At 58.7% G+C, this 69,489-nt stretch overlaps 1 protein-coding gene and 1 long non-coding RNA gene across 2 annotated transcripts; both read left to right on the plus strand.

Moving 5' to 3' along the window:
- Positions 1-6,823: 6,823 nt before the first annotated feature.
- Positions 6,824-25,688, plus strand: LOC123343837 (cadherin-related family member 5-like). Its single transcript, XM_044979281.1, has 12 exons — positions 6,824-6,887; positions 9,447-9,661; positions 11,930-11,989; positions 12,892-12,984; positions 13,269-13,355; positions 14,081-14,191; positions 18,482-18,652; positions 18,941-19,031; positions 20,845-20,951; positions 21,067-21,267; positions 23,019-23,150; positions 25,680-25,688. The coding sequence occupies exons 1-12, from the start codon at positions 6,824-6,826 to the stop codon at positions 25,686-25,688; spliced, it is 1,341 nt and encodes a 446-aa protein (XP_044835216.1).
- Positions 25,689-26,593: 905 nt separating this feature from the next.
- On the plus strand, positions 26,594-33,170 carry LOC123376352. Its single transcript, XR_006581759.1, has 3 exons — positions 26,594-26,685; positions 27,411-27,604; positions 33,102-33,170. It is a non-coding gene; the product is annotated as an uncharacterized LOC123376352 (long non-coding RNA).
- The last annotated feature ends 36,319 nt before the right edge of the window (positions 33,171-69,489 follow it).

Consider the following 69,489-nt stretch of genomic DNA (forward strand, 5'->3'; position numbering starts at 1 on the left):
ACTCTTCTAAGATGTGGGTTGTCACAGATGCAGCTGATGGGTCTTCTATAAGCTGCACATCTAGAAATGCATCTACTGGCCTATCACTGACATCAAGATAACGTACGCAATGACTTAATACTTGATGCCCATTTGCATGGGTGCATTCATCAGCCACGTATGCAATTTTTTTTGAATGTGGCGAGAGAGTTCTTCACTTTTTCAATGCTGAGTTGTTCGCTGTTGCTCCGCATGCTTCTAGCCAGTCAGTTGAGTTGCTTGCAGAAAGACAGTGAGGATTTGTTGGTCTTGTTCGGAACCAGTGCCAACTTCAGGGTTAACAAGTGACAATGCACTTAACATTGGCCTGCAGCTTGTAGTGTGCGGTATCTCTTGCTTAAATAGAAAGTCTGATGCGACAGCCATGTTTGTGCGCACAAACTGTGTTGTATCTCCAGCATTCTTAACAGCCTCATTAAGTACTTCTAAAATGGGCTTTGACAGTGACTGGCTTATAGGGCTTTCTGCATGTCGATGCCGTCCAGAGATGTGGTGTTTTGCAGCCTTTCACATAGTTTGTCTGCATTGGCTTTGCTGATTGGTCTGGCAAACCCGGCTCCTCCACTTTTACCAGCAGGAAGCTTTCCTTCTTCCTAAGCCTTTTGGCCAGAGGTGCACCAGTAGCCATCTTTTGTAACGTCCACAAATGGGAAAAGTTTGACCGACAAACACTGGGAACTGCCTTTAGGTTGTGGAGACCCTGTTTCGTCAGTAGGTAGCTGTGTTTGTGCTTTGGGCAGTTTGGGTGTCAATACACCATTTGAACCTTGAGATGACTGGTTGGTATATTCTTGGTTCTTGGTATGTTCTTCACCTTGGTTGGAGGGGTGAGGGTGGAGTTCAAGGGGGGTGTAGGGACATTGCTGGTCCTAGGGGACCAACTAACCAACGGGACGAGGCTGCTTGCCCCCCGATGCTTACACGATCCCCAGCGCAGGAGCTGCGCCAGGCTGGGCAGAGGCGTCGGGATGGGTGTCTCCTGTGGCACGGGGCAGGGGTGAGAGGCTGGCCAGGCCTGGGGGAGCAAAGAGACAGCTGGTCTGAACACGGGGGACAGCGTGTCCGAGCCAGCAGCTGTGGGGGCCGGGGCTCTCTCCTTCCCCTCACGACACAGCCCCGGCCCGGTCACCCCCAGCCTCCTCCTGCTGAGGCTGTGTGTGTGATAACCCCCCTCAGGGCTTGACTGGGGAACCATCAGCACCCCGGCCTGGATTGAGCTGAGGGTGGGACTCTGTTGGCTGGCAGCAGTAGTGAGCTCTTATCCTCCTGTGGCCTGGCTGCTAGGGGAGGAGATGGTGCACCCGGGGCTACTGCGGGTTCCACGTGAAGACAGACAGTGTGGCAGGAGCCCCAGGCGTAATAGCGGACAGGAGCAGCAGGAGGCGCTGGAGCTAGCAGCATGAGCCTGACCCGCTCCTGCCCCTGTACCCCTTCTCCCACGTCCTGCAGGGAGCGTCCTGCCCGGGGGGGCGAATGCCACTGCCTGGCGGCGGTGCCCCCCACAGCATGGCAGCCAGGTCCTAGGGCAGCGTACGGCGGGGAGCAGATTCCCGGGCTGCCGGGGACCCAGCAGGCCTGGCCAAGCAGCTGGCAGGGACATGCGGTGTGTCAGCAGCAGCCAGGCTGGGGGCCAGGGGCCTGCCCTCCCCTCCCCCTCCGCCCCCGCACGTGGCTCGCTAATCAGCCAGCGCCTCGGCTTCAGCCACCTCGCAAAGCACAGGATGATCCCAATTAGAAAGCGCCCAGGGCGCGGGGCCAATCGGATCATTCAATTGGCTGAACGGCCTCACGCCTCGATTCAGAGTGGAGAGACGTTGCCTGGTGGGCACGGGAAGGCTCCCGCAGGGGCTTCCGGGGGGCAGGGTCCTGTGGGGGCAGGTTCCCATGGACGGGCTCATGGGGGACAGGTTCCCACAGGCTGTTCCAAGGGGGTAGGTTCCGGAGGTGGGGAAGGTTCTGGGGATAGTTTCCCGCGGGTGTTTCCAGGGGGGCAGGTTCCCATGGGCGTTTCTAGGGGGCCAGGTTCCCAGGGGGGCAGTTCCCAGGGGTGTTCCATTGCCTCTGCTCTGCAAAGCAGGCGCAGTGTCGGAAGCTGCGGCACCCACTTGTGACCGGGGGCGGGGGACGGGGGGGCGAAAGGTGACCTGCGTGCTAGCTGGTCTAATCCCAGTGCATTATGGGATGAATAAATTATGGACACAGCTGACAGCACAACCACGCCCGCATTGTGCATTGTCTGCCACGGCCAGCCCTGCCCTCCGTGCTGAGCTGCCCCAGCACACCCAGGTGCCAGACATGGCGCAGTGGCTGTTGAAGCTGGAGGGCCCATGGCTGGGAGAGACCCGTGCCGCTGCCTGAAGCACCCACCTGGGAGGCAGGGAGTCGGCCCGTACTGGGTCAGACCATAAGAGCGGCCGTACTGGGTCAGACCAAAGGTCCATCTAGCCCAGTGTCCTGTCTACCAACAGTGGCCAGTGCCAGCTGCCCCAGAGGGAATGAACAGAACATGGAATCATCCAGTGATCCATCCTCTGTCGCCCATTCCCAGCTCCTGGCAAACAGAGGCTAGAGACACCATCCCTGCCCATCCTAACAGCCATCGATGGACCTGTCCTCCATGCACTTATCTAGTTCTTTTTTGAACTCTGTTATGGTCTTGGCCTTCACACCATCCTCTGGCAAAGAGTTCCACAGGTTGACTGTGCGTTGTGTGAAGAAATACTTCCTTTTGTTTGTTTTAAACCTGCTGCCAACTAATTTCATTTGGTGGCTCCCTGGTTCTTGTGTTATGGGAAGGAGTAAATAACACTTCCTTATTCACTTTCTCCACAGCAGTCATGATTTTATAGACCTCAATCATGTCCCACCTTCGTCATCCCTGTTCCAAGCTGAAAAGTCCCAGTCTTATTAATCTCTCCTCATACGGAAGCCGTTCCAGACCCCTGATCACTTTTGTTGCCCTTTTCTGAACCTTTTCCAATTCCAATACATCTGTTTTGAGATGGGGCGACCACATCTGCACGCAGTGTTCAAGGTGTGGACGTACCATGGATTTATATAGGGGCCATATGATATTTTCTGTCTTATTATCTCTCTCTTTCTTCATGATTCCCAACATTCTGTTCGCTGTCTGGCTGCCGCTGCACAGTGAGTGGATGATTTCAGAGAACTCTCCACAGTGACTCCAAGATCTTCCTTGAGTGGCAACAGCTCATTTAGACCCATCATTGTATATGTAGAGTTGGGATCATGTTTTCCAGTGTGCAGCACTTTGCATCTATCAACACTGAATTTCTTCTGCCATTTTGTTGCCCAGTCTAGTGAGGTCCCTTTGTAGCTCTTCGCACTCTGCTTGGGACTTAACTATCTTCAGTAATTTTGTATCATCTGCAAATTTTGCTACCTCACTGTTTACCCCTTTCCCCAGATCATTGATGAATATGTTGAACAGTTCCTGGCTCTGCCGATGGCTCACTGGGTGACCTCAGGCAAGTCATTTCCCCCCCTCTGCCTCAGTTTCCCCAGCAGGGCTAATCACACCTGCCATGCAGGGGTGTTGGCTTCGGGGCACGAGAAGGGGCCCAGTGCCGGGCTGGCGAGCCAGGCCAATGGGAACTTTGCAGGAGGCTTTTCATGGCACGGAATGCCAGGCCTGGCAAACGCGCCCCCGCAAACAGCGCTCCTGCAACTGAACGGCTGGGGGGTCTCCGTGTGCACAGAGGTCGGGAAATCCAGAGCTGGGTTCCTGCAGCTACTTCCCTCCCCCGCCCCCTCCCCGTCCCCACCCAGATGATGTGCATTGGGTTGCATGGGGCTCATTTGGGGGCTGGGAGCCCAAGTCCTGCCCATGATCTGGGCAGGGCCTGCAGCCCTCTGGGATGGGCCTGGCTGGCGTGAGCCCAGGTGCAACGTGGCTGCAGCTTGAACAGTCACTCAGAAGCTCGTGGCCCGTGGGCACGTCAAAGTGCCCTGACGTCCTTGTCCTGCTGCGGGGGCTAGATCCCAGGACCCAGATTCAAGCCCCTCTCCCTTGAGCTGCAGGAGCGAGGTCAATCGCCGAGACCAAGCAGCAGGCTGTTACCCGAGACGCCCACCTGTACCTGCCAGGCCCCTGTGGGGTGCACGGCCCCCCGGCATGCACCGGGGAACAACCTGCCAACCTGAAGCACATTCTCACCAGTAACTGCACCCTGCACCATAGTAACGCTAGCTCAGGAACCAACCCATGCAACAAACCTCGATGCCAACTCTGCCCACATATCTACACCAGCGACACCATCACAGGACCTAACCAGATCAGCCACACCATCACCGGTTCATTCACCTGCACGTCCACCAATGTAATATATGCCATCATATGCCAGCAATGCCCCTCTGCTATGTACATCGGCCAAACTGGACAGTCTCTAAGGAAAAGGATAAATGGACACAAATCAGATATTAGGAATGGCAATATACAAAAACCTGTAGGAGAACACTTCAACCTCCCTGGCCACACAATAGCAGATCTTAAGGTGGCCATCTTGCAGCAAAAAAACTTCAGGACCAGACTTCAAAGAGAAACTGCTGAGCTCCAGTTCATCTGCAAATTTGACACCATCAGCTCAGGATTAAACAAAGACTGCGAATGGCTTGCCAACTACAGAACCAGTTTCTCCTCCCTTGGTTTTCACACCTCAACTGCTAGAACAGGGCCTCATCCTCCGGGATTGATCTAACCTCGTTATCTCTAGCTTGCTTCTTGCTGGCTTATATATACCTGCCCCTGGAAATTTCCACTACATGCATCCGACGAAGTGGGTATTCACCCACGAAAGCTCATGCTCCAATACGTCTGTTAGTCTATAAGGTGCCACAGGACTCTTTGCTGCTTTTACAGGGGAACATAGTGGGTCAGGTTTAGCCTGGGGTAAGCGGGTGCAGATCTCCCCCTCCCCCGGCTCTGCATGGGGCCTTGTGTGTTCAAACAGACCCGCTGCAGGGGGGTGTGGCGGGTAGCGGGTGCAGGGAGGGGCTGGTGTGGGCAGGGTGGGGGGGGTGATCAGGGGCTAAGGGATGGGCATTCCCCAGATGGACTGGGGGCCTAGAGTGACCAGGACTCTGGGGTTGCGGGGGGGGGGGGAGGGCTGGTGAGTGTGTGGCCGGTGCCATTGCTCTGACACACATGTGTGTGTAGCTGGCAGGGGCACAAGCCGCATGCATAAGGGACAAGTGGTGGGCCAGGTACTTGGAGGGGTGACCTGGCGTTCCTGGCACGTGGCCCTCTCTGAGACGGTGACAGGAAAACCCTGAAAGAGGAGAATCAATCCACCCACCCCAGCCTGGCACACGGATGGCCTTTGGGTCCAGCAGGGCCCGCAGAGGCTGCTGTGGGTGCCAGGGGCTGGCAGAGCGAGTGTGACTCTCACTGCTCCTGGAAGACCACCGGGGCCAGCCCCCCAGCCGCTCGGCTGCCTGAGAACAGCACCGCGGGGCGGGATCAAGGGAGGGAGCCATTTGATCCAAACCGGTCTGCAGGAGCCAGGAGCAGGTGGGGCTGGCTCTGGGAGTGGGGGTCTGTGAGCCCCAGTCATTGTTTGGTAGCGAGCAGAGATGTGGGGGGTGCAGGTGGGACACTGAGGGGCTTCCAGACCACGCTAGGCTGGGATCCTGTCAGTTCTCTGGAGCGTGGCAGGCTGTGGTGTGATCAGCCCTTCTCTGGATGGCCACTAAGTGAAACAAGCCCAATGCTGGGTGACTCACTAGGGGTCACCCCACTCCCGAATCCGCAGGGGGCGCTCTGCTGCAGGGAGGTGCCCACTTTCCACTGCCCCATACCCCAGGTCCTGGGCACCCCGGGTATAAAGATCTGGGGCATTTTGGGGGCAAGAGTTGGGGGGAAGCTGCAGCATCCTGGCCAGATGCCAACCTGGCTAATTAAATTCCACCTAAATAAAATCCTGGTGGTTTAAACTGGGGCTGGTCCCTGGCACAAAGAGATTGGAGTGGTGCTGTCCACTGCCAGGCAGCTGCCTCTCCCTCTCCAGAGGTGGCTGCATGGCAGTGGTGGGGGAGCTGACTTTATCCCAATGTGAAATTGAACATGTCTCTGCATTTCTCTAGCCCCGCAGGATCTCAAAACGCGTCACAAACACCGAGACATAAGACCCGCAGAGCTCCTGACAGGTGGGTCAGTAGCGCTGTGCCCATGTACACAGGTGGGGAAACTGAGGCACGGGGAGGGGGAAGGGGCTTGCTCAAGTGAGCCAGTGGCAGAGACAGGAATAGAGCCTGGGGCCCGGACTCCCCGTCCTGCATGGAGCTAGATGTATGATGTGCTTGTGTGGACGTGTTCGCCCTGTGACCCAGTTCGGGGACCCGCAGGGTCTGTCCGTGTCTGGCAGCCTCAGTGCAGAATCTCCCTGTGGTGGCATCCCAGCCCTCCTGTGCCGCGCAGGTGCCCCTGGCTAACGGTCCGGGGGGTGAGCCAGGTGCTGGAGCCGGGAGTTCGAATCTGCCTGGACACCAGTTAGCCGGCATAGGGTCCAGCAGAGCACACGGGGTGGACTAGCTGGTTCCTGACCAGGGTTTGAGGTACGTTAGTTGGTGCCCAGTTGCTGGGGGGGCAGCTCGGGTCGGTGGGATCACTGGAGCCTCAGCCAGGCCTGGGCCCGTGGGGCTGGGGATGTCCACATACTGACGGGGTCTCTTCTCTTTTACCCCTCCAGGGGCCTGGCCCCCAGCCGCCTCCCCGCCCCGGCTCCGTGCGTCAGGACAGAGCTCCTGGGCACTGGGGCAGTGAGCTATGCCTATGCCCACCTGTGGCGCTCTCCTCCTGGCCATCAGCATGTCCTTCCACCTCACCACAGGTAGGCTGGGCTTCGGAGCAGGGCTGCGATGCCAGGAGAGGGGCCCCCCTGCCACTCCCCCCCAGGATAAGCCACGCTGTAGTGCCAGTCTGCTGCCAAGGAATCCACAGCTTTCTACAATGCCCTCCTCCTTGCTCGCCTGCACGCGGGCAGCTCGCTCGTACCCGGCACATGCCACCTCCCCATCACCCCTCGTCTCCTCTCGGGTGCCTGCCAGCTACCGGGTGTTCGTGGAGAGAAGTCCCTGTCCCCTAGGGAGGGAGGGGCACTGGCCCCCAGAAAGGGGACTCGGGCAGAGGGTGGTACCATTTAGCCAGAGACGGTTGGCACACCAGAGAAGGCGATGAGCTTCCTGCTGCCTTCCAGTGAATCTGGCCCGTGCCCGCTTCTGTTGGCCGAGCCGGGCTGCTGGCTGGCGTGACGTGGATTGGCATCATATCGACGTCCTCGGGGCTCGGGGATGGGCCGAGGGCCGAGTGCTCTTTGCTGGGGACGCCGGCAGTGCCACACCACAGACATCAGGTGGGCTGCAGACCCCTCCCTGGGGCCTGACCCATCTGCCCTCGGCCAGGCCCTGCATGGCTAGACTTTGCCATCAGAACCAGCCGGTCCCTGCAGAGGGCGAGTCGGGCCAGCCAGGCCTGTGGCACCAGGAGTCCGAGCCACTTCCCCTGCAGGCTGCCCCTTCCTCCGTGGACCCCCACGCCCTTCCCTGCAGTAAAGCCTGCCCCACCGCCGGGTGGGGAGCTGCAGCCCCTCCCCATGGCCAGGAGCTGGACCAGGATCCCCCTCCTGCCCCGCCGCCGGGTGGGGAGCTGCAGCCCCTCCCCATGGCCAGGAGCTGGACCAGGATCCCCCTCCTGCCCCACCGCCGGGTGGGGAGCTGCAGCCCCTTCCCCATGGCCAGGAGCTGGACCAGGATCCCCCTCCTGCCCCACCGCCGGGTGGGGAGCTGCAGCCCCTCCCCATGGCCAGGAGCTGGACCAGGGCCCCCCTCCTGCCCCACCGCCGGGTGGGGAGCTGCAGCCCCTCCCCATGGCCAGGAGCTGGACCAGGGCCCCCCCGCCCCTCTGCCCGGTGGGTGGGGAGCTGCAGCCCCTCCCCATGGCCAGGAGCTGGACCAGGATCCCCCTCCTGCCCCACCGCCGGGTGGGGAGCTGCAGCCCCTCCCCATGGCCAGGAGCTGGACCAGGATCCCCCTCCTGCCCCACCGCCGGGTGGGGAGCTGCAGCCCCTACCCATGGCCAGGAGCTGGACCAGGATCCCCCTCCTGCCCCACCGCCGGGTGGGGAGCTGCAGCCCCTCCCCATGGCCAGGAGCTGGACCAGGATCCCCCTCCTGCCCCGCCGCCGGGTGGGGAGCTGCAGCCCCTCCCCATGGCCAGGAGCTGGACCAGGATCCCCCTCCTGCCCCACCGCCGGGTGGGGAGCTGCAGCCCCTCCCCATGGCCAGGAGCTGGACCAGGGCCCCCCTCCTGCCCCACCGCCAGGTGGGGAGCTGCAGCCCCTCCCCATGGCCAGGAGCTGGACCAGGATCCCCCTCCTGCCCCACCGCCGGGTGGGGAGCTGCAGCCCCTCCCCATGGCCAGGAGCTGGACCAGGGCCCCCCTCCTGCCCCGCCGCCGGGTGGGGAGCTGCAGCCCCTCCCCATGGCCAGGAGCTGGACCAGGGCCCCCCTCCTGCCCCGCCGCCGGGTGGGGAGCTGCAGCCCCTCCCCATGGCCAGGAGCTGGACCAGGGCCCCCCCGCCCCTCTGCCCGGTGGGTGGGGAGCTGCAGCCCCTCCCCATGGCCAGGAGCTGGACCAGGGCCCCCTCCTGCCCCACCGCCGGGTGGGGAGCTGCAGCCCCTCCCCATGGCCAGGAGCTGGACCAGGATCCCCCTCCTGCCCCGCCGCCGGGTGGGGAGCTGCAGCCCCTCCCCATGGCCAGGAGCTGGACCAGGGCCCCCTCCTGCCCCACCGCCGGGTGGGGAGCTGCAGCCCTTCCCCATGGCCGGGAGCTGGACCAGGATCCCCCTCCTGCCCCACCGCCGGGTGGGGAGCTGCAGCCCCTCCCCATGGCCAGGAGCTGGACCAGGGCCCCCCCCTGCCCCACCGCCGGGTGGGGAGCTGCAGCCCCTTCCCATGGCCAGGAGCAGGACCAGGATCCCCCTCCTGCCCCGCCGCCGGGTGGGGAGCTGCAGCCGCTTCCCCATGGCCAGGAGTTGGACCAGGATCCCCCTCCTGCCCCACCGCCGGGTGGGGAGCTGCAGCCCCTTCCCCATGGCCAGGAGCTGGACCAGGATCCCCCTCCTGCCCCACCGCCGGGTGGGGAGCTGCAGCCCCTCCCCATGGCCAGGAGCTGGACCAGGATCCCCCTCCTGCCCCACCGCCGGGTGGGGAGCTGCAGCCCCTCCCCATGGCCAGGAGCTGGACCAGGGCCCCTCCCTGCCCCACCGCCGGGTGGGGAGCTGCAGCTCCTCCCCATGGCCAGGAGCCGGACCAGGGCCCCCCCCCACCCCGCCCCTCTGCCCGGCGGGGCCGGGTGCCCCAGGCTCTGACCCGCTCTCCTGCACACCCAGCTGTGGCCGACCAGTGCAGCGGAGGCAGCAACCTCTTCACAGAGCTGCAGGAGAACAGCCCCCACGGCACCTTTGTGGCCAACCTGACGGTCTTCGGGGAGCCCGAGAGCAGCAGCCTCCGGCTGGGTCTAACCGGCGCCGACGCTGGGTGGTTCTACCTGGAGGGGAAAACCGTGCGGCTGAGCGTCTCGCCAGGGGCGTCGCTGGACAGAGAGGTAGGGGCTGCTGCTGCTGCTGCTGCTTCTTCCAGAGCTGCCCCCTCCAGGAGAGACCCCCAAGCCCCGGCAGGAGCCTCCCATGGCATCTTCCCCTCCTGGGAGGCTAGCCCGGGGGAGGGCAATGCCAGTCCCGCTGGGCTCAGTGTGGCCACGTGCCCTTTCGGCTTCCCCGGTGGAGCCGCTGGTACCTCCAGCCCATGGGGGTGCCGGTCCCAAGGGGGGAACCTCTTTGGGCCGCCAGCTGCTGAACCCCAGTGATTGCCCGAGCCCTGGTGCCACACGGCCCATTGCCTCCGCTCAGGATGGCTCTTCGCCAGCGCTTCCCCCTCCTGGTGTGATGGTGCGACCGCCCCCAGGCTGCCCTGTGGGGTGACGGGAGCTGGGCTGAGCTGGCATGTGCCAGCACCAATCCTCCCCCAGCACCAAAGTGGTCACCCCTCCTGGCCTGGGGAGCCCCAGCCCCAATGCTCCTGCCACCATGGCCCTGGCGAGATGCCCTCAGGATGATCCTCCCCTGAGGCAGTCCCCGGGCGCTGCTCTGGAACTGCTCCCCCCAAAGCCAGGCAGGACTCTGGGGAGCCTCCTCTCCCTCGGAGCAGCCTGGCTGCAGGGCAAGAAGCTCCCACGGCTTCACCTCCTGGGTCTGACCTTGGAGCATTCAGCATCCTCTGCCCCTCCGTGCGCTTCCCACAGCGAGTCCGCCCAGGCGGGTCCTGGGACAGCCAGAGGGTCCTGCCCCCCCACTGCGCAGTCAGACGGGACTCTCAGCCAGCCAGTAACACAGACGTTTAGTAGATGACAGGAACAGGGTCTAAAACAGAGCTTGTAGGTACGGAGAACAGGACCCCTCGGCCGGGTCCATTCTGGGGGGCAGTGAGCCAGACCCCCACGTCTGCCCTCACTTCCCGTCCCCAGGCAGCTCCCAGCTGAAACCCCCTCCAGCCCCTCCTCTCTGGCCTTTGTCTCTCCTGGGCCAGGAAGTCACCTGACCTCTTTGTTCACCTTTAGCCATCCCCTTGCAGGGGGAAGGGCCCCGGCCATTTGTTGCCAGGAGACAGTGTCGGCCATTTATGCAGGCTGGAGACTTAAGAAAGGCATAGGGGAAACTGAGGCACCCACACAGTATTCAGAGGAAACATTAAGAACAGCCCCACTCGGTCACAGCACGTCCCTGTTTGGCCTGGGCCTGCCAAGCAGGTGGCTGCCTGGGTGGCACCCAGGAGCTCAGAAGCTTTTCCCAAAGGGCTCCTGGGGGGCACAGAGACATCTAACCGCTGGGCGAGCCCCCTGAGCGCCGGCCTCACCATGGGGACTCCGGCTTCATGCCCCAGCTCAGCCACATACCGGGGAGGGTGTCCCTGCAGCTCGCCCGGGCATGGGAACATAACCTCTCAGCCTCAGGAACGGGGCAGGGCTGGGGTAGCACCATCCCCACCAGGGTGTCCCACCGCCTGTGCCCCGGGGTGTTCCGCTGCCTGCGCCTGTGCCCGGGGTGTCCCGCCGCCTGTGCCTGGGGTGTTCCGCTGCCTGTACCTGTGCCCGGGGTGTCCCGCCGCCTGTGCCCGGGGTGTCCCGCCGCCTGTGCCTGGGGTGTTCCGCTGCCTGCGCCTGTGCCTGGGGTGTCCCGCCGCCTGTGCCCAGGGTGTTCTGCCACCTGTGCCCGGGGTGTCCCGCCACCTGTGCCTCTGCCCGGGGTGTCCCACCGCCTGTGCCCGGGGTGTCCCGCTGCCTGTGCCCGGGGTGTTCCGCTGCCTGCGCCTGTGCCCGGGGTGTCCCGCCGCCTGTGCCCGGGGTGTTCCGCTGCCTGTACCTGTGCCCGGGGTGTCCCGCCGCCTGTGCCCGGGGTGTTCCGCTGCCTGCGCCTGTGCCTGGGGTGTCCCACCGCCTGTGCCCAGGGTGTTCTGCCACCTGTGCCCGGGGTGTCCCGCCACCTGTGCCTCTGCCCGGGGTGTCCCACCGCCTGTGCCCGGGGTGTCCCGCTGCCTGTGCCCGGGGTGGTGGTGCCCTTACCAGATTGTCCCTCTGCCTGTGCCTAGAGCAGCTGCAGTGCTGAGGGGCTGGGCCCCAGCTGCCCCTCTCCGTCCCTGCACCCCTGCGGGCAGGCGGCTGGCTAGTGCCCTCTGGGCCTGTGCAGAGCTGTGGCTGATGCCAGGGCCTTGTGGGTGCCCCCGGCTCGGCAGGGTGGTGAGCAGCCTCCGGCCGCGGGGTGGCCAGAGGCAGCTGGTGCATCGTGTCTAAGGACTCTGCGCCTCCTGTGTCTTGCAGGCGCTGGAGTCCCCCGTCCTGATGGTGGCGCTCACCTGCTCGGAGGACGGCTTCTCTCCGGTACGGACTCCCCGCGGCGGGGGCGGGGGGCAGCCCAGGGGATAGGGCACTAGCTGGGACTCAGGAGACCCAGCTTCAGGTCCCCGCTCTACAGCAGACACTCAGCTTGTCTGTGCCTCAGTTCCCATCTGCCCTGCCTGCCAGGGGCATGTGAGGCTCACGGGTTATGGGAATGGGGTCAGATCAACAGGCCAGCTACCAGTGGGCTCCTCCAGCCCAGCCTCTCCCAGCAGGGGGCGCTGTGGGGAGGGGGAGGGGCGCTGGCTGTGTGGGGCGATCCCAGCTACTCCAGTCCCAGCCTCTCCCAGCAGGGGGCGCTGTGGGGAGGGGGAGGGGCGCTGGCTGTGGGGGGAGATCCCGGCTACTCCAGTCCCAGCCTCTCCCAGCAGGGGGTGCTGTGGGGAGGAGGAGGGGCGCTGGCTGTGGGGGGAGAGCCCAGCTCCTCCAGCCCAGCCTCTCCCAGCAGGGGGCGCTGTGGGGAGGGGGAGGGGCGCTGGCTGTGTGGGGCGATCCCGGCTATTCCAGTCCCAGCCTCTCCCAGAAGGGGGCGCTGTGGGGAGGGGGAGGGGCACTGGCTGTGGGGGAGATCCCAGCTACTCCAGTCCCAGCCTCTCCCAGCAGGAGGCGCTGTGGGGAAGGGGAGGGGCACTGGCTGTGGGGGGAGAGCCCAGCTCCTTCAGTCCCAGCCTCTCCCAGCAGGGGGCGCTGTGGGGAGCGGGGCAGGAGCACTGGCTGGGGTTCCCCGATGGCACATACAAGGTTCTGGCTATGGGGCTTTACCCTCTGAGGTGCGTCAGTCTCTCGGCCCTTTGGAAGCCATCTGTCCCCTGGGGGGCCCCGGCACCTATCTACCGTGGGGGCCCCAGCACCCATTGCCCGGGCCCTGGGCCCTCTCCCCCCAGGTTGAGTACAGGATCATCGTCCAGGTGCTGAATGAGAACGACAACAAACCCCGGTTCCTGGAGGACTCCGTCCTGACCCAGAACATCAGTGAGGTGCGGGGCAGGGGGGCCGGGTGGGGCAGAGCCAGTCCCTGAGCATTGGGGCCAGGGCAGGGGCATGGGGAGGGGTGGAGCCGCTGAGGCTAGGGGCCCGGAGCCCAGGGGGACGGGATGGTGCAGGGGGCGCTCACAACGGTGGTGATCGGGTGGCGTGAACTTGCCTGCGGGAGTTGGGCAGGTGTGGGGTGCAGCCGGGAGGGCAGGCTGGCCCCCCGGCCAGGTCTGGGGCCCCCCGGCACAGGGGGCAGGCCCCTAACCCAGCGCTGCCCCCTCTGCAGCTGGCGGCGGTGCACTCGGTGGTGTTCACCACCCGGGCGGAGGACAAGGACGGAGACACCCTCATGTATGTGATTGACAGCACCTCGGTAAGTCCCGCCCCCTGGCCCTGCACGGCACCTCCCGGCACGGGGAAGAGGGGTGTCATGGTAGCCACGCCGGCAATGAGCGGCGTGCACAGAGATGCAGTACCCATTGCTCGGCACTAGGGGGAGCCAGGCAGGGCAGTGGGGCAGCTCTGGCTTCACCAGGGGCAGCAGGGGTCCCCTACAGAGCAATGGCACCTCTATGCACCAGGCATCCGGCCCTCCTGCCGCGTCCCCAGCCGGGGCTGGATCAGCCAAGCCAGCGCCCCTCCCTGGCCAGCACTGGCCCCCTGGGGGGCTGCACTGGCCTTCCACGGCCCCTAGCCTCTGGGCTGAGCCGGCTCTGTGCACAGCGGGGACTGGCGTCGGGACGCTCCCTTCCTGAAGGTCACCCGGCGGCTCTGCCCCCACCCCGTGGCCAGGCCGGGGGAGCTGGATTGAGCCGGCCTGAGCGGCCCCTGGAGTGGGCGTGGATTAGCCAGCGGCGCGAGGACGCCAGGCTGGGGGCGTAGGCGGGCAGGGATCAGGGCTGCATGTGTCATGCGGGGGGAGGATGTGCAGGGCCGGGGTCGGGGGGAGGTTTGGGGTGGGCAGGGATCCCTGCGTGATCCTGTGTGGCTGGCTGACCTTGTCTGCCGGCCAAGAGGCGGGCAGCACGGTGCCAGCCTGACTCAGGGGCTCCGTTCCTCCGGCCGGGCACTCAGCATCATCCCCGCTTTGCCACCCAGGCCGATGGCAAATACTTCCGGATCGACCTGCCCAACAGCGGGAAGATCGTGCTGGCCAAAGCGCTGGATTTCGAGACCAAGCGCCACCTGGAGTTCATGGTCCACGCCGTGGTAAGGGGGTGCCGTGGGGAAGGGTGGGCGGCTCTAGGTCCCTGAAGCTTCACTCTTGCCCATCCCCCTGGGCAGAGTCCCCGCTCCCTCTGCCCACGTGGGCTGGTATGGTACCTGGGGGCACCTCCTGTGTTCTCCCCTCTCTCAGTTAAGAGCCAGAGGGGGCCAGCCCAGGGGGCAGCCTGCCAAGGGGCTACACCCAGGTGACCCTGGCCAAAGACATGGGGCTCGGCCTAGAGGTGCGAAGGCCCAGGCTCAATGCTGGCTCTTCCATAGTCAGTGCGGTGGGACTCACCTGTGGAACTCCCTGCTGCAGTGAATTGTTGGGCTGTACCGAGGGCTGGGTAAGCCCATGTCCAAAGCATTCCAGATGTGCTTGTGAGACCAGGGCAATCAGCTAGTAAACATGCCCCTTTCAGTGGGATTGCTCTTGTATTACCACGAGCGGATCAGTAGCAGCGCCCCGTCTCCGTGGTCTGCCCCATTCCTTGTGAGCCCCTCCGTCCCATCAAAGGTGCCAGTCTCTTTGCACTCTCCTCCTACGGCCCCTCTCGGTGCAGCTCTCCAGGGATGGGGCCTCTGCAAATCGCTCTGGGGTGCCGGCCGGAGGGAGGACCGAGGAGGTGGAGAGCAAGGAGGCTGGGTCGAAGGGAAGGAAAATGAAGGACGTGTCTCTGGAAATCTTGCTGCCACTGAGATCTCCTGGGCTGGGGCCGCGTGGCCACGAGCCGCCACATTCGGGACCTTTGCGAGGCTGGGCCAAACCCTGGGGAATAGGCTATCGGGGACACTCCTGCCTGGCCCGCTGGGCAGGGGACAGATGAGCCGGGGCTCTGCCATCGCACACGCCTTGAGCGGCCCCTGGCGGCGCTGTGAGCCAAGCCGCGAAAGAAGACCACCCCGTCCTAATCAATTATCTCCCAGTTTGGCCCATGCTTCTGAAGTGCAGAGCAGTGAGCCAACCCTCAGCTACCCCTGCAGTGTCACAAGCACTCCCTGCGACACAGCTGGCCTGCTCTAACAGCTACCTAGTGCTGCTTGAGACGGGACACCGAGATCAGTGTGTGGGAGGGTGTGAGACAGAGAGATCACGGTGTTTGTGTGTGAGTGAGAGAGAGACGTTGGTATGGGTGACTGTGATAGACTCACAAATCAGTGAGCCACACACACAGATCAGTGTGTTTGTGTGTGAGAGAGGCATAGAGAAATCAGTGTGAAGTGTGTGTGAGACACAGAGATCAGTGTGTGATGTGTGTGGGTGTGAGAAAGAGACAAGTGTGTGAGTGCGATAAAGAGATCAGTGTGTGACAGAGATCTGAGGTGGGTGTGACCGAGAACAGTGTGTGACAGAGATCAGCATGTGACAGATCTGGGGTGGGTGTGACTGATATCAGTGTGTGACAGAAATCTGTGGGGTGTGTGACAAAGATCAGTGTGTGACAGAGATCTGTGGGGTGTGTGATAGAGATCAGCATGTGACAGATCTGGGGTGTGTGACAAAGATCAATGTGTGACAGAGATCTGTGGTGGGTGTGACCGAGATCAGTGTGTCACAGAGATCGGTGGTGGGTGTGACCGAGATCAGTGTGTCACAGAGATCTATGAGGTGTGTGACCGAGATCAGCGTGTCACAGAGATCTGGGGTGGATGTGACCGAGATCAGCGTGTCACAGAGATCTATGAGGTGTGTGACCGAGATCAGCGTGTCACAGAGATCGGTGGTGGGTGTGACCGAGATCAGTGTGTCACAGAGATCTATGAGGTGTGTGACCGAGATCAGCGTGTCACAGAGATCTGGGGTGGATGTGACCGAGATCAGCGTGTCACAGAGATCTATGAGGTGTGTGACCGAGATCAGCGTGTCACAGAGATCGGTGGTGGGTGTGACCGAGATCAGCGTGTCACAGAGATCTATGAGGTGTGTGACCGAGATCAGCGTGTCACAGAGATCTGGGGTGGATGTGACCGAGATCAGCGTGTCACAGAGATCAGTGTGCGAGTGTGAGACACACAGATCAGTGGGTGTGTGGTTTCCATTCCTCGTTGTTGCCAGTTTTCCCACTCGCCCTGCCTGGCTCTGTCCCTGCCCGGCTCAAGCTCTCTGTTTCTCCTGCCTCTTTAGCAGATCCTGGGCCTCGCTAAGCCGGTCTTCCCCTGGCTAATTGGGGGCGACGTGATCTTGTCAGCTCCCCTTTCAACGTGAATGCCCTAAATCCCTGTTTTTAATTTTCCTAATGGGGCTAACGCTGAGTAGCACCTTGCTGTGGGCCTGCCCCCTTCCAGCGCTGCCCCTGCTCCGTGCCACCAGCCCCTTCCGTTGACGATGGGTTGGGGGGCAGGCTGGGGATTTAGGGACTTGCGGCTCCCTTTCCTGGTCCCTGCCCTGTGTGAGCCCCTGGCCCTGGGGCTGTGCCCACCTCCAGAGCATCCCCCACTTCACACCCTGCTCCGCGCTGGGGATTTCTAGCGGCTCTCCAGATGGCAGGAAACGCAGCAGTGCCTGCGTAGGCTACCGGGGCTCACATCCATCCCTTGGTTAGTTTCATCAGCAGGCCTCGCTTCCAGCCATGCAGCCCCCATCGACTTCGGGCCAAGCAGCAAAGGGAAACCCCCCTGGGGCTGGGGCTTTCTTTTGCTCCTTCACAACGGAGGCTGCATGGACCCCCCCCCCCCCCGCCACTTGCATTTCACCCTCGCTACACCAGGAGCAGGAAGTCGTGTCTGCCAGGTGTTGGCGGGATGGGATCGGCTCTTTAACAAAGAGAGGTTTTCGCCTGACGGTTTGTCGGGCGTTTGAGTTAAACCGGTGCTCAAGAGAACAACGTTGTTAAATAGGATGCATGAAAAAAGGCCTTTCCCTCCATTCGTCAGGTGTCTCCTCTGTCAGAAACCTGCCAGATCCCCAGTCACCCACAGAGTCTCCCAGGGGCTGGATGCTGCAGTGTGAAAAACCAAGCAGCATGCGCCGAGCAGAAAGAAACAAAACAAAGGGCATGGCCGAACTGCTCTTTCCTTTGGCAGGGAGGCCTCAGAGTGCACTGGGGCAGAACATGGCTCCCCAGTGCATCAGAAAAGGCAGGCAGCCCGGGTGAAGGGCCAGTGGCTTATTCCGAGTATCGAGCCCCCGATGGCCTGGCTAATCCACCAAGCAGCCTCTTAGGGCCATCCCGGAAGGCAATAGGCAGTGTGGAGATCCCAGGGTATTTTCCCACCAGTGTCCCCTGCCTGAGCCACACTCACCCTGTCCTGCCGCTGGATCCACGCAGATGATTGCCCGATGCACTGCATGAGGGGTACGGTGCTGACTGCCCCCGTGTGGACTGGGAGAGGGATTAGAGGCGTCCTGGGGCCCCTGCTGCCTGAGCCATATGGTCTGAGGGTTTGGACAAGGCTCCTCCATAGCTGAACTCTTCGGGCTCTACAAACGCCTGGTCTTTTGTGGGGCACAGTGCCATGCACCCCACACGGCTCGGGAATCTCCATGCGCTTGCTGCAGGAGAGCAGGCTGGGACAGTTTAATGATGTCCCCAGAGTCGGTGCTGGCCACGCCCATGATTTTATGGTGGGTCTTTGAGTGTTCTGGGCATTTCTTAAAGCCCCAGCTCCTGGAGTCCTGTGAAGCCAGGAGCATCGCAGCTCCCACGGAACAGAAAAAGGGAGTTTCTACTCTGGACGGTTACCAATGGAAGATTAGAACACATGACCCTGGAAGTCTTGGAAGCCAGAGAAACGGGCCCAGAATAGACGATTTCTAAAATCTCCTGACTTTGAACGTTTGCGGTTGTGGTAACTCTGTGGCGGGCCGGGATGGAGAGGCAGCTATGGGCAGACCAGGATCCCCACATTCATGCAGCATCAGCGACGACCATCCTACCAGCATCCCTGTGACTGTGCGGAGCTGGCCGTCGCTGGTTCTGTTCTTCCCCTGCAGGAGGCGCCCTGCTCCCTGACGCCAGTCGCTCTGGTGCTGTATCACAGCCCAGCCTCCGCTCGTGTCCATGAGATGGGATTTTCATTGGGGCTATTGGGTTGTGGATGTGGGCTCGAGGGACAGACGGGCTGACTGGGTAGATGGAGAGACGCTGTGGATGGCCAGACAGACAAATATTAAAGCTAGATCCGGCCAAGGGATGGGTAGAGAGAAGCTGTAGAGGGAGATTCGGGGCTAGGATGGGCCGATGGAGCAGGCAACACCCTGGACCGGGCCAGGTTTTGGCCCCCTGGCAGGTCGGACGGCCCCGGGAGGCAGCCACCGCGCTGATCGGCCATTGTGGTTTGCTCCCCTCCCAGGAGATGAACACCAAGGAGAGGTACAACTCCTCCGCCAGGATCCGCGTCAACGTGCTGGACGGGGACGACCAGTACCCCCGGTTCCTGCCGTGCAACTTCCTGGCGCACGACGGAGTCAGCGTGTGCGTCAGCCCCGTCTACACGGCAAACGTCACCGAGCGGGAGGTCACGGTAGGCAGCGGGGGACCAGCCCAGGGCAGTGTGGGGCAGGGGACGGAGCCTCCGGTGCTGCTGGGCAGAACCTTTGCTACGGCCCCTGCCACCAGGTTTGCCGAGGCCAGCTGTGCCCCTTGAAAGTGGGACGAGGACGTGCCAGCGTCGGAACAAGGTGGACGCTCCAGGCTGTCTCCAGGGGGAGTGGAGCCTGCTGGGAGGACAGCCGCCCATGGCTGGGGTGGGATGTCTGTTTCACTCCCAGCCAGGGGCACGGCCTCACCTGCCTTTCCGGGTCTCCTCCAGGTGGGCCCTCTGCACTTCGTCCCCGGCTTGGTCTATGCGGAAGATGGGGACAGGGAGCTGAAGGCTGCCATTACCTACGCCATCCTCGCAGGTACAGGGACCCAGGAGAGCTGTGGGGACACTGGGACGGATGCACTGGCTGGAGCCTGGAGACAGGCTGTCTGGGTGGACAGGACCCCCAAGCTGTTTCTTGGCTAAGATGTAGATTTTCTGCGAAAGGAATGGCCCATCAGCCTTGTTTACACCTGCTGAGGCGGGGGCTTGTCCTTTGTCTCTGAGGAACTGGTTTGGTCACTCCCCAGATATGGCAGAGGTGTTAGTAACACCACACAGTGGAACCTTATAATGTCACTATTGCCACACACATTTTACTGGGACAATAATGATCAGCAGCTTATGAGTTTTCAAATGATACTGCAAAAGATGTACGTTGTACCAAGCTGTGTGCAAGGGGTGAGTTCAGGGGTACAGTCTGACACACAGTATGTCACAGACATGCACACACGAATGTGAACAGACATGTACACACACAGGCTCAGCCCCCCTTCCACTCCCCCCCAATTGCTGAGTCCATGGAAGACCCAGTGAAGACCAAACCCTGCAGAATGGAGCCCAGCTAGATTTTCCTCCCCGCATCCCTGGCCATTCCCCGCCTCCCGCGGCTCCTGCCACAACCCCCAGCTCTCCCTCCCCATCCGCTCCCCAGCCCAACCCAGTCACCCCACTGAAGGAAACCGTCCCACACTAGCGCCCCCACCTGTCCCTGAAGATCCCCGGGAAACAGCCTGTTCCCGGGGCTTTTCCGGCCGGCGGCTGGCCAGTGTCCTAAGGGTTAATGCAGCCCATTTGCCTAGGTCACTGTGGCACATGCCACCTAGGTGATTGGCTACTGTTGAGAGCCCCCTGTAGCACATTAAGGGGCAGCTGTTCCCCTGGGCTTCCTGACTTCGGTGGGATTGGCTCCACTTGGCCGCATGTGGGGGACTCAGATTCTGGGGTAGCCTGGAAACTCCACCTCTTATTGCAGTGGGACTGTGTGTCATTGGCCCTATAGCGCTAATGGTGAATTGGGATTCTCCTTTAACATAACCAGTAGTGTCCGGAGCTCTTAGGGGCAAGAGGAGCCCAGCGTTCTCCGCACTGTCACTTTGAGCAGACACCCTCGTGGGGTCCCTGGAGCCTGCCTGGCTGTGTCCCCAAGGGATCTCTGGCTCTGGGCAGCACGCCTGGTTCTTCCTCTGTCAGGGCATCGTCCCAGAGCTGGATGCTGAGTTAGTGTCTGTGTCATGCCAGGATCCCAGAGCACAACAGAAACCTGAGCACTAGCTTCAGCCAGTGGCCAGTGGTGCTGAAAATGCCCCTGAGTCTTGGTAAGCCGGGGAGGCCAAGATGCTGCACTAGAGAGGGATGGATAGACTAGAGGTTCCCAGCATGCACTGCAGCCCACTCTCCACTCCCACATTAAGCTGCCTCGCTGAGGGTGACACCCAGTGGCTCTGGGCAGCATCTGTGTCCTGTGGCTCTAGGTGGCACCCCGTGGCTCTGGGCAGCACCCATGTTCCATGGCTCTGTATGGCAGCCTGTGGCTCTGGGTGGCACCCACATCCCATGTCCTGCATGGCACCTGTGGCTCTAGGTGGCACCTGTGGCTCTGGGCAGCACCCATGTCCCATGGTTCTGCGTGGCAGCCTGTGGCTCTGGGTGGCAACCACATCCCATGTTCTGCATGGCACCTGTGGCTCTAGGTGGCACCTGTGGCTCTGGGTGGCACCCATGTCCTGTAGCTCTGGGCAGCCCCCATGGCTCTAGGAAGCCAAGGTGCCCGGCGCACAGTGCCCCTCCGGGGGGAAGGCCACGATCCAGAGCCGCCCCCTTCCTTGACCTCGTCTCTTCTCCCCCCTCAGGGACGGACCACGGCAGGTTCCACATCGACAACGTGACGGGCGCCATCACTATGCTGCGGCCTGTGGAGAGCCGGAGCCACACGCCCGCCTTCAGCCTCAGCGTCATGGTAGGTCGGGCTGGGGCCGGGCTCCGGGCTCGGGCACCCACAGGGACCTGGGCGGGACAGTCTGGTCCCGAGCCTCAGCCTGGCGCCCCCCGCCCCACCTCTCTGCCCTCCCTAGGCCGCGCAGGTGAACGACGCCAACAAGTACGTGGTGACGGAGGTGCGGGTGAGGGTCCTGGCCGCCAACGCGCACCCGCCTCGCTTCAGCCGGCCCCGGTACCAGGCCTTTGTGCGGGAGGAGCCCGGCCTGGCCGCCCTGGTGCTGACGTACAGCGGCCGGGTGCTGACGCTGCAGGCCGCCGACGCCGACTTCCCCGACGTGAGTCACTCCAAGGCAGCTGCATCTACCTGCCCCCCTGCCCTGCCCCGGGCCCCTGCCTCTGCCCCACCCCCCCACGGCCCATACCCCCTGCCCCCCTGCCCTGCCCCGGGCCCCGGCCTCTGCCCCCCCCCCCACGGCCCATACCCCCTGCCCCCCCACCCTGCCCAGGGCCCCTGCTTCTGCCCCACCCCCCCCACAGCCCATACCCCCTGCCCCCTCACCCTGCCCAGGGCCCCTGCCTCCTGCCCCTCCCCCCCACGGCCCATACCCCCTGCCCCCCTGCCCTGCCCCGGGCCCCTGCCTCTGCCCCCCCCCACGGCCCATGCCCTCTGCCCCCCCACCCTGCCCAGGGCCCGTGCCTCCTTCCCCCCCCACCCAGGGCCGTGTGCCCTGCTCCCCCCACCCTGTCCAGGGCCCGTGCCCCCTGCCCCCCCACCCCGCCCAGGGCCCGGGCCTCCTTCCCCCCCCACCCAGGGCCCGTGCCCCCTGCCCCTCCCTGCCCCGGGCCCGTGCCCCCTGCACCCCCCGCCCTGTCCCGGGCCCGTGTCCCCTGCCCCCCCCCACCCTGTCCAGGGCCCGTGCCCCCTGCACCCCTCGCCCTGTCCAGGGCCCGTGCCCCCTGCACCCCTCGCCCTGTCCAGGGCCCGTGCCCTCTGCCCCCCCGCCCACGGCCTGTGTCCTCTGCCCCTCCTGCCCTACCCAGGGCCCGTGCCCCCTGCCCCCCCACCCTGCCAACAGCCCATGCCCCCTGCATCCCTGCCCTGCCCACAGCCCGTGCCCTCTTCACACCCCCGCCAAGGGCCCGTGCCCCCTACCCCCCACCGCCCTGCCCAGGGCCCGTGCCCTCTGCCTCCCCGCCCTGCCCAGGCCCACCCCGTGTCTGTGCCCAATGACCCCACCCTGGGCCCTGGGTGGGGAAGTGCCAGGGGCCCCGGGCCCTCTGCCCCCTCCCCACCCCGTGTCTGTGCCCAATGACCCCACCCTGGGCCCTGGGTGGGGAAGGGGCAGGGGTCCCGGGCCCTCTGCCTCCTACCAACCCTGCCCAGGGCCCGTGCCCTCTGCTCCCCCCCCCCCCCCCGCCAGCCAGGGGGTGATGCCCACGCGTGCACATGCTCTAAGGGAGAACACCCGGCCAGGCGTCCCCCTACGGCGGCCTGTGCCTGACCCTTCGGCCAGGTCCCCGGCTGGTGCCTGTCCGCTCCGTGGCAATCAGTGGCACTGGGCCATGTTTCACAGTCAAGGAGCCGACCCAGTCGGGACCCTGAGTGTCCTGCAGGCGGCTGCAGCCTGGTGCTGGCTGGCTGGGCACGGGCAGCACTTAGCAAGCAGCTCTGCCGCCGGGCATCGTGCAGTGCCGGGGGGCAGCAGAGCCAGTGCGTCTCCGCCCAGCGTGGGGCTGGGGAACTCCCTGCCCTCCGGGCATCTGCCCTCCTGCTAAACCCAGGGGTCCACGGGGCTGGGGGGCTGTTCCATGGGTGGGGAGGGGGCAGACTTGGTCCCCGCGAGGGAAGGAATGGGGAGACGTGAGACTGGCCCCAGGGTTCCCGCCGGGGGACGAGGAGCAGGGTCTGTCTCACAGTCCCGTCCCCCCTCACGAATCTGTGCCTGCTCGGCCACCCCACCCCCGGGAGATTCCGGCGCCGGGGCCTGCCCCTGCAGGGTCCCCAGGGGTGCCCCTCGCCCAGCCCTGGGGGCCGCCCGTCCTCCCTCCTGCCGCGTTCACCCTGCCATCCCGTGTGCTGCTCCAGGGCTTCAACCCAAAGGTCCGGTACAGCCTGACACCCCAGTCCAACCACACCCAGCTCTTCCAGATCACACCGAGCGGGCTCCTTGTGGCTCGGGCCGACCAGCTCCGTGCCCTCCAGCAGTACTTCCTGCAGGTAAGAGCTGCGCCCGCCCTTCCCGGGCACCCCGGGAGCCAACAGACCGTCCCAGGCGTCTCTGCTTGGGGAGGGGCCCCGTCCTGCCAGCAGATCCCCCACTGCCCCGGCAGCAGGGAGCCCTGGGCGCGGAGCCTGGGGACTTCGCTGCCTGCTCCGGAGGCTGACTGGCTCCGGCCAAGGCTGCGTTCGCGGGGCTCCTCGTGGATTCCTCGGGGGCCTGCAGGGCCCACTGGCTCCTTGCTCTGCCTGGGCAATGTGAGGCTGTGCTGAGGTCCTGAGCTGCTTGTGAGATTGCTGTCCTTGCGGCGGTGACGTCACAAGCGGTAACTGCAGGCAGAGATCTCCAGAGCGAAACCAGGTCCTGGGAGCTCTGCCTGAGGACGGGCGGCAGAATGCGTCCCAGGGACCGTTCCCACGTGACGCTCCCCAAGCCCCGTGCCAGCACGCGGCTTTGTTACAGACTCAGAGAATGGTGGGTTGGAAGGGACCCCCTGTGCTGAGACAGGATCGAGTCAGCCTAGACCAGCCCTGACAGGTGTTTGTCCAACCTGTTCGTGAAATCCTCAAGTGATGGGGGCTCCACAACCTCCCTTAGAAGCCGATTCCCTACCCTTCCAGTACGGAACGTTTTCCTAATATCGAACCTAAATCTCCCTTGCTGCAGATTAAGCCCATTACTGCTTGTCCTACCTTTAGCGGACATGGAGAACACCTGATCCCCATCCTCTTTATAATGCTCCAAGTCCTGGGGGAATTCTGCACCAAAAAGTTTAAAATCCTGCGCCAAAAAGTTTAAAATTCTGCACAATTCTGCATATTTTATTTGTCAAAATGCCACAATATAATCACGCCAGTTTCAATTGTTTTGGAAAATTGGTAATTTATTTCAAAATACCTGTCGGCAAGTATGTCTGTAACGATACAGACAACGAAAAAGATTCAGGAAATGTTTTTTTGACACAGAGATTCCTTACGGGGCATACAGAACTCGGAGGAATTCACTGAATCTACAATACAGAACCATATATCCCCCCCCCCCCTCAGAAGCAGTGCAAAGGCTGGGGGGAGTCGGGGGTAATGGAGGAGCTGAGGGAGAGGGAAATAATTGCTGGGAACCTGGAGGTGAAGCTGAAGGATTGTTGCCTGGGGGAGGGGAGAAGTGTGGAACTATTTGCGGGGGGAGAGCAGAGGGATTGTTAGGGAGTTGGGAAGCCTCCCCCATGCAGACCCTGGTTGACCCCAGCCTCTCACATTCAGCCAGGCACAGCTGCCTCTGTCCCCATGTGTCCATGCACCCGCAGTCAGCCACAGGGCTGCCCGAGGATTCAGGGGCCCTGGGGCAAAGCAATTTCGGGGGTCCCTTCTACAAAAAAAAGTTGCAATATTATAGAATACTATATTCTCGTGGGGGCCCCTGCAGGGCCTGGGGCCCAGGGCAAATCACCCCACTTGCCCCCCCCAGGCAGCCCTGCTCAGCCACCCCCTGTCCCTGTCCCCATGTGGCCCTGCACCCCCACCCAGCCACCCCCTGTCCCTGTTCCCATGTGGCCCTGCACCCCCACCCAGCCACCCCCTGTCCCTGTTCCCATGTGGCCCTGCACCCCCACCCAGCCACCCCCTGTCCCTGTTCCCATGTGGCCCTGCACCCCCACTCAGCCACCCCCTGTCCCTGTTCCCATGTGGCCCTGCACCCCGACTCAGCCACCCCCTGTCCCCATGTGGCTCTGCACCCCCACCCAGCCACCCCCGGTCCCTGTCCCGATGTGGCCCTGCACCCCCACCCCGCCACCCCCCTCCCTGTCCCCATGTGGCCCTGCACCCCCACCCAGCCACCCCCTGTCCCTGTCCCCATGTGGCCCTGCACCCCCACGCAGCCACACCCTGTCCCCATGTGGCTCTGCACCCCCACTCAGCCACCCCCTGTCCCTGTCCCCATGTGGCCCTGCACCCCCACTCAGCCACCCCCTGTCCCTGTCCCCATGTTGCCCTGCACCCCCACTCAGCCACCCCCTGTCCCTGTCCCCATGTGGCCCTGCACCCCCACTCCCATTCAGCCCCTGGCTCAATGCTGTTACCCCATTAGCTCTGTGCCCCTGCCCCATTCTGTCCCCCACTAGTCCTTCTGCACCCCAATCTGCGTGATCCCTCCAGCAGCCCTGTGTGCCCCGTGCTGTCCGTCCCTCCTCCATACCCTGTGCCTCTTCTCCTGGGCCCATGGGGAAGGCAGCCTCCCCCCCTCTCTGGCTGGCTGCTCCAGCCCTGAGCCAGGTGCCCGCTTCTGGTGCCACAGCGGCCCCTGGTGGATGAAAGGTAGAACTGAAGTGCCTCGCTGGCAGAATCTGTTTTCTGGACAGGGCACTTAGCTAGATCTCACCAATGCAGAGTAAAGAAAGACAATTACAGCCCGTGTCTTACATACAATACTCCTGTAACACCCCCAAAATGAATTAGCCTGTTTTTGCAACTGAGTCACATGTCTGGCTCATATTCAGTGTGTGATCCACTGTCACCCCTGCTCCTTTTCAGCAGCGCTAACCCACAGCCAGTTATTCCCATTTGTAGTTGTGCTTTGGTCTTGTCTTTATTGAATTGCATCTTGTTGAATTCAGACCAGTTCTGCAATTTGTCAAGCTCATTCTGAGTTCTAATCCTGTCCTCCAAAGTGCTCGCAACCCCTCCCAGCTGGGTGTCACCTGCAGATTTTATAAGCAAACTCTCCACTCCATTATCCAAGTCATTAATGAAAATATTGGACCCAGGACAGCCCCCTGAAGAATCCCACTAGTTACATCTGCCCATTCTGAGCGAACCATTGATAGCTGCTCTCTGAGTACAATTTTTCAACCAGTTGTGTGCCCACCTAATAGTAATTGCATCTAGACCACGTTTCCCTGCAAAGGACAGTGTCAAAAGCCTTACTCCAATCAAGATACATCATGTCTACTCCTCCCCCAACGTCCACACAGGGAGAAGTGGTAGATATGATCAATTGTCCTTGTTTTATAGATGGGAAACTGAGGCACAAACTGCCTAGGGTTATACAGTGAGTCAGTAGTAGAGGTGAGAACAGAACCCAGGAATCCCGACTCTCTGTCCACACCCGCTCTAAACACTAGACCCCACTTCCCTCTCACAGATGGTAATAGAACCCAGGAGTCCTGACTCTCTCCCCCAACCTGCTCTGACCCCCACAGATCCTACTCCCTTCTCAGAGATGGGAACAAACAAGGAGTCCTGGCTCCCAGCCCCCTGCTCTAACCACTAGACCCTGCTGCCTCCTTTGTTGTATAAACCCAAGGTACGATTACCTGGAACAGAGGTGTTAAGTCTGCACAGAGCCCTGTGGAGGCCTCACCCCCTGGGCATGCAGCTGTGAGGGCCTGTTCCCAGGTGCCTGGCTCCCTGGGGCGCTCTCTCAGCACTGGGGATACTGAGCGTTGCTTCCTGGCCTAGGTCATCGCGCGAGACGAGGAATCAGGGGAGACCACCAACACGACGGTCAACGTGGAGGTGCTGCGGCCGGGCCAGGCAGGTACGGAGCCGGCGGGATGCCCCGTGGGCCGGGTCTGTCTCCAGGGATGCGGCCAGCTGAGGCCAGGCAGCCGAAGCTCTGGGGGTGCAGTCTGGTCCCCGGGCGGCGGGGAGAAGAGGCCAGGGCCTCCCCAAACAGCTGGCCTGCCACCTTTGGGGACACCATCCCGAGGCCCTGCTCCCACTCGTCCTATTCCCCCCGAGGCCTCGCCCTCCCTCTGCCTCTCCCCATCCCTGCTCTGCCCGCATGGGGGCCTCACGGGAGAGGGTGGGACCTGGAGGAGGGGGCAAAGAGGCGCTAGCAGCGGGTGGGAGGAGCCTTGGGGGCTGGGGGTGGAGCTTTGGGGGGAGGAGTCTGAGCGGGGGCGGGCCTTGGGGCGGGGCCATGGTCCAGCTTGCACCCAGCCTCCCCAAATGGAGGAGTCACACACCTCCCATGGCCTGGTCCATGGGGACCTGAGTGGCCCCATCAGCACTGACCCATGCGTCCCCAGAGGAGATCACTGGGGAGTTTCCCCTCTCCCCCGAGGGCAGCTCTTCCAGCCCCGCTGCCAGGAAACCAAGGGGACGGTCGCCGCAGTGGGCGGGGGCCCAGAGCCCTCCCCCATCCCGGCCGGGAGGTCGGCTGCAAGACACGAGAGCCAGGGCGCGGGCGAGCAGGGTCCCAGCTGTGACGGCTGCTGCGGGAGCCCCTCTCTGATCGGGTCCCTGCCCTTCCCCCCGCAGCCCCCGTGGACCCTTCCGAAGCCGGGCAGAGCCAGGGCCCGCTGGACGTGGGGATCCTCGCTGGCAGCCTGGGGGCGCTGCTGCTGCTCACCGCCGCCATCCTCCTCCTCCTCATGCACGCCATGAAGAAGAGGCAGCGCCATCAGCAGGCCCTGGAGAGGGCCTCCCTGGCCATCGAGAAGCACCCCAACGTGGTAAGGACCCCCGGAGCGTGCATACCCCCTGCCCCCACCTCTGCTGGCTTTGCAGGCACTGGGGGGGCTCTGGGCTGCCAGGGGCCCTGGCCCAGCCCCCCGGGCGCTCTCACCAGGGCAGGGGGCACGTTCAGCTGGCTCGGGCTCCTCCCCGGGAGCCCAGGCCGGCCTGTGCCCGGGCTCACCCTGGCTGCCTTGTCCGCGTGGGACCTGCAGAGTCCTAGGGGTGTTCCCCGGTGCGGCTGAGGGTGACTTTCAAAAGCCTGCTCCGTGGAGAGTGTTCTGTGGGGAGAAATTCCCCCCCGGCGTGGGGGGGTCAGTGCCAGGGCAGGGCACCGGCTGACGTATGGAGGGGCCCCATTGGTGGGACTGAAGACAACCCAGCCGTTCCCATGAGGGAGACCGTGGGGGGGCTTTCAGGGGTGGCCCCTTGGCTGTCCACGGCACACGTCCGCCAGCCAGATGTCCGGCACAACCCATACTTTGTTGCTTACATCAGGGCCACCCGGATCCTGGGGGATCCTGCCCTGGCAGGCTGGGGCGTGTAGGAGGGCTGGTTGGTCCAGCAGAGGATGGTCCGTGAGAGCTGGAGAACCCTTGGCTGGCAGGATGGGTGGGGTCCACCGCTGTGGTTTCCCCACCCAGGTCTCCTCCTGAGGCCAGGCTAGGAGGGTGAAGGGGTGGGCCTGGTGCTCTCCCAAACATCTCCTCCCCCAGGCTGGGCAGCAGGAGACCCCAGTCCTGGCAGGAGAAAGGGGTGCGCCCACCCCTAGCCGGGTCCCTGTCTCCTATCCCCGGCGGCTGGGAGTTGGGAGCCAGCTGGAGGAATGCCCAGGAGAGTGGGTACCCCGTCTCGGGGGCATCACGCCCGTGGCCAGTGACAGCCTGATGTGCTGCGTGCCCAGCCCAGGTGGGCACCGGGCCCAGTGCTGCGTCTCGCCCTCTGCCTGCCCTCGAGGGCACTGGGGGTGATTAGCTGGAGAGCGCACGCTGAGCGGTGCTCCGGGCAGGGGTCTAACAGAGCCCTGGTCTCTGCTAACTCCTCACTGCAGGAGTCCAGTGCCCGGCGTCCAGGGCCAGGCAGGGGCAGCAGAGGGAAGTAGGTGCTGGGTGTCCGGCCCTTGTTCCGGCTCTGTGTTGGACAGACATGTCCCGGGACCTCCCCAGTACCGCTGGGCAGAGGGCAGCGTGAGGAGGGGGCTGGGGCTGGGGGCACTCAGAGCTTCTCTACTTGAACACTTCGGGGACGTCGCTACCGCATTGTCAACCCAGGGCGGGGGGAACCGGGCTTGTGAACTCCCTGTGTCCAAGCCTGCGCTTGAGTTTCCACACTGCAGCGTGAACCTGGGGTAACGGCGGCCGCGCCCGGGGCTCAGAGCCGCGCCCACGCGCCCGCGCTGCAGCGTGAACCTGGGGTAACGGTGGCTGCACCCGGGGCTCATAGCCGCGCCCACGCGCCCGCGCTGCCATGTGAACCTGGGGTAACAGCAGCTGCACCCGGCGCTCAGAGCCGCGCCCACGCGCCCGCGCTGCAGTGTGAACCTGGGGTAACAGCGGCTGCACCCGGGGCTCAGAGCCGCACCCACGCGCCCGCGCTGCAGCGTGAACCTGGGGTAACGGCGGCTGCACCCGGCGCTCAGAGCCGCACCCAGGCGCCCGCGCTGCAGCACAAACCTGGGGTGACGGCGGCTGCACGCGGGGCTCAGAGCCGCACCCACGCGCCCGCGCTGCAGCGTGAACCTGGGGTAACGGCGGCTGCACCCGGCGCTCAGAGCCGCACCCAGGTGCCCGCGCTGCAGCACAAACCTGGGGTGACGGCGGCTGCACGCAGGGCTCAGAGCCGCGCCCACGCGCCCGCGCTGCAGTGTGAACCTGGGGTAACGGCGGCTGCACCCGGGGCTCAGAGCCGCGCCCAGGCGCCCACACTGCAGTGTGAACCTGGGGTAACGGCGGCTGCACCCAGGGCTCAGAGCCGCGCCCAGGCGCCCACACTGCAGTGTGAACCTGGGGTAACGGCGGCTGCACCCAGGGCTCAGAGCCGCGCCCAGGCGCCCGTGTTGCAGTGTGAACCTGGGGTAACGGCGGCTGCACCCGGGGCTCAGAGCCGCGCCCAGGCACCCGAGTTGCAGTGTGAACCTGGGGTAACGGCGGCTGCACCCGGGGCTCAGAGCCGCGCCCAGGCGCCCGTGTTGCAGTGTGAACCTGGGGTAATGGCGGCTGCACCCAGGGCTCAGAGCCGCGCCCAGGCGCCCACACTGCAGCGTGAACCTGGGGTAACGGCGGCTGCACCCGGGCCTCGGAGCCGCGCCCAGGCGCCCGCGCTGCACTGTGCAGCCCTGCCTGGTGGCTGTAGCTTCAGCCTCCTCCCCGAGCTGGGGTCCCCAGCCAGCTGGGTGGCGGCTCTCCGGATTAGCTGATGGGGGGCGCTGCCGGATTAGCTGTGGCTGGGGGTGCTGATCACCCACCATTTTTTTCCCGTGGGTGTGCCAGACCCGGAGCACCCACAGAGTCGGCACCTCTGCTTTTCGCTTTCCCTCTGTCCTGTTCTCCTGTTTCATTCCACTCATTCGCTGTACAGCCTTGTCCATAATCATCCTGGGCACGGCCTGGCCCCTCCCCCAGCTCTGGGGACCCCCCTGCCCCAGCTCTGGGGACCCCTCATCCCTGTCTCTCAGCTGCTCTCCACTAGCAGGGGCGCCAGTTGTTAAGAATACCACGTCCTCCCCAAACCGTGCGGGCCTGCTCCTGCCCCACTACAGGCAGGTCCGTTGGCCTGGATTGGAACAGGAGTGATCCCAAACTGGGTCAGCTTGTTAGAGCCGATGGGGCTGGGAGCCAGGACTCCTGGGCTCTATCCCCACCGCTGGGAGTGGGGTCGAATGGTTAGAGCAGGGAGTTGAACCCAGGAGTCCTGGCTTCCTATCCCGGCTCCTGGCAGGGAATGAGATACACTGCTTAGATCCCTGCTACTGACTTGCTGTATGTTCCACGGCCAAATCCCAGCATGGCTTCAGGCCTCAGTTTCTCCACCTGTAAAATGGGTGTAATTGCCCCCCCCCCCCGGCTGTGCTGAGCAGCCTTCCACACAAGAGCAAATGAGTCAGTTCCCTTCCCCGATGAAGCCGCCCCTGGACCCGGCATTGCAGCCAGAGGCCTTGGCGTGTGATGGCCTGAGTGTGTTGCTGTTTCGCTGCGTTCTCATGCCTTGTGCTTCTCTCTTTCTCTCGCCCTCTGCTCGCCCTGCTGCCCGACAGAGCTTAAAGTGGTTCCAGCCGGTGAGTGCACAGCGGGGAGCATGGGCAGCGGGTGAACCCCCACTTCAGGGAGGCTAGCTCCCCGCCCCTTCCTCCTGAGGCCCCGCCCCCTAGCCCCCCTTGCCCGCCAGAGCCTCTCCCTGCCTCTACCCCGAGCCACTGGCCAGCCCAAGCCACCCCGGGCTGCCCGCTGGCTGGGCCCCAAGCTCCAGGCCGGCAACCTGAGCTGAGCCCCTGCCGGGAGAGGGGGAGCGAGGGCAGGGCCATGGCCTATCCCCACCGCCCCTGGGGGGAGACGCTGCCCCTCAGTAGGGGGCTGGCCAGGGGCTGCCTTGGCGAGCGACGGCCGGGGTCTGGAAACAGCCGCATCCTGGGGAGCCTGTGGCATCGCAGAGTGAGGGGCCTGCCCCCTCCCTCCTGAGCCAGCCTCCGCCCCCGGCGTCCCAGCGTGGGACGTGATTCTGGCAGAGCCCCTGGCCGATGGGCCCACCCTCATCTTCCTCCCGCCGTCGCGTTTCATTTGGCCCGGGCGCCGTCCCTTCGCCCCAGGAGCCGTGGCCTGGTCTGGCTCTGCCGCCGACCGGCCAGGTGGCCAAACGTGTCTGGCTGGCTGCCGCATTGGGAGTCTCCCCCCACCCCTTGGCCCTGGTTTTCACGGTGGTCAGGGCTGTGCCGGGGAGCTGCCCTGGGGTGAATTTGGGCAGAGGGGACCGCGGGATGCAGACGGCACGGTGGGGCCCGCAGCAGCACCCTCTGCCACGCGTGGCCCAATCGCAGGGTGGGGGCGAATTTCTTTCCTGCCCTGTCCGGTGCCCTGTGGCACGAGCCGGGGCCTCCTTTCGAGGGTCACCACAGGGGCTTCCAGCCCCGCCTTTGCGGCTGTGGGTGGCATTTGAAAACCACCGGTTGTGAGGGCTCCGTCAGGCTGGGCTCTGCTGCGGGTCTTCACAGCAGCTTCTCCCAGGCTGGGGTGAGAGCCGGCCCTCTGCCCGAGGTCTGTCCCTGCACCGAAGGAAGCTCAGCCGGGCCGGGCCGGATCCCACACCTTTGTTGTAGGGCTTGGGCTCCCCTTGGCAGCACCAGGCTCAGCCCTGTGGCCGGCACGAGCCCCCAGCCCTGCGGGGCCTCTCGCCAGGACCGTGCCAGGGCCAGCACTGTGTGGATGGGAAGTGAGAAATGGGGGTGTGGGACACATGTAATATAGAGGGGGGCATCCTGAAGGAGATGGGGCTTCATTTGGTGCATAGCGCGGGCACCGGCGCCGGAGAGGGGCTCCCCATTTGGGTGCGACTACACTGCAAGTCTCAGCCCCCAGGTCTCCAGACTCGGTTCGTGCTGTGGAGCAGGGGAGTTGTTCCCACTCGGTCTCTGAAACCCGGCTGCGGGGTGGGGCTCAGAGCACAGGCTCAGGCCGGGGCGGGAACGTCTACACGGCTCTTTTTCGCCCCGGAGCGCCAGCCCCGCGAGCCGGAGTCAGTTGTCCTGGGCTCGCAGACCCAGTGCAGTGTAGACGTCCCCTTAGATACTCGGTGCCTACACCGAGCTCTGGGGAGTGTCCCTCAGCCAGCCAGGCCGTGGGCCTGGTCACTGAGAATGACGGGTGGCGCAGGAGCCCGTCTGGTTTGCCACGAGGGGCAAACCAGATGCACCCTTCACTGGGCTTTGGAAACGTCTCGCCAGCCGTGACGGGCCGGGCTGGTGAATGTCAGCTGTCTCTGCGCCCGGTGGCACGGTCCGGTCACGGTCACGGTCTCTGGCACGGTGTCTCCATGCCGGGGCTGGGAGGGAGCCCCCTTGAACTGGAGCTGCTATTGGCAGCGTGGTTAGTTCCCCCTCCCGTGTGCGGCGCGGCGGGGCAGCCTGGGGGTGGGGAGCTGCCCTGTGCAGACGGCCAGTCCTAGCGCTAGGCCCACTTCGGTCCCCTGCCTGGCTGAGGCAGCCTTCGGCCGGGCCGGCGTGAGAGCAGCTCAGCCCCTGTCCACGCCCCGACGGGCCAGGCTCGAGATTCTTATTGTTGCTTAATTTATGATCATTTTAAGTCAATTGTTGAATTTTGCAGAATTGAACGTTGGGGTCTGACTCTGTTACCAGACGCGACAGCAACCCCCCCCACATACACAGCAAAGGCAGCTTGGGGGACGACTGCCCCCCTGTTCCCTTCCCAGCTAGCGTCAGAGTGGGGGAGGGTTTTCCTTTGGTGCACCCGCACTGTCAGAGCCTGATCCTTTCCCTCCATCCCACAGGTCAACGCCGGGAAGTCGGGCCCCCACCCCGGCAACGTTTACTTTCAGAACGAAGGCTACAGCGACCTGGGAGACGCAATGCCGGAGAGCGCCGGGGGCTGGGTGGGGAGGAGCGAGCCGGCTGAGACCAGCAAGGCGAACCCCCTGGCCAATTCCGTGGGGAAGGCCGACGGCTTGATGGGAGTGCGGAGCGGGGCAGGGTTAGCGTCCACGGAGAAGGGAGACAGCGCCGCGGCCACGCTCCCCAACGGGCAGACGCTCGAGCCGTCGGGGTGCAAAGACACCTGCCAAGACGACCAGGCACCACCCAGGAAGTGCAGCGCCAGCGCGGAGCCCGGCGCCGAGGAGGGCACCGCGGAGTCCCAGCCGGCAGGGGAGAAGGAGGAAGAGCCCCCGCCGCACGACTATCAGCCAGGCAGCCAGGAAAAGCCAACAGAGGCTGGGGCGGGAAGCGGGGAGACGGAGGTGGGGATGAGCAAACCTTTACCAGCCAGGCCGCAAGCTGCTGCAGGCCAGGGGGACGCAGGCTGGAGTGAACAGGAGCCACTGCCCACCAGCCAACCCCTGCCTAACTGCACTGCCAGCGAAGGGGGCTCTCCGGCCGAGGGGGCCCAGGCGACTAGCCAGAGCGCCGCTCCCTCCAGTGCCAGCCACGCCGACGCCAGCCACGCCGACGCCAGCCACGCCGACGCCAGCCTCCAGCCTCCGGCCCCAAGCGGGCAGCACGAGCCCCCGCCCAAGCTGCCGGTGCTGGAGGAGGTGAGCGAGGAGACGCTGGAGGAGGATGGCCCCAATCCCGGAGCGCCCACGTACCAAGATCCCCTGGCGCCCTTGCCCATCAGCGACGTCCGGATGCCGGTCACGTTGATGCAGCTCCTGGAGGATTCCATAGAGTGTTAACCCATCCGAGAGGGGCGAGCGCCTCGGCCGCGCGGAGCCGAGCCCAACACAGAGACTGTGGCTGGCGACCGGAGCCAGCCCTCCTGTAATGCCTGGAGAAGGGTGGGGCACCCCCCTCCCCGTTCCACAGCGCTAGAGTAAAGTCCAGTGTCCCACACGGTACCGAGCCCCGATGTGGAACAGGTCGGAGCATCCTGTGTCTTTCCCCAAAGTCCCTGGCCGCGGCGCACCTGGCATGGCTACAAAGGAGCCTTTGGCCTTTCCGGGTTGTAAAGAGACGTTTTTTAACGCAGGGCTGTGCGGGTGGATTGTGCGAGGTCGCGATTCGCCGAGGGCTGCCAGCTCTCCAGGACGGTCCTGGAGACTCCGGGAATTAAAGATCAGTCTGTTGTGTGATGAAACCTCCAGGAATACAGCCAGCCAAAACTGGCAACCCTAGATTTGCCGGGTCCGTGTCCAAAGCGCAAGCACGCCCAGGATCTGCCTGGGAGCTGAGATGCTGTTTGTGATGGCGAAACACCGGGCTCCTTCTGCCAACAAGCTGGGCCTGTCTCTGGTCCGTGTGTGTGGAGCACCTAGCACCGATCCCAGATACCCAGAATCCCCCAAACCCATCCCACTTCTGCCACCAGAGTCAGCAACACTCCCGCTGTTCAACTGAGCGGGCTCGGGCGCGGATCCAGCCGTTCTCCTCCCCAGAGGGAGCACCTGCTTTGCTCCCGTAGCGTCAGAACTTCGGCAGCAAATGGTTGAAATGGAAAGAGACAGACTGTGAGCTCGGTGCATGCTGGTGAGGTGCCCGGGGCCAGAACTGCCGTGAACGCCCGCCGTTACCCTGTATCTCTGTGAATACACCCTGTCGAAGGCTGCTTCTCTCCCATCTTTGCTTACTCAGCTGCGGTCACATCTCCTCTTAGAGTGGCACCGGTTGGTTTAGACAGGCTGCAAAGGGCTGGCTTTCCCCGGCCCCCCCAAGGCGCAAAGGGGCCCGGGTAACACTGGCGAGGGGGACACGAACCAAACCAAACCAAGAATGATGGCTCGGAAGCAGATCGGCGGATGGTGAGGGGGAGCCGGGCTGGGGGTGTCCCAACCCCTCACGATTTAAGATCTAAGCTACCCCACTGGTGGGCCATGGCGCCCCAGCCCCACTCGGAGCCCCCCCCCCCCCCCCCAGCTGGAGCCTCAGCAGGCCCGCGTCTCTGGTGTGTATAAAGCGCAGCCTCTGCCTCTGGTTTATTAAGATTTTGAAATTAAACCTGTTTTAAAAAAAAACACAATTGGCTTTTTTTCCTCGTGTGGTGCAACTGACATCGCGCAGCACTGGCAGGAGCCCAGCGTTCTGCTCCTGCCTCTGCCAGGGACTCGGCGAGTGACCTTGGGCACGTCCCGTCGCCCTGCTGTGCCTCAGTTTCCCCAGGTGTTACAAAGCAGGGATAAAAACGCTAACCCGCCTTTCGAAGGTGCTGCTGCGAAAGGCACCCGGGCAAGGGTTCGGTTGGTTATTGGAGCATTAGCATTAGCCCAGGAAGGCTTTGAAGACCGTTCCTGGCTGGACAAAGCAGCTTCACCAGTGAGCAGTGAGTTGCGGTTACTACCTTGTGGGTAATTAAGGGGATGGGCTGTGGAGAGTCACCCCACGGGAGACCTAGGGCTTGTATGTACAGATACCGGGCAGCCCTACAGGAATCCAGCTGCCAGATGAGGGCCCACGAACAGGTCCCGGCCGTTCAGAGTGTTTGCCCATCCGCCCGGTCTGACGTCCCCTCAGCGAACAAAGGAGCTGAGCAATCCCACAGCACCAGAGCAGCATTCCAGCAAACACCTTCCTGGGCGCCGGTGGCTGGGTAAGGCAGGTCCCAGGCACTGCCAAGGGCGGTCAGCCAGAGTACAACAGGTGTGTGCCTCTCCACCATGGTCATAGGGGCTCTCTGCCTCAGTTTCCCTGGCTGCTCAAGGGGATTGGCTCCCCATCTGCTCTGGAAACTCCAATGCTACTGGGGCAAATGAAGGGCAGAGCAATAGGAACCCAGACGGAGTCCAAACCTTCACCCCCATGGATGTGTGGGCAGGGGTGGGGGTGAGCAGGGGTGGAGCTTCAAATGCATGTGAGCTGGGGGAGGGGATACTCGGGGGGGCTTCTGGAGATAGCGGGGGATGGGCAGGATGGGGACGTGGAGTTATGATGGTGCCTGTGCCCAGGGAGGGCTCGCCTCAGGCCCGGAGGGGGTCCCCTTTTGGGGAGGAGGTGGGCCAGCAAAGGCTCCCCTGGAATGATAAGTCCTGCCTTCACTCCGTCTCTCTGGCATTAGCAGCCCTGCTCACGTGCCAGGCCCTAGGTCTCCCCTCATCCGGGGGTGAGCCCCACGGCTCTGCGATGCGAGATGGGAGCCCCCGGGCTCCAGCCCCCTGTGTCTCCCTGGGGCTCAGAGCTCAACCCCTGGCAGAGCGGTTGCCCCTTTGGGAGCGACGCAGCCGGCAGGGATTGGCACGACAAGCGGACACAGGCGTATCTTGTTAATCAAGTCCCGGTTCTGGAGGGCAGATTATAATTTTCTTCGATCTGGAGCCATTTGTTTCCGATATTTCCACTCGCTCCTCCTCGAGTCTCTGTTCTTCGTTAGATAAACATCCTTGTTTTCACTCTGTCTCCCCAAACCTACGCGTTGTGTGTCCAGCGGAGCTGGGAGCTGAGCTGGAACTGGGAAGCTGTGAATTCTAGGAGCGTCCGGTGGAGCCGAGGCTCGGGAGTGTCGTGTCCTGACTGTGTAGGAGCTTCTGGAAAGAATCCCACTGACGTCGCAAATCGCTTCACATTACGGCCTCCCAGACCACTGGTTTCTCGTTGCAGCTCTCAGATCACAGCATGCGGCTTCTGGACCCTTCGGGCACTGAACTCCGGCCATGTCTACGCTAGCACTCGGCAAAACTTTTGTCACTCAGGGGTGTAAAAAAACCCAATGTCCTGAGCGACATAAGTTTTGCCGACATTAACGCTCGTGTGCGCAGCGCTGTGTCGGTGGCAGATGCTCCCCGGCGACGTAGCTACCGCTGCTCGTTGAGCTGGTTTTCTGATGTTGCCAGGAGAGCTCTCTCCCCTCGGCATAACGCAGCTACGCGAGTGTTAAGCATAGACGTGGCCTCAGTCGCTACTAAACGCCCTGAACCTGCACTGGATAATGTGACGGTGCTGCCCAGGGGAGCCAGCTGAGGTCACTCGATTAGGCTGAACTGCAAACAAAACGGGGCAGACAAACCCCAGCAGCTGGTGGTTATTCCAATACTTAGATTTACCAACCAGCACAGAACAGCTTCTGTAGCACCTCACTGGTCACTCAGGAGTCCAAACCACGCAGTTCCCTTAAAGTGCCCAGCCTCAGGCCTCCGTCCAGACACACCTGTCAGATATGATGATGATTCCTGAAAATCTGATCTCATCATATAAAAGAAAAGGTTCTTCCAATCCCAAAGGATCAGCCCCATACCCAGGTCCAGTTATAACTTAGATCTTACCCAAAATACACGACACAGCCAATTCTTATTAACTCAACTAAAATTTATTAAAAAGGAAAAGAGAGAGAGAGTTGGTTAAAAGATCAATATACAGACAGACTTGAATTCAATTCTTGAGGTTCAGATACATGGCAGAGATGAGTTTGTAGTTGCCAAAAGTCCTTTCAGAAATAGTTCATAGTCCAATGTCCATATTCAGGGTGGCTCCAGTCAGTGACTGGGGATCTCAATCCTTGTGGCTTAAGGTTTCCCCCTCTTGAAACCCAAAGCAGATCTGAGATGAAGTAGGATCATGTCCCAGGCTTCTTATACATTTCCAGCAGACTCTTGGCCTGAGAAAACAATAGGCTTAACTCTCTGGAACATCCTGGCAATTAGCACAGGGTAATTTATCCATTAAACAGTTCGGATACAGGTTACCACAACCTTCCCAGAGACACAGAGACAATACTACTATTTCACTCAAGTATCATCATAAATGTTAATATTCCTTTTTTGATCTTTGAATTAAAACTATAGCAATAGACAAGACTTGTTTGCTGACATCACAAGACCTGAGCAAACATCTCCCCTTGAGATCTCTAACAATGCCGACTTGCATTTCAAAGCTCTGTTCATTTACAGATCTTCCTAACCAGTCCTTGAGGTTCACCCCTGGGTCAGGTCAGTCTGGGAGCTCATTAACTCTTTCTGGCCCTGCCGTCTTTCAAGGAGATATTAGATCAGACTCATAAGGTCACAGCAGCCTCTGATGTTTTCACGTGTAGCCGGCCTGATCCCCAGAGCTAACGGTGAGTGGGGGGTGACACGGGGGGAGCAGCTCAACCATCCCAGGGGGCTGGCCAGGGGCAGGACATTAGCCCTGCAGGGCAGGGGTGGGTGTGGCAGTGACATCATAAGGGCCTTTTGCAGCACCGCGGCTGATTGGTCAAAGGAGATCGGGAGGCGGTGACCTCACAGTGACAATGGCCAGGCAGGACAGGACAGGCTGCAGGGCAGGGACGGTCTCCGAGACCCCTGGGGCTTTGCTGCAGCCAGGCTCCTTCCCGGGGTCTCCCCCGGGGACTGAGGGAGGATTCAGGTTCAGGGACGTGAGCGCGAGGCCGGAGGAGCCTCTTCGGAGTTTCCCCCGTCCCAGGACTGGTGTAGCCTGAACACAGACGTCCCTGCTGAGACGCTCAGAGCCTCAGAGCGGTTTGGAACCTGCGCAGCCTGAGCCATCTGGTGCCGGCCAAATTCTAGGCCTGGAAAACACTAGGTGGCCTTTGTCCCTTAGAGTCACTGGGGACATTGGGGTTTGTGTCTCTCGGTTTCCCTTTTCCCTGCTTCCCTCCCTCCACGGGCGAGGCGGGGGCTGCGTCGTGGGATGCCCTCACAAAGCGATGGGACAGGGAGAGTGCTCTGACGGTGATCCCCACGGGCGATCCGGGCCCTCCCTTGGGCAGGTGGGGAGACCCCTCAGCCTCCCGCCCCGCAGAGTCTCACCGCTGACTGGCTGAGCTGGAGGGCTAGTGACAGGGAGGAGACTCAGGACTTTAAGACCCAGCAAATAAGCCACAACCAATCATCTCCTTGATTAATTGTGCTGCTCCTCTCCATTAGTTGTCTCTGAGCCATTCCTGGTTCTCCCTAATGTTTTAGTTCCTCTAAAACATTTGCGGAATCATTACTATGAACACGGTCGGTCCAAGGTTTCAGAGTGGTAGGCGTGTTAGAGACTAACATGTATTTGGGCATAAGCTTTTGTGGGCTAGAACCCACTTCCTCAGATGCATGGAGTGGAAAATACTGGAGCAGGTATAAATACATGAAAAGATGGGCGTCGCCTTACCAAGGGTGAGGTCAGTCTAACGAGACAATTCAATTAACAGCAGGATACCAAGGGAGGGAAAATTACTTTTGTAGTGGTAATGAGAGTAGCCCGTTGCCATCAGTTGACAAGAAGGTCTGTAGCTCATTTGAGACCACTTTATTCTGATCATTCAGTGTATGAAATTCAAGACTAAGGGTTAGTTTGAAAGTCAGGACTCCTGGGTCCTATTCCTAACTCTGCCCCTGTCTGGCTGTGTGACGGAAAACAAATCCCTGCACCTTTCTCCGCATTGTTTTTTCCCCTCTGTCAATTAGGGTAACAATCCTCTCAGACCTTTGGGGAGGTGTGACGATCCATTTGAGTGTCACTCGTAGCCGGGTATAATATGAGGTGTCCTATCATGGTGAGTCATGGCAGATTGTGACGTAATGCAGTAGAACCCCGTTTATGCAACCCTCCATTATCCGGCTCTTCATATTAACCAAACAGCCAGCGCCCCCAGGCTCAGAAGCAGGCGATTTCTCCTGTGGCCGCTAGATGATGCTACAGCTTCGCACTTTCCCATTCTCCGGATTATCCACATTTTCGATTATTTGATCAGGCCCCGGTCCCAATTGGATGTGATAAATGGGGTTCTGCTGTATAATAGCTGAAATATTCTACTTTATTTGTAGTTTATTATATTTAAATCATTAAGAGGAGCAGCAACGCCTCGTCCAACAAATAACGACCCTCTGTGACGGGGTGAACTCGCCCCACACTGCACAGGGAAAGGTTAACGCCACACTGTGGAAGCCACAGCCCTCCCCTGTTAGTGGCAAATTCCTAGTGTTTGTGTTTGTATTGTGTATATCATTGTGATTCATTGTACTTGTGTGGAATCCATTTTGTGACCCAACATGGAGCATTTGGTCACGTGACTGGAAGGGCAGTTGGAGCACTTCCCGCCCTTTTTAACGGTCAGTCATGGTGCCAGTGGTAAACACCAGATTTCCCCGGGGAAAGCACCGAAAACAGTAAAACGGGCGGGTGCGGGGGGCTGTTTTCTGCTTTACTGTGCTGATTCCAGCTGGGTGGGATTACCAATATCGCTGGGATTCAAACCAAGCTAATTGTTTGGCAGCTGCTTTTTCAAAGTGCTCTAAAAGCCACACAGCCACTCAGGTAGTCGGGAACTGTGGTGCCTCATTGGGGTCTGAGGGAGGATTAGTGGTGCAGTTTTGGCACCATTTGGTCCCGGGGTTTTCAAGTGACAATAATCCCTCTTCTCTGCCCGTGCAGGAGACGATCAGGACAGACCCTCTTAGCTCTACAAACGAAGAATGACTGCAGCGGGGTTAAATGTCTGTAGTGTTTGTGGCTTCCATTGTTCCCTGCCAAGAATAGAGGGGAATATGAGTGGTTATTTCTCTCCCCTTCCACCCCCGCTCAATTCCACACACCCTGGCTGTTGGGAACCAGGACATAGGCAGTCTGGCCTACTGGTCAGAGCAGGAGTCAGGTCTAGTGGGCAGAGCAGGCACCCAGGTCAGGGAACAAAAGTGGGGTCAGAACCAGAGCCAGCTGCCACGTTCTCGAGCCAGCATCAGAACAGGAATCAAAGCCGAGGATCAGAGCCGGGGTCAGATACCAAATGCCAGAGCCAAGGGTCGAGCCGGAATCCGAGTCAGAAGTCGGAGCTGGGGGTCGGAGCCAGGACTGGTAGCTGAGGGCCAGGAGTGAGCAGGAACCGGAGAAGGGGCCAGGACCAGGCTGGAAGCAGGAGCCAGGGGGAGCTAGGGCCGAGGCAGGAGCCAGGAGCGGAGCAGGGATCAGGACAGGATTGGATGTGGGTTGCCGGACGCAGGCAAGAGCAGGGTCTGCAGAGCAGGGAGTTTGCACAGTTGCCCGGACACCCCACCCGGCTCACTTCCTGGCTTACGTAGCGGGTGCGAGCCAGTCAGGTGGCCACAGGCCTTGGGTGCTCTGATAGGACTTCCCGTGGGGCCTGACCCCCCAGGACTAGCGAGATGCTGCTGCCCCAGGCTCCCTTGGTGGGGACGAGGGAGCGTCAGAGACCCAGGTCCTAGATCCTTACACCAGTGTGTTCTTGGTGCCCGCCCCCCGAACTCCACCTCTGCACTGGCAGATGAAATTCAGTGTTGAAAACCACAAAGCATTGCCCGTTGGAGGGGAAAGATTGAATTACTCGTACACCTTACAGGGCTCTAAATTAACTGTATCCATTAAGGACGGGACCGTGGCGTCGTTGCAGACTGAGCAGTGGGCAGCAGTGGCTGGAAAAGCAAAGGAGATGCTGGGATGCGCACGAATGCACAGGCGCAGGAACTAGGGGTGCAGCTGCACCCCCGGGGTTCACTGTGAAAAGTTTGCTGGTGCTGTTAGGAGGAACTGGCGTTATTCTGTGACTCCTGTGCTGCTCCCGTGTGGTGTGAGCGGGAATTGCACTGTCTGACATTCCTTTTGGACACGCACACGGTTAAAGTTTCCGTAGCTGCCTTTCAGCCCCCCCTATAAAAAGTGTTCCAGGGCCACTGCCAGAATGGGATGGAGAATATCACCGAAAGCAAACACAAGGCCTTAGCTGCTCCGCCTCCCCCGGGTGCCGTCTGCAGGGCTAGTCGGCCCCTCTCAGACAGGACATTGCAGAACTGGCGGTGAGTGACCAAGGGCCTGGAAACACGCTCCTAGGAGCGGAGATTGAAAGGACGGGATTGTGACATTCGAAAGGAGGTGACTAAGAGCGGGCGAGGCAGACGTCTAGAATACACTGAATGGTACAGAAAGTAGATGGGAAGCTTTTGTGCATCTCAGCAACTCTGGTCTTCCTAGCAGCTTCCTCAGGCCGAGTCCTTGTCCCACTGTCTCGCAAAGCACAGACATGACTAGACAGGATAGTTTGTGCCGGGCAATAGGATAAATGGCCCCAGATGTGCTTCTGCCCCAGGGAGTGCAGCATATGGGACGGTCTGAGTTGTGGCACTGGAGAGAATCACGCGCCTGTCGGTTCGTATCTTGGGACTGGCGATAGCAACTCGTTGGGGAGGGAACTGAGAGTGCACGGGAAGCCCCAGCCCCTTTCACAGCCTTTCCTGCGTAGCACCGGGGCTCCCCTGTGGGCAGCGCTTGCCAGAGTATTCCTGCAGTCGTGGGGTGAGCCGCGGCATCCCAGGAGTGGGGAACGGTCCTGTTAGTGTTCAAAGGGGAAATCGCCGGTTTCAGGAGAAGTCTCCTCCATCCCTGGTGTAGGACGGGAAGGGACGGCCTGGGTCACTGAGCCAGTCTGCTGCTGCTGCAGGCAACCCCGTCATGGAACGAGTGAGCAGGGAAGCTGCCCCGCACCCCCCCCCCCCTTGCAGGCAAGGCCACCTGGAACGCTGGGGCTTTAGGGGCTGTCGGGCCCTGGGCTAAGGGGGCCCTGGGGCCCTGGCCTGCAGCTCTAAAGCCTCTTTCGGAATATGGCCCTGAGTCCTCCGGCCCGTGGAGGAGCAGGGGCAGCCGTGCAGCCAGTGGCCGGAAAGAAGTGGCGCTTTCCCCTTCAAAGCCGACTGGAGAGAAGTGGCGCTTTGAAGGGGAAAGTGGTGCTTCTCTCCGGCCACTGGCTGTGCAGCTGCCCCTGCTCCTCCGGAGTCCTCCGGCCCGTGCTCGCAGGGCCGCATTCCGAAAGGGGCTTTAGAGCTGCAGACCAGGGCCCTGGGACCTCCCTTAGCCCAGGGCCCTGCAGTCCCTAAAGCCCCTGCGTTCTGGGTGGCCCTGCCCGGGGGAGAGGGGAAGGGCAGCTCCCAGAATCATGGCCGTGGGGATGGTGCTGCACTGTGCAGAGTCACCTGCACACCCCCTGCACCAAACAGGAGCTGCCCCAGGTAAGTGCTCTGCACCTCCTGCCTGCCCCAGCCCTGAGCCCCCTCCCGCACCCTAACTCCCAGACCCCACATTCCACCCTGAGCCCCCTCCCGCACCCTACCCCTAATCCAGACCTTCGAATCGCTGTATCGCAAAGTCTTAAACCAAGATTTTCAGAAATAATGAAGCATATTCAATCACATTGCTCTCACTAAAAATATTAATAATTGTTTTTTGTGAGAGCAAAAAGGTTTTTCGTACTGTTAATAAATAACACTTTTTTAAAAATATTGTTTTTCATCTTTATCTCATCCTTTTTTAATTTCTATTTTTTGTATGTTTTATAATGTACATAATATATTAGTGTAGTAGTACATGTATATATAATTTATACATATATTGGGGGTGCGTGCTCAAAATTTTTTTACTGGTAGGGGTGCACGATCAATAAAGTTTGGAGACCACTGCTCTAGAGGCTTGAAGTAAAACAGCACGAATAGCTTGACATCAAAACTGAAAAATAATTGGGAGCTCTGATGTATATTCGCTCATGCTACAAATAGGTTCTGATTCCTATAGCTGGCGAGAGGGAATTGCCAGAGAACAACACACAAGATAGGGGGAGGGATAGCTCAATGGTTTAAGCATTGGCCTGTTAAACCCAGGGTTGTGAGTTCAATCCTTGAGGGGGCCACTTAGGGATCTGGGGCAAAAATTGGTCCTGCTAGTGAAGGCAGGGGGCTGGACTTGATGACCTTTCAAGGTCCCTTCCAGTTCTAGGAGATTGGTATATCTCCAATTATTACCTTCCAGCATTGGAGTGAGGGACTCTGCACTTGATGACCTTTCAAGGTCCCTTCCAGTTCTAGGAGATTGGTATATCTCCAATTATTACCTTCCAGCATTGGAGTGAGGGACTTGAGCTCAGATTCTGAACTCTCATTCCCCTGCTCCTTCACACATGGGCATTCATTTGTTTCTGAATCATGGCACATAGTTCTAGTTGTTGCTAAATATTTATACTTGCTGCTCCTGGCTCCTAAATCAATAGCCTAAGACTTACCATATTGGCTCAGGCCATTGATCCGTGGCCTGGTATCCTGTCTCTGGCAGTGACTAGTCCTTGATGTTTCAGAAGGTAAAAGGAGAGAGGCAGGGAGAGCAAGATCTTTCTAGGTCTAATGCATGAAGTGATTTTCTATAAATAGTCTGAATTTGGATCAAGTGCTTGTGGTCAGAGACCTTGTGTTAATGTGTGTGTAAAACATTATGCATTCTTGTGACATTAAATAAGTAATAAATACTTGGCAATTACTAGAGCTAATTTTAAGGGAAATAATTAATCAAAATATCCCCTTATCCCTGTGGTGAGTCAGGATTGTGGCTGGAAAAGGTTTGTATTGCCTGAATGTGGAGGGCTCTTTGCTCTTGCCACTGGATGTTGGACTCCAGCACTTACCTGCATGCTTGGCAGTGCGCTAAACCAAGACAACATGGCTCCAGAGTCTTTTTAAACTGCCAAAGTGCTCTCTCCTGCCTCAACAGAGAATCTGCTGTTAACCTGGTGAGGAGTGGCTCCTACACCCGGCAGCCATGGAGGGATGAGCCAAAGGGAAACGAAGCCCCCCAGACTGGTGCACCTTCCACCTACGTATCTACCTACCTGAAAAGGTACCACCTGTAACATTTACAATAAGTTGCTTACAGAGCAAAACTGAAGTTCTTAACATGCCATTCAGGCTTTTGAGTGGCTGCTTTCTTTCTAATTGCTGCATTAGTGTGGCTGGCCTTGGTGTCCTCATTGCTTTCCCGCACCCAGCAGCAAACATCAGGGCCTGCTTAGCTTTTTCATTACAAACCCTGTCGTCTGCGACTTAGATTTTCATGGGTTTTAAAATATTGGGCTAAACTTTAAAAATTGCATTCACATAATTCAGATGCAAACTTTTTCAACAAATTATATTGGTGTAATTGTGTTAGATCGCTAAAAGCAAAATTCCTTGTAAGCCGAGGGTGCAGTAACAGAATTGTAAAATGCAGTCTTGTGGGGGCCCTAAACAGGTCTGGGAGTCCATTTCTAATGGTGTTGCATATTACTGCACAACTTTGGATAACAAAATATCCAAAAATAACTTGGAGCATTCCTGTTTCTCTTCTCTCCTATCTGTGCTGCTTCTCTTAAGTCCAAGGCCAGCAGCTTGAGCAGAAAATGAGTGCTCCAGAGTTCACGAGCATTAACAGCCAGACTTGTGAGGAATGTGACTGGTATCCAAAATCAGCCAACATAGTCCATTTCTTCTGGCAGCAGGAAAATAGCTTTTGTGCAGGTGCATGTGCCACTCTACATAGACAACTGCTGCTTGCTGATGGGATGGGGTGGCAGAGTCAGGAAAGAAATTTGCTCCGCATACAGCTTTTCCCAATTGGCCCTGATCATTATAAGTTTGGAAGGGAGAGGTTCACCTGGTATTGGCTGCTCCTGGACTGAGTGAACCAGGGGCCTTTATGACAAACGTTATATTCTAGACTCAATTGAGAGAGGGAGGAAACTTGCTACTAGTGAAGGGGGATGGTGAAATTTTCACCCCTGAACTTGCCTGGTGAAATGACAGGCTCACTCACAAGTGTGTTGCTTAAGACTTCAGTCTGTAAAACCATCACCGATTAGTGCAAGGGAAGTAAAGTCTACAATTTTAGATGATAGCCTTTTCATAGGATATGGCTATCTAGCTGCTGACTAAATGAAGTTGTTCATACAAAAGGGGAAGCAGCTGGATATTTTCAAAGCAGGAGACCTTTCTTGTGAGGCAGTGTTCCATTCCAATGAATTTACATCTGTCCTGGGATCTGATGCTGCCAGCCAGCGGTGTGTGCTTCTCTCTCACTTGACAGACAGACAGGTGGCAGCTGGTTGCAAGACTTTCACCTCTGCTGCCAGATTGTCTCTTAGGGTATGGCTACACTGGCGATTTGCAGCGCTGGAAAGCCTCCACCAGCGCTGCAATTAGTAAGTGGCCACACCTGCAAGGCACTTCCAGCGCTGCAACTCCCTGGCTGCAGCGCTGGCCGAACACCCCTCTCGGCATGGGGAATAAGGATTCCAGCGCTGGTGCTGCAGCGCTGGTCATCAAGTGTGGCCACACACCAGCGCTGTGATTGGCCTCCAGGGTATAAGGATGTATCCCAGAATGCCTGTTCAGCCACTCTGCTCATCAGGTCAGACTCTACTGCCCTGGCCTCAGGTGACCCGCCCTTTAAATGCCCCGGGAATTTTAAAAATCCCCTTCCTGTTTGCTCAGCCAGGTATGGAATGCAATCAGTGAATCTTTACAGGTGACCATGCCTCCACGTGGCAAACGAGCCCCAGCATGGAGCAATGGCGAGCTGATGGACCTCATCAGTGTTTGGGGGGAGGAATCTGTGCAGGCACAGCTGCGCTCTAGCCGTAAGAATTATGATACCTTTGCCCAGGTATCGAGAGCCATGATGGAAAGGGGCCATGAGCGTGACGCGGTGCAGTGCAGGGTAAAAGTAAAGGAGCTGCGGAGTGCCTATTGCAAAGCACGCGAGGGAAACCGCAGATCCGGCAGTGCCCCCACGACCTGCCGCTTTTACAAGGAGCTGGATGCGATTTATGGGGGTGACCCCTCTGTAAATCCAAGGACCACGATGGACAGTTCAGAGCCGGTAGAGGAGGGGGAGGGGGAGGGGGAGGCAGACAGTGAGGCTACTGTGGTGGGGGAAGCCAGCCCGGAGGAGGCATGCAGTCAGGAGCTCTTCTCAAGCCAGGAGGAAGCTAGCCAGTCGCAGCCCCTGGAACTTGGTGCAGAAGAATCACAGGAGCAGGTCCCAGGTAAGCAGCTTTTATTGCAATGCAAAGGTTTGGGGAGATTCGGGGGGATGGTATGGCTGCATGCCTGCATGCCTAGACATGGAATATCCCATTGATGTGGTCTATCACGTCGCAGTAATCTGCCTCTGTAATCTCTTCAAAAGTTTCTGCAAGAGCATAGGCAATTCGCGTGACCAAGTTTAAAGGGAGAGCCATTGTGGTCCCTGTCCCATTCAGGCTAACGCATCCGCGCCACTGTTCCAGGACGGGTGGGGGAACCATGCTTGCACAGAGGCACGCTGCATAAGGACCCGGGCGGAATCCGCATTGTTGTAGGAAACCCTCCCTTGCTTCTTTGGTAACCCGCAGAAGGGAGATATCTTCCAGTATTAAGTCCTGTGGGAAATGGAGGGAGTGTTTCAGTGCTGGTTTCCCCAACTGCATAGCGCGGCAGGCAGGAACCCCAGGAACCCCAGGGTTAACAAAGCCCCGAAACAGGCAGTCTAGCCATGAAGCAAGAAGCACCCTGCTCGAGCAGACCGCGGAAGGAAAGCCCAGGGTTAATTCCTGAGGGAGATGGAGGTGCTGCGTTTAAGAAAGCACCCCCCCTGCTCGAGCAGACCGCGGAAGGAAAGCCCAGGGTTAATTCCTGAGGGAGATGGAGGTGCTGCGTTTAAGAAAGCACCCCCCCTGCTCGAGCAGACTGCGGAAGGAAAGCCCAGGGTTAATTCCTGAGGGAGATGGAGGTGCTGCGTTTAAGAAAGCACCCCCCCTGCTCGAGCAGACTGCGGAAGGAAAGCCCAGGGTTAGTTCCTGAGGGAGATGGAGGTGCTGCGTTTAAGAAAGCACCCCCCCTGCTCGAGCAGACCGCGGAAGGAAAGCCCAGGGTTAATTCCTGAGGGAGATGGAGGTGCTGCGTTTAAGAAAGCACCCCCCCTGCTCGAGCAGACCGCGGAAGGAAAGCCCAGGGTTAATTCCTGAGGGAGATGGAGGTGCTGCGTTTAAGAAAGCACCCCCCCTGCTCGAGCAGACTGCGGAAGGAAAGCCCAGGGTTAATTCCTGAGGGAGATGGAGGTGCTGCGTTTAAGAAAGCACCCCCCCTGCTCGAGCAGACTGCGGAAGGAAAGCCCAGGGTTAATTCCTGAGGGAGATGGAGGTGCTGCGTTTAAGAAAGCACCCCCCCTGCTCGAGCAGACTGCGGAAGGAAAGCCCAGGGTTAGTTCCTGAGGGAGATGGAGGTGCTGCGTTTAAGAAAGCACCCCCCCTGCTCGAGCAGACCGCGGAAGGAAAGCCCAGGGTTAATTCCTGAGGGAGATGGAGGTGCTGCGTTTAAGAAAGCACCCCACCTGCTCGAGCAGACCGCGGAAGGAAAGCCCAGGGTTAATTCCTGAGGGAGATGGAGGTGCTGCGTTTAAGAAAGCACCCCCCCTGCTCGAGCAGACCGCGGAAGGAAAGCCCAGGGTTAATTTCCATTACCATTTCTGGGAGGCTGTGAATTCTCGAGTAGTTGCTGAAATGTGTGAGGAATGCTTGTGAGACTTTAAAATAACTTCAGATTATACACAATGGAAGCTCTCTTAAATGTATCATTTGCTGTTTTTTTACAGTGACCTTGAGTAGTCCTGGGCCAGTCTTATCAGTGACTGAAAGAAAGCTGCAAAACCTGAGGAGGAAACCGAACAAGAGCAAAGAAGAACTGGTGAAGGCAGTTATGAACCAGTGTGCAACAGAGAATAAAAATGCGCAGGAATGGAGAGAAAAGATGCATCACTGGAGGCAAACAGAAAGCAGGAGAAAGGCGTTGACGCTGAAGAAAACCACGAGGCAGCTTATAAACCTCATTGCGCGCCAAACAGACTGTATGCAGTCAATGGTAGCAATGCAGGCAGAGCACTACCGTGCCAAACCCCCACCCTCCCAAACCTCTTTCCCCTATGCACCAATGTCAGCTCCAAGTCCCGTTCCCCAGCATCCAGGTTCTTACCTACACCATCACCAGCTGCCCCCGACACCTGTACGGTCACCTATGAGCCCAGAGAACTACGACCCTTACCCTCTGCACTCAACCCCCATCACCATGCAACAGTACAATCCTGAAGTGCACAGCACTCCTGGCAGTACATATGAGAAACTATGAATGTACAGTTCAACAACCAACCCCCCTGCCCGTGTACTTCATTTTTTTTAAATAAATGATTTCTTTGATTATGAATCAGTTTTTATTATTGCATAAACTGAAAGATAACAAACCCCAATGAAAACACAGGTAACAAACATCAAGGAAAACACAGGCACTGAAAAGCACTGTAACCAGTGCACGTCACTCCTGGTCAAGGCAAAAAAAACATTACTGTTGGCTTTCAGCCTCAAATTTCTCCCTCAAGGCATCCCTAATCCTTGTTGCCCTGTGGTGGGCGTCTCTAGTAGCCCTGCTGTCTGGCTGTGCAAATTCAGCCTCCAGGACTTGCACCTCGTTGGTCCATGCCTGGCTGAATGCTTCACCCTTCCCTTCACAAATATTATGGAGGGTACAGCACGCGGATAGAACCGCGGGGATGCTGCTTTCCCCCAAATCTAGCTTCCCATAGAGACATCTCCAGCGAGCTTTTAAACGGCCAAAAGCACACTCCACAGTCATTCGGCATCGGCTCAGCCTGTAGTTGAAACGGTCCTGGCTCCTGTTCAGCTTCCCTGTATATGGTTTCATGAGCCAAGGCATTAATGGGTAAGCGGGGTCCCCAAGGATCACAATGGGCATTTCAACGTCCCTTACTGTGATCTTTCGGTCTGGGAAAAATGTACCTTCCTGCATCTTCCTGAACAGGCCACTGTTCCGAAAGATGCGTGCATCATGCACTTTTCCAGGCCAGCCTGTGTAAATATCAATGAAACGCCCACGGTGATCCACAAGCGCCTGGAGAACCATAGAGAAATACCCCTTGCGATTAATGTACTCGTAGGCTAGGTGGGGTGGTGCCAGAATAGGAATATGCGTCCCATCTATTGCTCCTCCACAGTTAGGGAAACCCATTTCTGAAAAGCCATCCACAATGTCCTGCACGTTCCCCACAGTCACGGTTCTCCTCAGCAGGATGCGATTAATGGCCCTGCAAACTTGCATCAACACGATTCCAACGGTCGACTTTCCCACCCCAAACTGGTTCCCGACCGACCGGTAGCTGTCTGGAGTTGCCAGCTTCCACATTGCAATAGCCACCCGCTTTTCCACCGTCAGGGCAGCTCTCAATCTTGTGTCCTTGCGCCGCAGGGTGGGGGCGAGCTCAGCACACAGTCCCATGAAAGTGGCTTTTCTCATACGAAAGTTCTGCAGCCACTGCTCGTCATCCCAGACTTCCATGACAATGTGATCCCACCACTCACTGCTTGTCTCACGAGCCCAAAAGCGGCGTTCCACGGTGCTGAGCATTTCCGTTACCGCCACAAGCAATTTCATGTCACCCGCTTTAGGAAAATCCATATCATCATCGGAATCCTCACTGTCACTTTGGAGCTGAAGGAGTAGCTCAACTGCCAAACGTGATGTGCTGGCGACAGTCAGCAGCAAATTCCTCAGCAGCTCAGGCTCCATTTCACAGCGTGCTGAACTCACAATGGCAAGAAACGTGGACGGCGAAACTGAGATTGCTGGGAAGTGAAGCGATGCACCACGGGGCGTTGGAACAGGAAGCGGAATGACCCACACACTTCCTTCCCCTTCCCACAATACTGAGCGCCAAAACGGCGCCAAAACGGGATGAGGTGCTCTGTGGGATAGCTGCCCACAATGCACCTCTCAGTACAGCGCTGGAAATGCTGCCAATGTGGCCACACTGCAGCGCTGGTAGCTGTCAGTGTGGCCACACTGCAGCGCTGGCCCTGCACAGCTGGATGACCAGCGCTGCAAACTACCAGCGCTGCAAACCGTAAGTGTAGCCATACCCTTAGACATAACATAGATGCTGTCACTTTAGCTGACGTGGTTCGGGTCAGTAACATTACTGAACAACCTCAGTTCTGCTGGGATTTTAAAACTTTCTTGCTTTGTGACTCAGCTAATCCAAAATCAGATTTACAAGGAATATTTACCCAACCTGCCCCATGGTGCCATGATTAAACTTGGAGGCATTAGCTGAAGTTTTGGCTGGTACGAGAGGAGAGGCGGGATCAGGAGGGTTGCCGGAGAAGTGGGGCTGGGGATGGGGGAGGGGCAGGAGGACACGGCTGGGGGAGGGTACGAGGGGGGAGGTGCAGGGGAAGGGGGAGGTGCAGGAGGACAGGGCTGGGGGAGGGTACGAGGGGGGAGGTGCGGGGGAAGGGAGGGTACAAGGGGAAGGGGTGCGGCGAAGGAGCGATGGGGGGAGGTACAAGTGGAGGGGCTGGGAGCAGGATGGGGGGTGCAAGGGCTGAGGGGGGCAGGCGCTGAGAGCTGCTTCCTGTCACGGGGTCCCTGGGTGCTGCTCTGGAGCTGCTCCCCACCAAGCCAGTCGGGACTCTGGGGAGCCTCCTCTCCCTCGGAGCAGCCTGGCTGCAGGGCAAGAAGCTCCCACAGCTTCACCTCCTGGGTCTCTCCTTGGAGCATTCAGCCTCCCCTGCTCCTCCGTGCGCTTCCCCCAGCGAGTCCGGCCCGGCGGGGTCCTGGGGAAGCCACAGGGTCCTGCACCCCCACTGCGCAGTCAGACGTGACTCTCAGCCAGCCAGTAACACAGAGGTTTATTCGATGACAGGAACAGGCTCTAAAACAGAGCTTGTAGGTACCGCGAACCGGACCCCTCGGCCGGGTCCATTCTGGGGGGCAGTGAGCCAGACCCCCACGTCTGCCCTCACTCCCCGTCCCCAGGCAGCTCCAGACTGAAACCCCTCCAGCCCCTCCTCTGCTCAGCCCCTTTCCCGGGCCAGGAGGTCACCTGACCCCTTTGTCTCCAACACCTTCAGCTGGCACCTTTGCAGAGGAGGGGTCCAGGCCGTCAGTTGCTAGGAGACAGAGTGTCAGGCATTTAGGTGCACTGGCCCCTTCCTCTGCAGCAACCACACCCCCCATCCCCCCACCTAGATATTAAGAACTGCAGAGGGGAAACTGAGGCACCAACACAGGATTCAGAGAAAACATTAAGAACATTCCCAGTTCGTCACATCTCTCCCCCTTCGAGACCGAACTGAGCGAGGTCACTTCAGCCAGTGACCTGGGGAAGTTCGAACCTACCCACGTTCCCAGGGATGCCCCAGCATCTCTCCCCTTCCTTGGGGTGAGTTACACCAGGACAGTCCAGTCTCACGCCCTCCCTCAGGTTGGGGGAGCTTGATGGCACACACAGGCCGCGTGTGGGAAGGTTTATGCGGCCCGAACCCTTTTGCCAGCCCAGTACCCCTGGGGTTCAAGCTGGGATGGGGTCTTTTCCCAGCACCCTGGGCTGCGATTCGGGCTCCCTTGGTTAAGAGCCCCCATCTTGGCCTTGGCCAGCTCGGGGCTTGGGCAGCCGCTCCCCACCTTGTGGCCCAGATACAACACCTCTGCCGCCCCCACCTTGCACTGTCCAGCTGTTACCGTCAGTCCCACCTCCTTGGGGCAGCCCAGCCCCCTCTTCACCTGGGACACCTGTTCCTCCCACATCTGGCTAGAGATGCCCATGTCATCAGTGTCTGCCAGGGCCAGGTTCTCCATCCCCCTCAGCTTGTCTAGACTCTCCCCAGGCCTAGGCATGGGGTCGGCATCGGACACCGCGATGGCTTTAAGCTTCCGATGGTCCCCACAGAACCAGATCATCCCGTCTCCCTGGGGGACCAGCCCCATGGGTGAGGCCCGTGGGCTGTAAAACGACTGGATCCCATCTAAAGCCAGCAGGTCCCTGACCTCTCTCTGCAGGTTCTGGGCTGCTTTCCCAGGGACTCTGAACGGGGAACACCTGATGGGGAGATTGGCTCCCACCTCAGGGGAGAGATTCCCCAAGAGGTCTTGCCCCTTCTCCTCCCCTTCCAGGTCCAGGGGTCCCCTCACTCTCCTCCCATACAGCAGCTCGAGAGGGAAGAACCCTGTGGATTCCTGGGGCACCACCAGCTGCCTCCCGATTCCCCCCAGTTCTACTTCCCCTTGGGGAGCCCATTCCCGGGACAGGAATCCCTTCTCCCGCAGGACTCTGTCCCTGCCGCCTTCCCCAAGGGGGTTTGCAGCGCTGGGGCCAGCAAGTTCCCTCAGCTTCTCCAAGGAGGGATCCTTCCGCAGCTCGGTCTGGGATTCAGCTGCTGGGCAGGGAGTGGGACCTGCCCCCTCTCGCTGGCTGGGCCTGGGGTCACAGCCCCCCTGAGCCCTGTCCCTGGTAGCTCCCTCCCTGCTGTGTAATCACTTCCCAGCAGCACGTCTGGACCAGGCAAACCTTGTTGGCAGCCGACCTGCCCTGCCTGGGTGTCCCCCCACTCAGCTGGGGTCTCAGCTCCCCCTGTGCTCAGCGCTGCCCTGGCTGTCCCCGTGGGGGCAGGCAGCGAGCTCCCTGCTCTGGTCACAGCCTCAGAGCCAGCGTGAGCCCCTCTCCGGTGTGCAGGGGGGCGGGGAGCATCTCTCCCTCCCCCTCAGCCCCCGGGGCTGGTTACAGGCAGGCAGGTATCCTGAGCCCTGCAGCCCCTCCCCCCTGCCAGCCGGATCATTTGCATTTTCACTGATCATTTCCATCCCAGCCAATTGGTTCCCTGGATCCAAATTCAAACCCTCGGCCGTTACCGGAGCAGGGCCTTGGGGATCCTGTCCCAAAGAGACACAGTCACCCCCCAGCAGGGCCTCCCAGCCGATATCCTGGAGAACCCCAACGACCAGCCAGCCCGACCCCGCCTGGCTCTGCACAGGGGTCCGGGCCATAGGCAGGGCGAGGGGCTTCACCCCGGGGACCTTCACCCAGGTCCCACAGCCCCTCAGCATCTGCGGCTGCACCACCCCAGTTCTCTCTGTCCCAGGGTCTCGCCACCCCAGGCAGGTCTCCCCACTCACCCCTGGGCAGCCCCCTACGTCTCTCCGCTCCACCATCGCCAGTCCAGGCTGCTGCTGCTTCTCCTGCAGCTTTTCCTCAGGCTCTTGCTCTCTCTCACGGTCCTCTGCTCCAATCCCATCCGTCTCCGATCCCCTGATGGGGAACCCGAGTGTGAAGACCCTTGTCTGGTTGAGGACCAGACTCTCGGGGATGCCTGGCTGCTGCTCCAGCTGCTCCCAGATCCTCCTGTAGCCCCATCTGGGTCAGGAATCTGCTCCTCAGAGCGGTTCTCCTCCTCCAGCGGCACGATTAACTGGGCCTTGGTGAACTTCCCCATGCGTAACCCTCTCTGTGTGCACAGGATCACAATGCCCTTCTCAAGGAGATGGTGACAGGCCATCACTGCACCGCTCCCCAGTGGCTCTGGACTCACAGGCCTGTGTGCTCTTGGCTCCCCCAGGGTCTCCAGGAAGAACCCCTGGTGTGCCAGCCCTTCTCGTGGTCACCACCTCTCTGCCAGGGTCGAGCTGCAGACTCCTCCGCCCCTGGGACTGCTCCTGCAATCCCCAGGGGAACCCTGCTAGTGCAAAATCCTTCTCTCTCCCAGGATCGAGCGGCAGCTCCTCCGCCCCGGGACTGCTCCCTGCCGTCCTCAGGGGGACCCCGTTACTCCAACAGTCCTTCTCGCTGGTCACACACTCCCAGAGGTTAACCGCCCCCTGAAACCATCCCTCTCTGAGCCTTCAGCACGCCTGGTCCCCATTATCCCTCTTTTGTTTTACTGCTCCCCAGTCACTTACTGCAAGCAGCGCCATTCACGGGGTGCAGTACATCCCACCTCTGCCACCAGTTGTCACGGAGTCCCCGGGCGCTGCTCTGGAACTGCTCCCCACAAAGCTAGTCGGGACTGTGGGGAGCCTCCTCTCCCTTGGAGCAGACTTGTTCAGGGCAAGAAGCTCACACAGCTTCACCTCCTGGGTCTCTCCTTGGAGCATTCAGCATCCTCTGCCCCACCGTGCGCTTCCCACAGCGAGTCCGTCTGGGGGGGTCCTGGGGAAGCCAGAGGGTCCTGCCCCCCACTGCGCAGTCAGACGTGACTCTCAGCCAGCCAGTAACACAGAGGTTTATTCAATGACAGGGACAGGGTCTAAAACAGAGCTTGTAGGTACTGCGAACCGGACCCCTCGGCCGGGTCCATTCTGGGGGGCAGTGAGCCAGACCCCCACGTCTGAACTCACTCCTCATCCCCAGCCAGCCCCAGACTGAAACCCGCCCAGCCCCTCCTCTGCTCAGCTCCTTTCCCGGGCCAGGAGGTCACCTGACCCCTTTGTCTCCAACACCTTCAGCTGGCACTTTGCAGAGGAGGGGCCCAGGCCATCAGTTGCTAGGAGACAGAGTGTCAGGCATTTAGGTGCACTGGCCCCTTCCTCTGCAGCAACCACACCCCCTTATCCCACCACCTAGATATTAAGAACTGCAGAGGGGAAACTGAGGCACCAACACAGGATTCAGAGAAAACATTAAGAACATCCCCAGTTCGCCACACTTCCCCAGCCCCGCACAGGCAGAGCCGAGAGGACGGACACCGACTCCCAGGTGCCTGCGCCGCGGGGGTCCCCTGGCAGGACAGTGTCCCCAGCTGCCCCTCCCGGAGCCGGGCTCTGCCTCTCCCCACCCTGGCGCTGTGGGGGCCCGGGGCAGGCAGCACAGGATGGAGGCGGGGGAGGTGCACGGTGGGCTGGGTCCAGGGGCAGGAGGGGGCAGATCCCTGGCAGCTCGGGCTGCCCAGCCACTCGCCCCATCAGCACGCGAGCCGGGATCCGCGCCCCCTGCCCAGCCCGGCAGCGCCCTGCCCAGCCCACCCTGGGGAGACTCAGAGCAGAGCAGTGGTGGCAGCAGGACCCCTCCTCCCTCCCTGCATCCCGGGCCCCGCTTCCCTCCCTCCCCGGCTCCTCACACACTCCGGGAGCCCCTCTCGCCGCGGGCTCGGCTCCAGCCAGGCGGGGGAGGGGGGGTGGAGTGCCGCCCCTTGGAAAGTGCCGCCCCAAGCGCATGCTTGGCGCGCTGGTGCCTAGAGCCGGCCCTGGGTTAGAGGGGTCCATAATGGGCCCCTTCCCAGTGTGGGCCTGGGGCCACAGAGCCATTGGCACCATTGTAAGCCCGGTACTGACGCCAACCCCCCTCCCTGCCGCCCCGGTGCTACTTTACTGCTACAGGAGACTTGGTGCAGGGACATAATTTCCCTACGTTCCCTCAAACTCTGGGTCACAGGTTCTGAGTATTTAAAAGAGTCTCTTATCGCGCTGTGGCTACGGGACGTCTCACAACCGTTCACAGATGTGTTTGATGTGCTGCTGTGATTCCCTGAATTGCGCTCTCCTCTGGTAATCCATTTTCATTAGAGCTTTGCTCCTTTAAAAATGTGATTTCTATTACTCTGCCCCCTGTGTCATTTATCTGTATTGTCACTGTGCAATGCATGTTTATTTTTTATTGCAATAGCTAATGCGCAGCAAACAGTGGTAAGTAAGTAGTTGTTACTGGTTTCAGGAATCCCATCTGTGTTCGGGTTACCACATTTGTACATTGAAAAAAGAGGACACTCCACGGGACACCCCCCCCGGCCCCACCCCAACTCCGCCCCTTCCCCGCCCCCATTCCAACCCCTTCCCCAAAGTCCCTGCCCCAAGTTCACCCTCCCCCTGCCCCACTGGACCCCTTCCCCAAATCCCCGCCCCGGCCCTGCCTCCTCCCCTGGGTGCGCCACATTCCCCCTCCCAGCCACCTGAGACAGACGCTTCCTCCCTGGACTCCAACTTTCCCGGCTCCCGCCACTCTCCAGCCCGTGGGCCCCCGGCCAGGCGCTTCCCCCGCGCAGCAGCAGCCGGAGCGGGTGTTGTACTGAAAGTCCTGCACAGGGTCTTTTCAGGGGGGATAAGGCAAAGCGCCACATTTATTGGTAATACGTGTATCAGATGCATATGATATATCACACACACACACACACACACTCACGCACACACACTCACGCACACACACACACACTCTCTCTCTCTCTGTCTTCTTCTTGTTACCAGTTAGTTGCTCCCCTTAACTTCACTGGCCAGGTGAGTTAGATGCGGGAGGGGGTGGGGCTGGGCTTCGCGGATCTGGCTCGATGTTGACAAGACGAGACCTGGGGTCCTCTGCAAGACACCTCAAATTTATAGCAGCTTCCCTCTTATGCAAATCTGCACCAGATTCAAAATCTGTGTCTGTGTCCGTTGGTCCCGGGTGCTGCCTCCCTCTGGGTGCCGTCCCAACGCTGTGCAAAGCGGGTGCTTCCAAAAGAAGGGGCTGGCTTCTAACCCCCAAGGCAGTCAGTATGTCTGATCTTTAACGAGCCCACTTGCCAAGCCTTACTGTCCTTGGGTCTGGCTCCCAGCCCCTCTGCAAGGGTTGCAGCTGTCTGGAGGTGCTGCCTTCCACGCCTTTACTCATTCACACCTTGTTCATTCAACAGGGCAGTTGATTAAGAGTGGCGGGGTGGGGGGGGGGGAGATCTTGTTCTACTCCGAGCAAAAAGACATTTTTCTTCTCTCTTATTCTATCCTTAGGGGCTATAACATTATACCAGTGGTTCCCAAACGGGGGTTCGTGAAATGTTACAGGGGGTTCTCAGGAAAAAAAAACCCTAATGGCGGCCGGAGCTGTCCCTAGGGACCCCAGGCAGCACAGGGCCAGCAGCCCGGAGCCCCTGGACTTCCAGGAACTAAGCAGATCAAAGCGACCATGTCGATCACACTGAGGAGATTTAAACTTCAAGACTCCTTATAAGAAATGGAAAGGGGAGGTGGATATTTTTTGCTGTTTTTAAAATGAAATAGGCAGCTAGTGTTGTTTTTAAAATGATTATGAAGAACAAGTTTAAGCTTTGTTGCAACGTGTGTTGTTTGCCTGGACTGCTCAAGACCCGAATGCTTGTGTAGGAGGAACTCTTTGAGTTGGCTTCTTAAATCCCTTCCTGCTGTTTCCCATCTGATGCTCCTTGATGAAACATAGGAGCCTTGTCTTGTAACAGGCTTATTCAAAGTGATACAAGCTACCAAAGTGGGATCTTGGAAGAATGTTGCTGTTTTCATAATGTAATAAAAATACTGTAATGATAAATAATTAATAATAAATAGGGTGTAATAAGCATGGCCTAAAAACAGATTTTATATTTCCCAGATCACTGCTTTTATAATTCATACTCAGGTAAAGGAGAAAATCCCTGGGAATATTCATTTTTAGGAGGGGGTTCACGAGACTTGACAGTTTAGTGAAAGGGGTTCCCAGGTTGTTAAAGTTTGGGAACCGCTGCGTTATACCAAGGTTCAATTTGAAGTTTCTATATGAGGCTTTGATACAAAGTTTCATGAAAACAGAGGTCACGCGAGGGTAGACCCACTACAAGGCACAATGTAAAGTCATATGAAAATGATCTGAGGTTTAGGGGGGGAGTTGCTTCGGGCCCCAGGCCTGCCCCCGAGCTGGGCATCCCAGCCCCAACGCGCTCCCACCTGCAAGGCTGCATCCCAGCCGCGGGCTCCCTCTCTGGCCGGGCTGGAGCAGAGAAGTGCTGCGTGCGTGGCCCGGGCCTTGCCCCCGGGCTCAGGGGCGCCTCCACCCCGCTCCCAGCCGGACCCGGCGAGGCTGTGGCAGCTCAGGCCACGTGGGTGGGGGTGCCTGGGCTCCCGCTGGGACCCTCCCCCCAGGCAGCGGCTCTGCAGGGAGGCAGCCCTGGCTGCATGGACCACTTTCGGGGGGACTTCTTGCGCTGCTGGGGCAGAGGGGGGAGACTGAGGCTCTGCCAGAGCTGTGGGGGCTGCTCGGAGGAGGGAGAAGCAGCCGCTGGTCCCCCGCACCCACAGCTGGCTGCAGGGACGCCCCTGCTCCTAGCCGTGGGGTGCGGGGTTGCAGCAGCACTGGGGGGGAGGCGGGGTTGCAATCCGCAGGCTGCAGTGAGCCGACACCCCAAGAGGAGAGAGGGGCAGTGGGTAGGGTTATCATATGTCCGTATTTTCTGGACGTTTTTGTATATTAAAAAAATCCTCCCTGATGGTGATTAACAACTAAAAAGCTGGACATGTCCGGGAAAATACGGACGTATGGTAACCCTAATCTGTGTTTCTATTATAGCACTTGCTGTGGTTTCTGTACTTTGATTTGTAATTAGGAGTTTTTCATTCTACCTTTTTTTCTTTTATTAGCACAAGTTTATTTTGTTGGGTCACATGACTTCCAGTAGAACTGATTTCCGGTCCTGTTTTCAACAATTCCTTTGCATTTGATCCAGCAATGAGGATTGCCTTTTGCTGCATTTATCTTGGCTGTGAATCCAGCCCTTAGCATCCCATGTTCACAGTCCTTGCTTGTGTGTAGAAGTTGACTCACCATATTCACTATGTGTATTATATTGTGTCATCTCACGTCCTTCCCAAGGGCAAAAATCCTTTGCAGCAATGGAGGTTTGGGCTGGTGAGCAGTGGCTGTGGAACTTCTGGATGCTCAAGGCCACATTCCCGCATCTGTGTGCAAAACTCACCAAAATAAAAGCTGCACTGACAATGGAGCAGCAAGTCTAGATTGCGCTATGGGGACCTGCAACCCCAGGTTCTTACTGGTCAATCAGAGGTCTCTCTACTAAACCGAGGGGGGAGGGGTTTCTTTAATGCAAGTCGTGAGAACATATGGTTAAAGATCATGTCATGTTCAATGCTCTGTTAGTACCTCTGCAGTCACAGAACAACAAATGCTGCAGCGTTCCTGGGTTTCAGACTGTCTCCTCTTACAACTTCCCTAAGTTTCCATATGTAAGGAGTCCCCAGTGGGGGTGTTTTGGTTGCTAGCTCCCAGCACTAAAAAGGGGAGGGGTCAATGAGAAATCAGGACCCTGAGATTGACAGTCCCCAGGAACAATGGGGGGAGGCCAATGCTCCAGATCAGCCTGATTGACAGGGCGGGCCGGCTAATCAGGGAGCCAGGAGGCCAGGGGGGTCCCGTCCTCCCTGTGAGCTGGAATTGCCTGGGTCAGACCGAGCTAAGGAGGGAGCAGGACGCTGAGCTGAGCTGGGGAGCAGAGCTGGGCCAGAGCCAGAGGGGCCAGAAACTCAGCCCAGGAACCAGGTCAGTGCTGGGAGCAGAGTCCCAGAAGCAGCCCCTGCCCTGGGAGCAGAGCTGCAGCAGCCAGAGCCCAGGGGGGGCAGAGAAGCAGCTCGGGGGGCTGGAGGCAGAGCAGAGCCGAGCTAAGCAAGAGTGAAACTGGAGATGAGGCAGAGCGGTGGAGCCTGGTGCAGTGAGGGGGACCCCGGGCAGTGGGCCCAGCACAGGGAGATGCCCCCAGACTTGGGGGTGGGGAGGATCGTAACCCCAACAGGGCGGGGCAATGCTGGGAAGAAGGGTCCTGCCACCTGGAGCCTGAGAGCGCGTGGCCCCGGCCAGAGCGAGTGTGCGAGGCGCAGCCTCCCTGCAGCACAGCCAGGGCCTGGGACTCGTGGGGCACAGGCTGTGAACTGCCCTGGCGTTCCAGAGACGCTGGCTGGGATGTCCCCGGGCTGCAGAGTGCGGTGATGTGTTTGCCTTTCACCTCTCCTGTTTCTCTCTTATTTGTAAACACTGATTGCTGTTGCATTGTATTTGCCTTGACCCGTGTGTAATGACCAGTGGGTCAGGGAAGTGTCCCGGGCAGAGAGAGCACCCCGGAGAGGGGACACCCTCTGTGTCACGTTAGTGATGTGAACTGGGACCATATTGAACACCCATGTTGCAACCAAAGTCCTGTAGTGACACCAAATCTTGTATAAAGGGGGTCAAATGAGGTGTCTAAGACCAGGTTACGGGTTGCAGGTTAGGATTATGCTGTCTGTATGTCTCTATGGGTGTATCCATTTTGTAGTTGAAGTTATGAATAGTGGCTCTATCCTGTCTGTATTTCAAACTTATGCTGTGCTTCTGGGTGACACCCCAAACAAGTTGCTGTTAGCTCTGCCTAGCCTGCTTGATGGGCCATCAAGGACCATCCGCTGCACATTGACCCATGGAGAGAAGGCAGATACACCTTGTAACCCTGCAAAGTATGCAGGGACTTGCCCATGTGACTCCAGACTCCATTTTGCTGTAATTTTCCACAGTAAGAACAGAGAAGTGTTCTTACACCTGGAAAAGCCTATATAAGGCAGATGCCTCATCTCCATCTTGTCTTCAATCCTGCTTTTTACCTCTGGAGGGACTTTGCTACAAGCTGAAGCTCTGAACAAAGGACTGACTGACCCAGCCCAGCGGGGGATGTTCCAGAGACTTGATTTGAACCTGCAGTTTACTCCATCACTGCTACAAGCCTGAACTAAGAACTTTGCCATTACTGCATGTAATTGATTCCATTTAACCAATTCTAGCTCTCATCTCTACCTTTTTTCTTTTATGAATAAACCTTTAGATTCTAAAGGATTGGCAACAGCGTGACTGGTGAGTAAGATCTGATTTGTATATTGGCCTGGGTCTGGGGCTTGGTCCTTGGGGATCGGGGGAACCTTTTTTCTTTTACTGGGGTGTTGGTTTTCATAACCACTTGTCCCCATAACGAGTGGCACTGATAGTGATACTGGGAAACTGGAGTGTCTGGCTTGGCTACACTTGAAAGTTGCAGTGCTGGTGGAGGCTTTCCAGCGCTGCAATTAGTAACTGTCCACACCTGCAAGGCAGATCCAGCGCTGCAACTCCCTGGCTGCAGCGCTGGCTGTACACCTGGTCTGCTTGGGGTATAACGAGTGCAGCGCTGGTAATGCAGCGCTGCTCGTCAAGTGTGGCCACACACCAGCGCTGGTATTGGCCTCCAGGGTATTAGGAGATATCCCAGAATTCCTGTTCAGCCACTCTGCTCATCAGTTTGCACTCTACTGCTCTGGCCTCAGGTGACCCGCCCTTTAAATGCCCCGGGAACTTTAAAAATCCCCTTCCTGTTTGCTCAGCCAGGTGTGGAGCGCAATCAGTGAATCTTTCCAGGTGACCATGCCTCCACGCGGCAAACGAGCCCCAGCATGGAGCAATGGCGAGTTGCTGTACCTCATTAGTGTTTGGGGGGAGGAAGCTGTGCAGTCCCAGCTGCGCTCCAGCCGTAGGAATTACGATACCTTTGGGCAGGTATCAAGGGCCATGCTGGATAGGGGCCATGACCGGGACGCGCTGCAGTGCAGGGTTCAAGTAAAGGAGCTGCGGAGTGCCTATTGCAAAGCCCACGAGGGAAACCGCCGCTCCGGCGCTGCCCCCATTACCTGCCGTTTTTACAGGGAGATGGACGCGATACTTGGGGGTGACCCCACTGCCAATCCGACGACCACGATGGACACTTCTGAGCAGGGTGGGGGACAGGAGGAGGAGCGGGAGGTGGAGGAAACCGAGAGTGAAGGTACTGTGGTGGGGGAAGACACCCCAGAGTCCCAGGAGGCATGCAGCCAGGAGCTCTTCTCAAGCCAGGAGGAAGGTAGCCAATCGCAGCAGCCAGCACTTGGTGAAGGACAAGCAGAGCAGCGGGTTACCGGTAAGCGTCTTTTATTTTCAGGGTGGAAATGTTTCGGGAGAGGAGGGGGGGTTAGGGCTGCATGCATGCATGCCTAGATGTGGAATAGCCCATTGATGTGGTCTATCACGTCACAGTAATCGGCTGCAGTAATCTCCTCAAAAGTTTCAGCCAGAGCGTGGGCAATGTGCCTGCGCAGGTTTATAGGGAGAGCCACTGTGGTCCTTGTCCCAGTCAGGCTAACGCGTCCGTGCCACTGTGCCGCGAGGGGTGGGGGGACCATTGCTGCACACAGGCAAGCTGCATAGGGGCCAGGGCGGAATCCGCATTGCTGTAGAAGACCTTCCTGCTCTTGCCTGGTGACCCGCAGCAGCGAGATATCTTCCAGGAGTAACTCCTGTGGAAAATGTTGGGAGACTGTTCAGTGCAGATCCCCCCTGTAGCTGTTTGCTGTCCCCAACGCACAGAAACCCCTGCACAGCCCTGAAGCAATCCCGTCCCCCTTACTCACCATTTTGTGGCTCCTGTTGGGTTATTTGTGCTCTGTTTGGGTATGGGAAAAGTATGCTAAAGTGAAGACTGTAAACTCCTTCAGTGTGTGGGAGATAATGAACAATGCTACCCTGTTAACTGTTGCCATTTTTGCCTTTCCAAAAGCGACCTTGACTGCTGGACTGCCCGTCTCCTCGACTGCACAGAGACTACAAAACCTCAGGAAGAAGCCGCGAAAAACCAAGGAAGACATGCTGAAAACAGTTATTGATCACTGTGCTAGAGAGAGTAAAAACCTGCAGGACTGGAGAGAAAGGGAAAGCAGGATCCGCCGGAGAAACGCAGTGGCCAGGAGGAAAAGCACAGAGCAGCTGCTAAGCATCCTGTCGCGCCAAGAGGACTCTATCCAGTCACTCCTAGCCATGCAGGCAGAGCACTACCGTGCTGCTCCCCCGTCCCAAAGCTTTTTCCCTTGTGCCCCAATGTCAGCTCCAAACCCCCTTCCCCAGCATCCCAGGTTCTTACCACCACCAGCTGCCTCCAACACCTGTACGTTCACCAACCAGCCCTGAGAACTACGACCCTTACCCTCTGCACTCAACCCCCATCACCATGCAGTATATGCACCCTGAAGTGCAGCAGTCATTGCACAGCACTCCAGACAGGACATATGCAAACTTGTGACTGTACAGTTCACCAATCCACCCCCCTGCCCTCTTATGTTCCTGAAATGTTGTGTGTCTGTCAAGGAAGTTTTTTTTTCTTTTCAATAAAATAATTCTTGGCTTTGAAAACAGTCTTTATTATTGCAGACAGTGAAAGATACCTTAGCCCAGTAAAGAAACAGGCACTGCAAATCATTTCAGAGATAATAGAATCCTAACAGTGTAACCACTGCACTTCACTCCCATGCAAGGCAGCAAACATTACTGTTGGCTTTCAGCCTCAAATTCTTCCCTCAAGGCATCCCTAATCCTTGTAGCCCTGTGCTGGGTCTCTCTAGTAGCCCTGCTCTCTGGCTGTGCATATTCAGCCTCCAGGACTTGAACCTCGGTGGTCCATGCCTGACTGAATGTTTCACCCTTCCCTTCACAAATATTATGGAGGGCACAGCAAGCGGATATAACCGCGGGGATGCTGCTTTCCCCCAAATCTAGCTTCCCATACAGGGACCTCTAGCACGCTTTTAAACGGCCAAAAGCACACTCCACAGTCATTCGGCACCAGCTCAGCCTGTAGTTGAACCGGTCCTTGCTCCTGTCAAGGTTCCCTGTATAGGGTTTCATGAGCCACGGCATTAACAGGTAAGCGGGGTCTCCAAGGATCACAATGGGCATTTCGACGTCCCCTACTGTGATCTTCCTTTCTGGGAAAAAAGTCCCTGCCTGCATCTTCCTGAACAGGCCACTGTTCCGAAAGATGCGCCTGAAGAACCATAGAGAAATACCCCTTCCGATTAACGTACTCGGATGCTAGGTGGGGGGGTGCCAGAATAGGAATATGCGTCCCATCTATCGCCCCTCCACAGTTAGGGAAACCCATTTGTGCAAAGCCATCCACAATGTCCTGCACGTTCCCCAGAGTCACGGTTCTTCTTAGCAGGATGCGATTAATGGCCCAGCAAACTTGTATCAAAACGATTCCAACGGTTGACTTTCCCACTCCAAACTGGTTCCCGACCGACCGGTAGCTGTCTGGAGTTGCCAGCTTCCAGATTGCAATAGCCACCCGCTTTTCCACCGTCAGGGCAGCTCTCAATCTCATGTCTTTGCGCCGCAGGGTGGGGGCGAGCTCAGCACACAGTCCCATGAAAGTGGCTTTTCTCATGCGAAAGTTCTGCAGCCACTGCTCGTCATCCCAGACTTCCATGACGATGTGATCCCACCACTCAGTGCTTGTTTCCCGAGCCCAAAAGCGGCGTTCCACGGTGCTGAGCATTTCCGTGAATGCCACAAGCACTGTAGTGTCACACGCGGCAGGCAAATCCATATCGATATCATCGTCGGACTCCTCACTGTCACTTTGGAGCTGAAGGAAGAGCTCAACTGCCAAACGTGTTGTGCTGGTGACACTCATCATCATACGCCTCAGCAGCTCGGGCTCCATTTCCCACAGAAATCGCGATTCACAGAGAGAGTAAAACACAGCAAGAGACTCACAATGGCGCCAAACGTGGCCGGAAAAACTGTGACTGCTGGGATGTGAAGCGATGCACCACGGGGCGTTGGGACAGGAAGCGGAATGACCCGCACCCTTCCGTCCCCTTCCCACAACCCCCGGCGCCAAAATGGGACAAGGTGCTCTGTTGGATAGCTGCCCATAATGCACCTCTCAATACAGCGCTGGTAGCTGTCAGTGTGGCCACACACCAGCGCTGTCCCTACACGGCTGCACGACCAGCGCTGTAACTCCCAGCGCTGTAACTTTCAAGTGTAGCCAAGCCCTGAGGGAATTGCTGGTGTGATTTATGGTTAGCCAGTGGAGTGAAACTAAAGTCCCCTCTGTCTGGCCGGTTTGGTTTGCCTTAGAGTGGAAACACCCCAGCCTTGGGCTGTACCTGCCCTGTTTTAAAGTGTGTCCTGAATGGGCACTCGCAGTTGGGTCCCGCCAGAACCAGCAGTGTTACAACAGGCCACAGGCAATTCAGGAGAATTCATGGAAGCACGTGACCTGTCCTGACTTTCACTGTAAATATTGTGACAAAATGTGAGGCGTGTGCAGCTGTGGGGCTGGTTCTGGGGCCCCCACCACTGTTGGGTGCATAGAGGTCCAAGGTCTCTCTCCACCCATGTCTGGCAGGTCCCCCTTGTCCTCCGCCCCCCCCTACCCCCACCGTCAAGGGACTCACAGACTCCCTCCCGCAGCCTTCGCTTTAACCAAAGCTTCTCAGAAGAATTGCTAGTTATGAAGCGGGTTACTAGCAGAATGGTTGTGGCACAAAGGTGGGTTCTGTGCTGGAACTGCTGAATCGGGGGGCATGTGAGGGGTGCCCTGGGGAGCCTGGGTGCAGGGTAGCTCCATTGGGAGGGAAGTGACAGCAGGGAAAAGTAGAGCTCTAAGAGCACAAGTGACACAAGCAGCTCATTGATAGAATTAATCAACCCTCCCCCCCAGACAAGTAACCCCAATAGCGGGCAAAGCTGGGAACAGTACCCAGCTACTGAGGGTCTTCCTGGTACCTGCATGAATAATCAAGAAATTTTACCCAAACTGTGTAATCATTTTTCAATGGTTTGCATGCCTGTAATGAGGGTGATTTCTTTATTGGTTTGTCTTTATGGCCCCGTTTCTCAATTGTTTCTGGTCTCTGTCTGGTTCTTTGATTATTTTTTTTTCTTCCCTGCTGTATATTTAAGTTTGCTGGGTGTAAACCAATTAAGGTGGTGGGATGTAATTGGTTAGATAATCTAGTTACAATATATTAGGATTGGCTATTTAAATGTCAGTACAAGGATTGGTTACAGGCACACCTGAGACTGAGGTGATACTGATCTGTGTATGTTATAGGGGTTTCTTTATTTCAGATTCTTCAGAATTGCAGAAAACGATTTTTTCCCCCAAAAGTTGCACCAAGCAAGAAATTACCTGTTATACACACACCATTATGGCAGGTAAGTAGACCGTTTCAATGTGCATTCATTCCTTTGCTTTCTGAGCCTATTATTCCCAAGCACCTCTGCTGGTGGTTTCTTTTTTTATTCACATTTTTGTGCTGTTACATGTCCTGTCCTGAGTTACAATCTTGTAAATGATCTCCTTATCTCAGATAATATTCAATCAGCACTGATGGAATCCAGTAATCTTTTGTAAGCCACAACTACTTCACAATTACGTGCAGAGCTGCAGTTTATTTATGTCTGTGTTGTGACTGGCCTCTGAACGATGCATTGTTCATTTTGGTTTACCCTGCTTATATGACCGCAATGTACATCTCGTACCTTCTAACTGAACTTTGAGTCTTCTATGGATTGATACTGCCTGTTTTTACTTACGTAACTGTTTTTCATTGTGAACAATTCTCAGGGAAATCGTTTGAGGAAAAAATTGCAAATGTTTTGGCATACCTGAGGAATACCACATATCCGGAAGGAATGAATAAGGCCGACAGAGTGAACCTGCGGCAATTTGCTGTCAATTTTTCTTTGGAAGGTAAGGAATCCTTTTTCCCCATATAATATGGACACATGACCCTGGAAACTTCAGCCTGTAAATGATGGTCCTGACGCCCCAGCACTGGGAGTAGTTGGAGTGTTAACATTGCCTTCAATGGGACTGGGATCAGGATAATTAGCTTTATACACATTTTCCAGAAAATTTCCTTTGCTATCTATGCAACAAACATATTGGGAAAGTAAATGAGAAATGTGAGAGATTCTAATTGTTACCAAAAAAACCTTTGACTTTGCTTCATTTCTTAAGTAGGTTATCCAGTGTGCTGCAAGCACCACCGACAACCACTATACGTTCACTGAGCAATGATTTCTAACAAAAAACCCAGCTAGTCCTAACCATACACTGAAATTCCCCTCTTGTACTCAAGCCATTACGAACCATCCTGTATAGAGATGTCTTTGATCTGCATATGCCTTATAATTAACAAATAGCTTTGCAAATAACTGGTCATAGCTTAAATGCACCACTTGATTTCATTATCATGTCTCCCTCATTGGCAGATTAGCCACTGTGACTACTAGGCCCAGGCCGGGGAAGGAGCTTCCACCCAGTGAGTGGGCCATGGGGAGCCTTCCCACATTGCCCCCAATCCAGCACTGGAAGAAGCCGGGGGGCAGCAGGGGGGAGCCCCTAGGCCCGACCCCATCTCCAGCAGAAGTGCCGGGTGGGGCAGGAGAAGCTCCAGCACCTCGCTCCTGGTCCTCTAAAGAAGCTGCCAGACCCCCGCCGCAGCCCTGAGACGCTCTCACGCCCTGGTACAGCCCCGGGGCCGTGAAACAGGGACTGAGCTTTTCCGGTCCGGGGGCTGTGTGGGAGAGGGAGGTGGGTGGGAAAGGAGTTGTGGGGCAGGCAGAATGGCAGGGAGCTTAGGTGGAACGTGGCTGGGGTCCCGGGGAAGAGGCTGAAAGGGGTCGGACCATGGATGGTGCAGCAGGCGGACAGGGTGGGTAGGGGCACAACAATTGTTCTGGCCCAGGGCCCTGAGAAACCTTAATCCTCCTCCGTATTCCATGTTCTATGATCACCAGAGGGGACATTGTTCCATTCTGCAAAAGGAAGGAAGGTTGTCGTTGTGCATACCATGAAAGAAGCCCTGCAACTCTTTGAAAGGTATCATAGCAGTCCATTGGGTGGACATCTAGGAATATTCAAAACGAGGAATGCGCTGACATCAAAATACTATTGGCCAAGGATGACAAAGGACATCGCCGATTGGGTATGTAAAGTAATGAAACTAAACCCTGAAGAATTTACAATTGAAATACAAGTTCAACATTTATAAAAGAAACAAAAATATATTTGGTGTACAAATGTGAACTCTGTTCCCTTGCAATACTGTTTCCATAACAAAATGTTAATGTGGTCATATTATTCCATCTAAACTAGGTTGTACGATGTCCAACGTGCCAGAAACAGGGAAAGGAATTTAATCTGGATCCCACCTTGAGAAGCATAAAGGTGAAGTTTGGAATGAGACGCATTTATCATTTGTGACACAGCTCTGTCCTTATCTCAGTGGGTCCTGCAGTTCCTGGCAGATTTCGCTGGCCTCAGAGGTTCCCTGTGACCCCCTCTCTCTAGAGACAAGGGTCACGGCCTAGTGAGCCATTTTCCTCATAAGCCAGCAAGGGAGGTGAGGAGACGCCACCCTCCCTTGCACAGTGTCTGTTGTCTCCCAGCCTCAGTGATTAATCACGGAGGGGAGTGGGGAGCCCAGGCCCACCCTGTACTCTGGGCTCCAGCCCAGGGACGCTAATAGCAGCAGCTATGGTAGCTGACTTTTTGGAAATAGGACATGTACAGTTCCCTGGGCCACTTCCCCACAGCAGCCCCCACTCAATATCTCCTTCACCGTTACCTCAGGGCCTCCTTCCTTGCACCTGATCTGGTTTGTACTGCTTCATTCCTCCAACAGCACAGCTCCTGACACACGCCCAGCTGACTAACTGGGAGCCTTTTAGCTACTTTCAGCCAGACCCTGATTGGCTTCAGGTGTCCCAATCAACCTAGCCTCCTCCCTACCTTCCGGAAAGCATTTAGTTGGCCTGGAGCAGCTGCCATTTACTTATCCTGGTACCAGAGATTTGTTTCGCCTGGAGCTAACATATCTGTCTCCCACAACTTTTCTGTAGCCATCTGGCCTGGCCCCGTCACACATGATACATTGTTATTACCGCTGTACAAGGAGGCCTTGAGTTTGCAGCAAGTGCAATGCATACAAGTGGCACAGCAGCATAGTGCCGCAATGAGCTCTCCTGCTCCTTTGCACTGGCTTGGGATATTTCTTCAGCTTTACTCCTGTATTGTTTTTCCTAACCCATCCCCGAACTTGT

Source organism: Mauremys mutica, chromosome 1, assembly GCF_020497125.1.
Source record: "Mauremys mutica isolate MM-2020 ecotype Southern chromosome 1, ASM2049712v1, whole genome shotgun sequence".
NCBI classification, from domain to species: domain Eukaryota; kingdom Metazoa; phylum Chordata; order Testudines; family Geoemydidae; genus Mauremys; species Mauremys mutica.

Bases quoted from the DNA above. Each gene is read 5' to 3' on its own strand.
- LOC123343837 (XM_044979281.1), top strand. From the start codon at position 6,824: ATGCCTATGCCCACCTGTGGCGCTCTCCTCCTGGCCATCAGCATGTCC. The intron at 6,888-9,446 runs GTAGGCTGGGCT...CTGCACACCCAG, and splicing joins GTCCTTCCACCTCACCACAG to CTGTGGCCGACCAGTGCAGC. The intron at 9,662-11,929 runs GTAGGGGCTGCT...TGTGTCTTGCAG, and splicing joins GGGCGTCGCTGGACAGAGAG to GCGCTGGAGTCCCCCGTCCT.